Consider the following 51050-nt stretch of genomic DNA (forward strand, 5'->3'; position numbering starts at 1 on the left):
TCCCCTCCATATCCCGGGGATCCCCCTCCCCCCGCCCCCCAAATCCCGGGGGTCCCGCCCCGGCCACGCCCCCTCCGCACTGACCCCGCCCCCTCATTAACCGCGCCCCGCCCCGCGCAGGCGCACAAAAAGACCGCGTGACGGAGCAAGGACTACAACTCCCGTGATGCCCCGCGAGGGGCGGTGCCGCGCGCTGATTGGACGCCGCTGGGCGGTGCCGAGCGCTGATTGGCTGCGGCCGCGGTTTGAACGGACGGCGGCGGAGCGGCGGCGGAGCAGCAGCGCAGCGTGAGGGGGGGGGGGGCGCGGCCCGGGGGGAATTTGGGGCAATTTGGGGGTCCCTGGGGGGATTTGGGGGCTGAGACCCCCTCAGGGAGCCGGGGAGGGGCAGAGGGACCTGTGGGGCGCGGGTGAGGGGAGCAGGGTGAAAGCCGCAGGAGGCCTGAGGGGGTGGCGGGCGCTGGGCCTCTCTGAGGGGCGGGGAGTGAGGGTGGGGCTGGAAATGGGGCTGGGGGTCAGGAATTGGGACCAGCGGGGTCTGTGGGCCCTGAATGGGGGGATTTCGGGTGATCTGACCCCTTAGGAGAGCTGGGGAGTGGGGCTGGGGGCTTTGGGGGAAAAGGAATGGGGCTGTAGACCCCCAGTGGGGCTGGGGTGTCAGAAATCGGGGCTGGGGGCGCTCTGGCTTGCAAAGAAATAGGGCTACAAGAGGTTTGGAGGGCTCTGGGTTTGGGGATTTGGGGCGTTCTGGGGGTCCCACACCTCCCCTTGCCCTCCCAGCCCCGCATCACATTGAAGCCCCTCACGAGAAGCGCCCGGGATGGACACGGACGGAACCACGGACGGAACCACGGACGGAACCACGGACGGCTGGGCCGGCATCGAGCAGCGCCTGGAGAAGATTCGGGTGAGCCAGAGGGGCTCTGATCCCTCTTCTGGGACATTTGGGGGTTCTGGGCTGGGCTCTGATCCCTCCTCTGGGACATTTGGGGGCTTCTGGGCTGGATTCTGGGCTCCTGGCTCCTGCTTTTCCCAGGAAAGTTCCTGGATCCCACTATGAGACCTCTGGGGAGTTCTAAGCTGGTTCTGGCTCCCTCTTTTCCCAGGAAATGCCCCTCGAGGGTCTCTGCCCTGACCCCAAATCCCTCTTTCCCCAGGAAATGCCCCTCAAGGAGTTCTGCTTTAATCCTAAATCCATTTTTCCCCAGGAAATAACCCTTGAGGGGGTTCTGCCCTGACCCCAAACCCCTCTTTCCCCAGGAAATGCCCTTTGAGAGGATCTGCCCTGACCCCAAACCCCTCTTTCCCCAGGAGAGCCTCCGCAGCCGCTCGGGCCCGCCCTCCCGCCGCGTCCAGCTGTGCGACCGCGCCCTGCGCTCCTGCGTGGAGCAGCTGGCCCAGCCCGGCGGGCTGCTAGCCCACGGCGCCCAGCTGCTCGCCCTGGCCCAGGAGGCCGCCCAGACCTACCTGCAGCTGGTCCCCTCGCCCCCTGAGCTGTACCTGGAGAAAATCCTGTTCCACGTGCTGCGCAACGCCGCGGGCTGGGCGGGGCCGCACACCTGGGGAGCGGCCGAGCTGCTGCGGGCGCGGCTGCGGCGTGGCCACCAGAGCGGCGAGTGGGCTACCATCGCCCGCAGCGGCTTCAGCGTGCTCTGGAGGGCTGCAGCCTCCCTGGCTGGCCCTGAGAGGCCCAGGGAGGAGGGCAGGGCGGTGCTGACCGCCCGGCTGCGCGCCCTGCGCTTCCTGCTGCTGCTGGAACCTCGGGACGGCGAATGCCGCGAGTCCTTCCAGCCTCCCTTCTTCACCTCGCACACCGCCCACAACGCTGCGGCTGCTGCTGCCCTCTATGAATCCCAGAGAGCTCCCTGCCCGCTCTTCCTGGCCAGGCAGCTGGGGGAGCTGCTGCTGGACACGCTGAGGGATGAAACTCCTCATCCTCGTCCCCACCAGAGCTGCCTGTGCCACCTGGAGCTCACGCTGGAGCGCTGCCGCCACCTCTGCAAAGCCCGGCGCCACCGCGAGGCTCTGGAGGCCCTGCAGGATTCCAGAGGGTTTATTTCAGGAGCTGGGGATTCCCTGGGAGCCCCTCTGGAGCTGCTGGAGGCCGGTGTCCAGCTGAGCCGGGCGCTGGCCAAAGGCGTGGCCGGAGTGCAGGCGGTGGGGCCGGCGCTGCGCCGGGCAGGAGCGGCGCTGGGGGCGGAATGTTCCGGAAAGGTTCTGCGGGTGCTGCTGGAGTGTTCCCAGTTCGTGCTGGCCCAGCTCGGGGAGGTGCTCAGGAGGAGCAGGGAGCTGCCCCTCGGCCTCCAGGAGCTGCCTGGGGTCTGCGGCTTCTGCCAGGGCCACGGGCGGGCGCTGCGGCGGCTGCTGGCCCAGGTGAGGAGCAGGAGGAGGAGCAGGGATGTGGGGTCAGCATTCCCTGCAGTCCCTCAGGGTCACTCCGTGCTGGTCCCAGCCCTGGCAGCAGCTCCTGGAGTTTGGGGAGTCCCAAATCCCACTTTTCCCTTTTCTTGCCCTTCCTGGACCCCGAATCTCACTTTTTTTCTTTATTGGATCCCAAATCCCACTTTTCCCCTTCTCTGGACCCCAAGTCTCACTTTTCTTCTTTACTGGACCCCAAATCCCACTTTTCCCCTTTCCTGCCCTTCCTGGACCCCAAATCCCACTTTTCTCCATCCCAGCAGCAGCTCTTGGAGCTCCTGAACGCATACATCCCACTTTTCTTCTTTCCTTGACCCCCAAATCCCACTTTCCCCATTCCCTGACGCTACTCCCAGCCCAGCATTCCCAAATCCCGTTTTTCCCACTCCCAGGTCCCTTCTGACTGTATCAGGGAGCAGGTGATGGTGAAGCAGCTGCTGTTCCACGGCCTCCAGCTCTTCTTCAACGCCATCCACGAGATATTCCAACGTTCTCAGGTATCCCAGGGAACAGATCCCAATCCTTCAGGGGGCTGGGAGCCTCTCCCAGGGGAGGTGGGGCTGGAATTTGGGGATGGAGGGGTCCCAGAGTGTCCCCTGAGGCTCTGCTGTCCCCACAGCCCTCGGAGTGGCCGGAGCTGGGACAGGTGACCACGAGCTGTGTCCAGAGCATCACCTGGATGCTGGAGGGGCTGGAGGGGCTGCCCGAGGCCGAGAGGGGCAAATTCCTCGATGTCACCGGTCAGTGCCACCCCCTGTCCTTGTCCCCAGTGTCCCCATCCCCAATGCCACCCCCTGTCCTTGTCCCCAGGGTCTCCATCCCCAGTGCCATCTCCTGTCCCCATCCCCAGTGTCGTCAGGGGTCAGTGCCACCCCAGGGCTCTGTATCCCCATCCCAGTGTCCAGGGGGTCACTCCATGTCCTGGGGGGGGGGGGGGGGTCACTGTGTCCCCATCCCAGTGTCCAGGGGGTCACTCTGTGTTTGGGGGAGTTGGGATCAGCCCTGGATGAGGAGGGGTCACTCAGTGTCCCTTCCCTGCCCCATTGGTCCCTCTGCCCCACTGGTCACTCTGTCCCCTCTGCCCCTTTGGTCACTCTGTCCCCTCTGCCCCATTGGTCACTCTGTCCCCTCTGCCCCATTGGTCACTCTGTCCCCTCTGCCCCACTGGTCACTCTGTCCCCTCTGCCCCTTTGGTCACTCTGTCCCCTCTGCCCCATTGGTCACTCTGTCCCCTCTGCCCCACTGGTCACTCTGTCCCCTCTGCCCCACTGGTCACTCTGCCTCCGGCCACAGCTGCGGCCGCCTCCCGCCTGGCGCAGGCCCTGCAGAGCCGGACGCTGCCGGACGCGGCCGGAGCCGTGTGTGAGCCCCTGTGCCGGGCAGTGCTGGATGGACACGGCTACGGCTGGGCTGGAGTGACCGCAGACAGGGTACTGGGGGGCTGGGATGAGGCATGGGAGTTACTGGGATGGGATACTGGGGGTACTGGGATGGGGAGCTGGGGGTCCTGGGAGTACAGGACATACTGGAGGTCCCTGGCCATACTGAGCTCACTGGGATGAGCTGTCCTTGGGCACACTGGGATCACTGGGCACCCTGGGACAGCTGTCCCTGGCAATACTGGAATCACTGGGCACACTGGGATCACTGGGCACCCTGGGACAGCTGTCCCTGGCCATACTGGAATCACTGGGCACACTGGGATCACTGGGCACACTGGGACAGCTGTCCCTGGCCGTACTGGGCACACTGGGACAGCTGTCCCCTGTCCCCACAGCTGCACAGGTGTTTCAGGCTGCAGGTGGAGAGCTGGCGCAGCCGGGGCCAGCACCAGAGAGCCATGGATGCCGTGGGGCAGTGGCTGCTGGCCCTGGGGCCACTCTGCTGGGGACACCAGCCATCCCAGGTACTGGGGACACTGCTGGGATGGGGACACACTGCTGGGGACACCAGCCATCCCAGGTACTGGGGACACTGCTGGGACGGGGACACGGTGCTGGGGACACAGTGTGGGGACTGGGGACACGCTGCTGGGGACTGGGGACACGCTGCTGGGGATCCCAGTGGTCCCAGGTACTGGGGACACATTCCCAGGTGTCAGGGACACACTCCCACTGTTCCCAGTTACCAGGGCCCCATTCCCACTGTTCCCAGTTACCAGTGCCACATTCCCACTGTTCCCAGTTACCAGTGCCACATTCCCACTGTTCCCAGTTACCAGGGCCCCATTCCCAGTCCATCCTGGGCCAACCCAGCTCCCTGGTGGCCGAGCCCGTGGCGCTCTGGGCCAGGATCAAGATGGAGGCAGCCAAACAGGGAGAGGAGGAGCTGCGGCTGCGGTGAGGGGATGGGGATCTGGGAATTTGGGAATTTAGGATGGAGGGATTGGATCAGGGATTGGGATGGGGGATTTTGATGGAGGGAATGGGATGGAGATTGGGATGGGGGGAATGGGATGAGGGGATTGCAAGGGAGGATTGGAATGGGGGGTTGGGGGAACTGGGGTGGGGAGATTGAGATTTTGGAGGGGAAGATTGGAATGGGGAGAACAGGATTGGAATGGGATGGAGGAATTGGGATAGGGATGGGATGGGGGGACTGGAGTAGGATGGGAGGGATTGGGATGGGATCCATGGGATGGGATGGGGGATTCAGGAGCTCCTGGGACAGAGGAAGGTGCAGTGGGCAGGAGCTCCCTGCCACCCCACAACCCCAGCCGGAGCCCATTTCCCTGATCCCAGTCCCTCTCCCCAGGACCCTGTGGGACGCCCTGCAGTCCCAGTGCCGCTCCCAGTGCCAGTCCCTGCCTGGGGACGCCGTGGTGTCCCTGCTGCTGGCAGAGCTGCAGGCCTACAAATCCCTGCGGGGCCCCACGGCCTCGGAGCGCTACAACGTGCTGTGTGACCTGCTGGCCCTGGGGGGCCCTGGGGGAGCGGGGGAGCCCCTGGGAACAGGGGAGCCCCCAGGAATTGGGGACCCCCCCGGCGTGGCGGAGCCCCGGCGCAGCCTGGCCAGGGCGGTGGCGCTGCTGGAGCTGGCACAGCTGCTCTGCAGCCACAGCTTTGCTCCCCACACCGACTGGTGGGTGCTGCCTTCCCATCCCAATGCTCCTTCCCATCCTAGTTCTGATCCCATCCCATCCCAGTTCTGATCCCATCCCAGTTCTGATCTGCCATCCCATCCCAGTTCTGATCTGCCATCCCATCCCAGTTCTGATCTGCCATCCCATCCCAGTTCTGATCTGCCATCCCATCCCAGTTCTAATCCCATCCCAGTTCTGATCTGCCATCCCATTCCATCCCAATCCTCCATCCTATCCCAGTTCTGATCCCGTTCCATTCCGTCCCAATCGTGATCCTGTCCCTCCATCCCAGTCCTCCATCCCAGTTCTCCATCCCATTCCAGTCCTGATCCTATTCCATTCCATCCCAGTTCTGATCCCAATCCTGATCCCAGTCCCTCATCAATCCTGATCCCATTTCTCCATCCCATCCCAGTCCTGATCCCATTCCTCCATTCTATCCATCCCAATCTCTTATCCCAGTCCCTCGTCCCATTCCCCTGCTTCTAAGGCTCCACACCCCAATCCTCATCCCAATCCCCTCAACCCAAATCTCCCATTCCATTCCCTCCATCCCATTCTCCCATTCCTTCAATTCCTCCCCTCCCATATTCCCCATCCCATTCCCCTTATCCCAAATCCCCCCATCCCATTCCTGGGATTTTGGGCTCAAATCCCAGGATTTTGGGCTCAGTTCCTGGGATTTTGGGAATGCCTGTCCCCACAGCTCTGCCCTGGATGCCATCCAGGAGTCCCTGAGGCTGCTGGAGTCTCTGGCCCAGAATTCCCAGTTCTGGAATTCCCAGATCCGGGCTCAGCTGCTGGACGAGCGTGCCCAGGCTCTGCTCTGGCTGCACATCTGCACCCTCGAGGTTCTCATGGAAAAGGTGGGGGGGCTTTTCCTGGGATTTGGGGCTTTTCCCAGGATTTTTGGGACATCAAGATTTCCCAGGGTGATTTTCCTGAGATTTTTGGGATAATCCTGGAGCTCCCTGCATGCCCCAGACCCTTTCTGGAGGCGTTTTCCCAGGATTTTGGGGCACCCAGATTTCCCAGGCTGATTTTCCTGAGATTTTTGGGATAATCCTGGAGCTCCTTGCATGCCCCAAACCCTTCCTGTGGTGCGATTTTTCCCAGAATTTTTGAGATTTTGGCTCACCCAGATTTCCCAGGGTAATTTTCCTGGGATTTTGGGGAATCCTGGAGCTCCTTGCATGCCCCAAACCCTTCCTGGGGTGCGATTTTTCCCTGGAATTTTTGGGATTTTGGTGAATCCTGGACTTCCCAGGCTGCGATTTTCCTGGGATTTTTGGGATTTTGGTGAATCCTGTCATTCCCAGTCCCTGGCCATGTGTCCTTTCCCCAGAGCGTGGCTCGGGAGCGGCGGGGGCGGCTGCAGGGCCGGGGGCTGGAGCCCCCTGAGCCCCCCGAGCCCCCCGAGGTCGAGGGGGAGCAGCCACAGCCCTGGGATGGGATCAGCTGCAGCCTCAGCTCTGAGCGTGGTGAGAGCCTGGCTGGGGGTGGGAGGGGGAGTTTGGGGTCCTGGAGGGGTGGGAAGGGGAGTTTTGGGGTCCTGGAGGGGGTTTTGGGATCACTTGTGGGTCCTGGAGGGGTGGGAAGGGGAGTTTTGGGATCCTGGAGGGGGCAGGTATGAGATTTTTGGGATCCTGGAGGGACAGGAAAAGGCTTTACCAGGATCACTGAAGGGCTTTTTGGGATAATTTGGGATCCTGGAGGGGCAGGAAGGGGATTTTTTTGGATCACTAAAGGGGCAGGAATGGGATTTTTGGGATCCTGGAGGGGTGGGAAGGGGAGTTTGGGATCCTGGAGGGGTGGGAAGGGGAATTTTGGGATCCTGGAGGGGTGGGAAGGGAAGTTTTGGGATCCTGGAGGGGGTTTTGGGATCACTTGTGGGTCCTGGATGGGTGGGAAGGGGATATTTGGGATCCTGGAGGGGTGGGAAGGGGATATTTGGGATCCTGGAGGGGTGGGAAGGGGAGTTTTGGGGTCCTGGAGGGGTGGGAAGAGGAATTTTGGGGTCCTGGAGGGGTGGGAAGGGGATATTTGGGATCCTGGAGGGGTGGGAAGGGGAGTTTGGGGTCCTGGAGGGGGTTTTTGGGATCACTGGGAGTCCTAGAGGGGCAGGAAGGGCATTTTTTGGATCACTAAAGGGGCAGGAATGGGATTTTTGGGATCCTGGAGGGACAGGAAAAGGCTTTACCAGGATCACTGAAGGGCTTTTTGGGATAATTTGGGATCTGGAGGGATAGGAATGGGATTTTTGGGATCCTGGAGGGGCAGGAAGGGGATTTTTGGGATCACTGGGGATCCTGGAGGGACAGGAAAAGGCTTTTCAAGGACCACCAAGGGGGTTTTGGGGATCTCTGGAGATGCTGGAGAGGCAGGAATGGGATTTTTGGGATCCTGGAGGGGAAGGAATGGGATTTTGGGGATGACTGGGGATCCTGGAGGAGCAAGAAGGGGTGGAAAGGAGGTTTTTTGGGAATATGGTGGATTGGGAAGGGATTTTTTTGTGATCCTGGCAGGTCAGGAAGGGAATTTTTGGGATGCTGGAAGATCAGGAATAGCCTTTCCAGAACCAACGAGACTTTCTGGGAATCACAAACCCTTGGCAGGGCAGGAATGACTTTCCAGGATGATCCCACTTTGGGAACAGCTTTTTTTTTTTTTTTTTTGGGATCCCCCAGCTCTCTCCAAACCCCTGGATGAGGCATTTTCCCTGTGGAAGCAGCTGCTGGAAAATCCTGGAATTGCTGAGGTGCGCAGCCCCGAGCAGACCCTGAGCTCCCTGCAGCTCCTGGGCTCCCTCTACCGCCTCCAGGACAAGGTGGGGCCAAATTCCCAAAATTCCCCAAATTCCCAAATCTCTGGGGGGTGAGGGGGAGGAGGGAGGGGATTTGGGATGAAGAGAAGGAGGGAAATTGGGATAAAGAAGAGGGAATTTGGGATGAAGAGGAGGAAGAAAAGTGCTTTGGGATGAGGTGGAAGAGGGAGAGAATTTGGGATGAAGAGGAGGAAATTTGGGATGAAGAAGGAGAGAGAGTTTGGAAGGAAGGAGTTTGGAATGAAGAAGAGGAGGGAGGGAATTTGGGACAAAAAGGACGGAATTTGGGGTGATGATGGAGGGAATTTGGGATGAAGAGGAGGGAATCTGGGATAAGGAGGAAGAAGGAAAAAGTTGGGGATGATGAAGAGGAAGAGGGAAGGAATTTGGGATGAAAAAGAAGAGGGAGAAAGTTTGGAGATGAGGAAGAGGAGGAGTAAGAGAGTTCAGGGATGAGGGAGGAAGAGGGAGGGAATTTAGGGATGAGGAGGAAGAGGAGGGAGAGGTTTTGCCAGGGTTCCTGGGATGGGTTTGGGATGGATCCCAGGATGGGTTTGGGATGGATCCCAGGATGGATCCCAGGATGGGTTTGGGGTTGATCCCAGGATGGTTTGGGATGGATCCCAGGATGGGTTTGGGGTTGATCCCAGGATGGGTTTGGGGTTGATCCCAGGATGGGTTTGGGGTTGATCCCAGGATGGTTTGGGATGGATCCCAGGATGGTTTGGGATGGATCCCAGGATGGTTTGGGGTTGATCCCAGGATGGGTTTGGGGTGAATCCCAGGATGGTTTGGGATCAATCCCAGGATGGTTTGGGATGGATCCCAGGATGGATCCCAGGATGGGTTTGGGATGGATCCCAGGATGGGTTTGGGATCAATCCCAGGATGGATCCCAGGATGGTTTGGGGTGGATCCCAGGATGGGTTTGGGATGGATCCCAGGATGGATCCCAGGATGGGTTTGGGATGGATCCCAGGATGGGTTTGGGATGGATCCCAGGATGGGTTTGGGGTTGATCCCAGGATGGGTTTGGGGTTGATCCCAGGATGGTTTGGGGTTGATCCCAGTATTCCCCCAGCCCATCCAGGCCCTGCAGACTCTCCTGCTGCTCCGGGCCCTGTGCCAGCAGCTCCGGGATCCTCTGGGAACAGCGAACGCCCTGAGCCAGCTCTGCCGGCTGCTGCTGCAGCTGGGCTGTCCCTCCCAGGCCCAGGTAAATCCCAAATAAATGCAGGGAGATCCCAAATAAACCCTGGGGAATCCCAAATAAACCCTGGGGAATCCCAAATAAATCCTGGGGAATCCCAAATAAATCCAGAGCCAGCTCTGCCGGCTGCTGCTGCAGCTGGGCTGCCCCTCCCAGGCCCAGGTAAATCCCAAAGAAATGCAGGGGAATCCTGAATAAATCCAGGGGAATCCTGAATAAATCCGGGGGAATCCTGAATAAATCCAGGGGAATCCTGAATAAATCCAGGGGAATCCTGAATCCAGGGGAATCCCAAATAAGTCCAGGGAAATCCGGAATAAATCCAGGGAGATCCTAAGTCCAGGGACATCCCAAATAAATCCTGGGGAATCTGGGATGTCCTGCCCAGGCCCAGGTAAATCCTGAATAAATCCTGGGGAATTTCAAATCCAGGGAAATCTGGCAATGTCCTTCCCAGGCTCAGGGGAATCCCAAATCCAGGGGGATCCCAAATCCTAAATCCTGGGAAATCTGAGAACGTCCTTCCCAAATCTGGGGGAATCCTAAATCCAGATACATCCCAAATCCCTGCCAGGCTGGTGTTTGGGCTGTGCTGGCTCTGATCCCATTTTCCCTTCCTTTCCCCCTTTTCCATGCCCTTTCCCTCCACCCCAGCTGTTCCTGGAGGAGCTGGAGCAGTGCCTGGAGCGGGAGCAGGGCTGTGGCTCTGAGGATTCCCGGCTGCTGCTGCGCCACCGGCGGCTGCTGCTGCGCGCCGAGCTCTGCTGCCTGCACAGCCAGGCAAGCACCCAGGGCTGCCCAGAAATACACTGGGGCTGGGGGATAAAGGGACTGGGGTGGGAGGATTGGGATGGGGTCCTGAATCCCTTTTCCCCCCCTTTTTTCCCCCTTTTCCCCCCCTTTTTTCCCCTTTTTCCCCCTTTTTCCCCCCTTTCCCCCCTTTTCCCCCCCCTTTTTCCCCCTTTCCCCCTTTTTTCCCCCTTTTTTCCCCCTTTTTTCCTCCTTTTTTCCCCCTTTTTTTCCCCCCCCTTTCCCCCCCCTTTCCCCCCCCCTTTCCCCCCCCCTTTCCCCCCCCTTTCCCCCCCCTTTCCCCCCCCTTTTACCCCCCCTTTTCCCCCCCCTTTTCCCCCCCCTTTTTTCCCCCTTTTTTCCCCCTTTTTTCCCCCTTTTCCCCCCCTTTTCCCCCTTTTTTCCCCCCTTTTCTCTCCCCTTTTGTTCTTCCCCCCTTTTGTTCTTCCCCCCTTTTGTTCTTCCCCCCTTTTGTTCTTCCCCCCTTTTGTTCTTCCCCCCCTTTTTTCCCCCCCTTTTTTCCCCCCCTTTTTTCCCCCCCTTTTTTCCCCCCCTTTTTTCCCCCCCTTTTTTCCCCCCCTTTTTTCCCCCCCTTTTTTCCCTCCCTTTTCCCCCCCTTTTTTCCCCCTTTTGTTCTTCCCCCCTTTTTTTTTTTCCCAATTTTTTTTCCCCTCCAGTTTCCCAGGTGGATCAGGGCATGGCCCTGCTGCTGGAAGGGGATTGGAATAAAAAGACTGAGATGGGCAGGATTGTGATCCTGAATCCTGTTTTCTCCCATTTTTTTTCCCCATTTTTCCCCCATTTTTCCAGGTGGATCAGGGCATGGCCCTGCTTCTGGAAGGGGATTGGGATAAAAGGACTGGAATTATGGGACTGGAATAAAAAGACTGGGATGATGGGGTTGGGATGGGCTGAATTGTGATCCTGAATCCATTTTCTCCCATTTTTCTAATTTTTCCCTGTTTTCCCAGGTGGATCAGGGCGTGGCCCTGCTGCTGCAGGCCCTGGGCGACCCCCGAGCCCAGAGGGCCACCAGGAGCTGGTACCTGGCACAGGCCCAGGGGCTGCAGTTGGTGGCCACGTTCCTGGAGCTGCCCCCAGCCCAGCTGCAGGAGCCACTGCGGGAGCTGATCCAGCGGCACGGTCAGAGCCAGAATTCCCAAAAATGGGAATGGGGGGGGAGGAGGAAGTTTAGGGGTGAGGAGGAGGAGGGAGGGAATTTGGGGATGAAGAGAAGAAGGAATGAGGGGTTTTGGGGATAAAGGAGGAGGAGGAAGATGAAGTTTAGGGATGAAGAGAAAGAATGAGGGGTTTGGGGGAGAAGGAAGAGGAGATTTGGGAGGAGGAAGAGACAGAAGGGAATTTAGGGATGGAGAGGAGAAGGAATGAGGGGATTTGGGGATGAGGAGGAAGAAGATGAAGTTTAGGGATGAGGGGAAGAGGGAGGGAATTTGGGGATGAGGAGGAGGAAGAGGGAAAGAGTTTGGAGACGAGGAAGAATAGAGTTTGGGAGGGAGAGGAGGAGAGGAGTTTTGAGGATGAGGAGGAAGAGAGTTTGGGGGTGAGGAGGAGGAGGGAGGGAATTTGGGGATGGAGAGGAGGAAGAGGGAGGAGTTTGGGTGATGAGGAGGAGGAAGAGGAGAGTTTGGGATGAGGAGGAGGGAGGAATTCAGAGAGGAGAAGGAAGAAGGGATTGGGGAAGAGGAGGAAGAGGAAGGGTGGGGTGGGGATTTGGGGAAGCTTTGCTGTGAGGAGGAGGATGATGATGACAACGGTGACAAGCTGGAATCCCGGGGATGATGATGAGATTGAGGATGGTGATGATGACAATGATGATGACAATGATGATGATGATGATGGTGCCACTGCAGGCTGGAGCAGCCCCCAGGTGGCCCTGCTGGAGGCTCAGAAGCTGCTGCGCAGTGTCCTCGTGTCCCTCATGGGCAGCGACGTGCTGGGAGCCACACGGAGCCCGCGGGGCGAGGAGCCCGGGGCTGACAGCGGTCAGGGACGGGGAGCAGGGGGGAATGGGGACTGAGGGGGGATTGGGGGGGACTGGGGGCAATGGGATGGGATTGGGGTCAGTGGGGTGGGATTGGGGTACAGTGGGATGGGAACGGGATCAATGGGGGGGATTGGGTATTGGGGGACGAGTGGGGTCAGTGGGGTGGGATTGGGGTCAGTGGGATGGGATTGGGGTCAGTGGGGTGGGATTGGGGTCAGTGGGATGGGATTGGGGTCAGTGGGGTGGGAATGGGGTCAATGGGGTGATTGGGGGCAATGGGAGGGGATTGGGGTCTCTGGGATGGGAACGGGGGGAATGGGGGCAGTGGGGGGGGATTGGGGTATTGGGGGAAAATGGGGTCAGTGGGGTGGGAATGGGGTCAATGGTGGGGGAATGGGGTCAATGGTGGGGCAATGGGGTACTGGGATGGGAATGGGAACTGGATTGGGGTCCCTGGGATGGGATTGGGGTCTCTTGGAACGAGCCGAGCTCCATGGGAAGGTTGGGGAGCCTCAGGAATGGCTCCATCCCCCTGGGAACCTTCCCTGTCCCATGTCCCTCCCTGTCCCACATCCCTGTCCCTATCCCTCCTGTCCCAGTGTTCCCAGCGCCCCGTTCTGTCCCCAGGGCTGGCACTGGTGCACAAGTGGCAGGTGCTGGGGGACGCCCTGAGCTGCTGCCGGCACCTGGTGACGCTGCTGGGGCACTGCGAGGTGCTGTGCAGGGCCAGGGCCTTCTGCAGCGAGGGGCTGACCCTGGCCGGACACCTGCAGGCTGCCCGCTGGTCAGTACTGGGATTGGGGTCACTGGGAATGGGATTGGGGTCACTGGGAATGGGATTGGGGTCAGGATCGAGGAACTGACCCTGGCCGGACACCTGCAGGCTGCCCGCTGGTCAGTGGTGGGACTGGGATTGGGACTGGGGTCACTGGGAATGGGATTGGGGTCAGGATTGAGGGATTGACCCTGGCCGGACACCTGCAGGCTGCCCGCTGGTCAGTACTGGGACTGGGATTGGGATTGGGGTCACTGGGAATGGGATTGGAATCATTGGGATCAGGATCAAGGGACTGACCCTGGCCGGACACCTGCAGGCCACCCACTGGTCAGTACTGGGATCATTGGGGTCAGTGGGGTCACTGGGAATGGGACTGGGATCATTGGGATTGGGATTTATACCAGTGGGATCATTGAGATCAGGATCAAGGGACTGATCATTGGGATCACTTGGGAGTGGCAGAGTTGAAAACATGAAAAAAAAATCTCTGTGGAAAAGGAGGTTTAAGGTGAAAGTTGGGAGGTTCTGGGGAGAGTCAGGAGCCTCTGGAAGGAGGCCAGGCACTGGTGAGTGACCAGGATTGGGATTGGGATCATTTGGGATCAGGATCCTTTAGGAATGCTGGGTCAGGAGCTGAGTGTCCATCCCAGACAGGGTAGGAGATCATTCCCAGCTCCAGTGGGGTCTGAGGGCTCTTTTTTCCCAATTTTTCATGTTTTTCCCATTTTTTTCTATGCTTTTTCCTAATTTTCCCCATTTTTTTCCCATTTTCCCGCAGGTGCTCGTGGTTCCTGGTGCTGCAGTCCCAGCTGGAGCTGCAGCAGGGGGAGCTGGAGCTGAGCCAGTCCCACCTCCAGCACGCCCAGTTCCTGCTCCAGCCACAGACTGGTGAGCACTGGGAGTGGGGAAATCCCAGTCTGGGAGTGGGGGAAATCCCAGTTATCCCAGTCTGGGAGTGGGGGAGATCCCAGTTATCCCTGTTGGGACTCTAAAATCCCAAACTCTCCCTGAATTCCCATTGGAATCATTCCTTACAGCATCCAAAATCCCAAATTGTGCCTGAATTCCCATTGGAATCATTCCAGTATCCCAAATTCTGACCTGAATTCCCATTCCAGACCCCAAACCCCTCCAGCAGTTGGGAATCATTCTCAGCAGGATCCCAAATCCCAAATTCTCCCCAAACTCCCATTGCAGACCCCAAGCCCCTCTGGGAGCTGGAAATCATTCCCAAACTCTCCTCAAATTCCCATTGGAATCATTCCCTGTGGGACTCCAAATCCCAAATTCTCCCTGAATTTCCAGTCCAGAACCCCTCCAAGAGCTGGGAATCATTCCCTGTGGTATTCCCAAATCCCAAACTCTCCCCAAATTCCCATTGCGGACCCCAAACCCCTGTGGAAGCTGGGAATCATTCCCTATGGGACTCCAAAATCCTAAATTCCCATTGCAGACCCCAAACCTCTCTGGGAGCTGGGAATCATTCCTAAACTCTCTCTAAATCCCTGTTGCAGATCCCAAGCCCCTCCGGGAGCTGGGAATCATCCCAAACTCTCCCCAAATCCCCACTGCAGACCCCAAACCCCACTGGGAGCTGGGAATCATTCCCTGCAGGATCCCAAATCTCAAACTCTCCCCAAATTCCCACTGCAGACCCCAAACCTCTCTGGGAGCTGGGAATCATTCCCTATGGGACTCCAAAATCCTAAATCCCCATTGCAGACCCCAAGCCCCTCTGGGAGCTGGGAATCATTCCTAAACTCTCTCTAAATCCCCACTGCAGACCCCAAACCCCTCTGGGAGCTGGGAATCATTCCCTGCAGGATCCCAAATCTCAAACTCTCCCCAAATTCCCACTGCAGACCCCAAACCTCTCTGGGAGCTGGGAATCATTCCCTATGGGACTCCAAAATCCTAAATCCCCATTGCAGACCCCAAGCCCCTCTGGGAGCTGGGAATCATTCCAAACTCTCCCCAGATTCCCACTGCAGACCCCAAGCCCCTCTGGGAGCTGAGAATCATCCCAAACTCTCCCCACATCCCCGTTGCAGACCCCAAGCCCCTCTGGGAGCTGGGAATCATTCCAAACTCTCCCCATATTCCCACTGCAGACCCCAAACTCCTGTGGGAGCTGGGAATCATCCCAAACTCTCCCCATATTCCCACTGCAGACCCCAAGCCCCTCTGGGCCCCCGCCCCCCGAGCGCGGATCCAGCTGCAGAAGGGTCTCCCGGCCCGGAGGATCCCCCCGGAGGCCGCCCCCGCTGCCGGGGAGCAGCAGGACGGGGCGTTCCTGCGGGGTCCCGCCCTGCCCGCCCTGGCTCCCCCCGCGCTCCCGGAGCCGCCCGACGCTCTCACGGCCTCCCCCGAGCTCAAACCCGCCCGCAGGAAGAGCCTGGAGCTGCTGAGCCACGGCCCGGGGTGTCGCTGTCCCTTCTGTCGCGACCCCGCGCTGCTGGCGCTGGCGCTGCGCTGGCTGCTGGCCCAGGCGCGGGGCTGGCTCGCCGCGGGGGAGGTGGCCCCGGGGCTGGCGCTGCTGCGGGCGGTGCTGGCCCGAGCCCGGCGGGCAGGGCAGGGGTGGGGCAGCCTGGAGGGGCAGCTGGGGGTGGGATTTGGGGTGGGGGAGGTCGGCAGGGGTCGGGGGGGTGATGGGGATCTGCGGGGTGGTTGTGGGGTTGGGGAGACCAGCAGGGACAGGGGCAGAAATCTGCAGGATCATTCTGGGAATGGGGACATTCCTGGGAATGGGGACACCAGCAGGGACAGAAATCTGCAGGGTGATTCTGGGAATGGGGACATTCCTGGGAATGGGGACACCAGCAGGGACAGAAATCTGCAGGGTGATTCTGGGAATGGGGACATTCCTGGGAATGGGGACCCCTCTAGGACCAGGGACAGGGATAGAAATCTGCAGGACAATTCTGGGAATGGGGACACCTCTAGGACCAGGGACACAATCAGGGACAGGGACATCCTTGGGGACAAGAATCTGCAGGACAATTCTGGAATTGGGGACATCATCATGGACAGGAATCTGCAGAACTCCTCTGGAAATGGGGACATTGTTGGGAATGGGGACACCAGCAGGGACCCCTCTAGGACCAGGGACACCCTTGGGGACCTTCCTGAGGCCAGGAAAATTCCAGATCCCTCTGGGAATGGGGACACTCCTGGGGACAGGGACCCGTCCCCCCCCGGCCCCCTGGCCGAGCTGGTGGCCGCTGGCTACTCCACACTGGCCCTGCAGAGCCTGCCCAGTCCCTCCCAGTGCCATCCCAGTTGGGACGAGGAGCTGGAGCGGGGGCTGGCCCTGCTGGGCTCCCACAGCCCCCCCGTGGCCGGCCTGGGGGTGGCCATGGCCACTCTGCTGCTGGCCAAGGCTCTGGCCACCCTCAGCCGCGTGGCCACCGCCCTGGGCCGCTCCATGGACGATGTCCTGGCCCAGGCCTGGACCCCCCGTCCCCCCCCCACCCCAAAACCCCCAAAAACCCCCAAACCACCCCCCAAAACCGTCCCCCAAAAAGCCCCCAAAGCCAAAGCAGCCAAGACCCCAAAAGTGAAGCCCCCCAAATTTGGGGACGTTTTCGCCCTGGGGGACTCAGACCTCGATGTGCCCCCCATTGTCCTGCGGCCTGGGGGGCCCTGTACCCCCCACCCCAAATTGGGGGCAGCCCCAAAAACGCTGCTGGGGGGGCCCAGGACCCCCTTCACCATCTTCAGCGAGGAGCCCTCCCCCCCCGGGGGCGGCAGGGCCCCCAAAATCCCAGCGAGGGTCAAGTCCCGCATCAGGGTGAGTTTGGGGAGGGAAATTTGGGGGGAAATTTTGGGGGGGAAATGGTTGGGAAGGGAAATTTGGGATGGAAATGGGAGTGGGGGGAATTGGGAGGAGGGAATGGTTGGGAAGGGAAATTGGGGATATAAATTTGGGGAGGAAATCAGGAGGAGGGAAAGTTTGGGACAGGAAATTTGGGGGGGAAGTTTGGGATGGAAATTTGGGGGGGAAGTTTGGGATGGGAAATGAGGGGGGGAAATTGGGAGGAGGGGAAGGTTGGGAAGGGAAATTGGGGATATAAATTTGTGGAGGAAATCAGGAGGAGGGAAAATTTGGGAAGGGAAATTTGGGGGGGAAGTTTGGGATGGAAATTTGGGGGAGGCAAAGTTTTGGAGGGAAAATTTGGGAAGGGAAATGAGGGGGGGAAATTGGGAGGAGGGGAAGGTTGGGAAGGGAAATTTGAGGGGGAAGTTTGAAAATGGAAATTTGTAGAGGAAATCAGGAGGAGAGAAAATTTGGGGAAAAAGTTTTGGTGGGGGAAGTTTGGAAATGGAAATTTGAGAGAAATTTGGGGAGGAAATCAGGAGGAGGGAAAGTTTTTAGGGGAAATGTTGGGAAATTTGGGGTGGAAAAGTTTAGGGGGACTGAAAAATTGGGAGGAAAAGTTTTGGGGGGGAAAATGGGGGAGAGGGAAAGTTTGGGAAGGGAATTTGAGGGAGAAAAGTTTGGAGGGGAGGAAAATTTTGGAGGGCAGAAAAAGTTTATGGGGGAAACTTTTGGTGAGGAAATTTTGGGACAAGGAAAATTTTAGGGGGAAAATTTGGGGTTGGGGAAAATTTTCATGTGGAAAACTTTGGGAAGATGAGGAAAAAAATTTTTTGGGATGAAAATTTTGGGCTTTTCACCCCCTTTTCCAGGTGACTTTCAGTGACAGTGACTCAGAGGAGCCCCAAATCCCCCTGGATCCCCCCAAAACCACCCAGAAAATTTCCAGTGCCAGGAGGGTTCAGCCCCAAAAATCCCCCGGGAATTCTCCGGGAATTGGGGCTCGGCCCCGGCGGGGGCGGCCCCGGAAGGAGCCAGGGAGCCCCAAAAAGAGGGAAAAGAGGGAAAAAACAGGGAGCAAGCAGGAGGAAAATCTGGGAAAGAAGGAAAATGGCATCTCACAAACAGCTCTGGAAAAGAGGGAGAAAAGGAGAAACCCCAAAGTGGAAAAAATGGGAAATCCCGAAATGGAAAATGTGGGAAATCCTAAAATGGAAAACTCCAAAATGGAAAATCTGGAAAATCCCAAAATGGAAAGTGTGGGAAAAAGGAAAAACCACAAAATGGAAAATCTGGAAAAAAGGGAAAATCTCAAAATGGAAGAAATGGGAAACCCCAAAATGGAAAATTTGGAAAAAATGGGAAATCCCAGAATGGAAAAACTGGAAAAAAAGGAAAATCCCAAGATGGAAAATGTGGAAAAAAGGAGAAATCACAAACTGGACAATCTGGAAAAAAGAGGGATCTCCCAAATAAGAACTTCAGAAAAGAAGGAAAAGGGAAACCCCAAAAAAACTCTGGAGAAGAAGGAGAACAGAGGCCCCCGCAGGGCTGGGGGACCCCGGGAGAAGAAGGAGAGGGAGGGGATGCCCCAAAATGGAATTTTGGAGGAAAAGAAGAATTGGGAATTCAGTGGGATTGAGGAGAGGGACCCCCTGAGGGCTGTGGAGGAGGAAGAGGAGCAGGAGGAAGAAGAAATGAGCTTTGAGCTCCCCCCGCTGCCCCCAGGTGAGATTTTGGGGGGATTTTTCACCTTGGTGACCCCAAAATTGGCTTTTTTCACCCCAAAGCTGCCCCCCCATCTGTGTCCCCTCCTTTTGCAGGTGGGGCCAGGGAGGGAATTGCAGGAATTGGGGACCAGGAGGATCCCCCAAATCCAGAGGGGTCCCAAATCACCCCCCAGCCCGGTGAGCAGATGGGGTTTGGAGGATTTTGGGATAATCCAGGGGGGATTTGGGGTTGGGTTTTGGGGGGATTTGGGGCTGATTCAGAGGGGTTTGGGGGCTGATTTGGGGTTGGGGTTTTGGGGAAGGGTTGTGTATTGATTTGGGGTTGGGTTTTGGGGGGTTTGGGGCTGATTCAGAGGGGTTTGGGGGCTGATTTGGGGTTGGGGTTTTGGGGAAGGGTTGTGTATTGATTTGGGGTTGGGTTTTGGGGGGATTTGGGGCTGATTCAGAGGGGTTTTGGGGGCTGATTTGGGATTGGATTTTGGGCTGATTTGAGGGGGATTTAGGATTGGATTTTGGGGGGATTTGGGGCTAATTTGGCATCTGATTTGGGATTGGATTTGGGGCTGATTTGAGGGGGATTTGGGATTGGATTTGGGGCTGATTTGGGATTTTGGGGTCCTGCTGCACACATCCTAATTTCTCCCAAGTTTCCTTTCCTTTCCCAGGAACTTTTCCTACTTTTTCTCAGGAGTTTCCTCTCCTGAATTTTTCCTTCCTCAAAACTCTTCCTCTCCTTAAACTTTCCTTTCTTCCCCCTACCAAATTTCTTCCCTTCTGTCTTGACCCCTCCATCCCTTCTGTCCCCCAGGTGTCCCCTCGCTGGACACTGTCCCCAATGTCCCCTCTGTCCCCAGGTGTGCCCTGCCTGGCCTCGGTGCGGTCCCTGCTGCAGGCAGCGCTGCTCTGGCTGTCCCCCTGCCCCCCAGGCTCCCTCTACGGCCGCCTGTGCCAGCTGCTGGCGCTGGCCCTGGGGGACAGTGACCCGCTGGCCACCGCGGGGCTGCTGGCCGAGTCCCTGGGCGTCACCGCGCGCCACCAGCTGCTGGCCATCGTGCACGCCCGGACACGGTGGGGCAGGGGGTGTCCTGGCCGGTGTCACCTCCCAGTGTCCTTGTCCTTGTCCAGTGTCCCTGTCCGGTGTCACCTCCCAGTGTCCTTGTCCTTGTCCAGTGTTCTTGTCCTTGTCCAGTGTCCCTGTCCAGTGTCACCTCCCAGTGTCCTTGTCCTTGTCCAGTGTCCCTGGCCGGTGTCACCTCCCAGTGTCCTTGTCCTTGTCCAGTGTCCTTGTCACCTCCCAGTGTCCCCATCCCTGTCCAATGTCCCTGTCCAGTGTCACCTCCCAGTGTCCTTGTACTTGTCCAGTGTTCTTTTCCTTGTCCAGTGTCCCTGTCTAGTGTCCTTGTCACCTCCCAGTGTCCCTGTCCAGCATCCTTGTCACCTCCCAGTGTCCTTGTACTTGTCCAGTGTCCCTGTCACCTCCCAGTGTCCCTGTCCAGTGTCCTTGTCCAGTGTCCTTATCACCTCCCAGTGTCCCCATCCCTGTCCAGTGTCCCTGTCCAGTGTCACCGTCCAGTGTCCTTGTCACCTCCCAGTGTCCCTGTCCAGTGTCCCTGTCCAGTGTCACCTCCCAGTGTCCTTGTCCAGTGTCCTTGTCACCTCCCAGTGTCCCTGTCCAGTGTCCTTGTCCCTGTCCAGTGTCACCTCCCAGTGTCCTTGTCTTTGTCCAGTGTCCCTGTCTAGTGTCCTTGTCCAGAGTCCCTGTCCAGTGTCCTTGTCACCTCCCAGTGTCCTTGTCCAGTGTCCCTGTCTAGTGTCCTTGTCACCTCCCAGTGTCCCTGTCCAGCATCCTTGTCTCCTTCCAGTGTCCCCTTCCAGTATCCTCATCCCTGTCCAGTGTCCTTGTCACCTCCCAGTGTCCCCATCCCTGTCCTGTGTCCCCATCCCTGTCCAGTGTCCCTGTCCAGCATCCTTGTCCCCTTCCAGTGTCCCTTCCAGTATCATCCTCCCTGTCCAGTGTCCCCTCCCTATGTCCCCGTCCCTGTCTGATGTCCCTGTCCCTTTCTAATGTCCCTTGCATTGGCCCTTTCCAGTGTCCCCATCCCACTGTCTCCTTTCCCAAATCCTTGTCCCCAGGTTCCCTATCCCCAGATCCCTGTTCCCAAATCCCCAAATTTCCATCCCAAATTCCTGTCCCCAAATTTCCGTCCCAAATTCCTGTCCCCAAATCCCCAAATTCCCCTATCCCCAAATCCCTGTCTTCCAATTCCCCATTCCCAAATCCTCATCCCCAACTCCCTATCCCCAAATCCCCATCCCCAGATCACCATTCCCAAGTTCCCAGATTTCCATCCCAAATCCCCAAATTCCCCTATCCCCAAATCCCCCATCCCCACCTGAAGGGATTTTGGGGTGACCCCACAGGAAGAAGAGGAAACCAGCAGCAGCAGCAGCCGGAGGGGACATCGGGGGTGACATCGGGGGGGACATCTCGGATCAGCTGCGGGGCCTCTCCCTGCGGGATGGGGACAGGAGAGACCCTTCCCAGGATTCCCAGAATTCCCAGGATGATTCCCAGGATGATTCCCAGGACTCCCAGTCCCACCTGGCCCAGCTCCAGCAGCTGTTCCAGTTCAGCTCCTCGGGGCTGGGGCCGGCGCAGCGCGAGCGATTCCGGGAGCAGCTCCAGAGGATTCCCAGCGGTCAGTGCTGGGATTCTGGGCTGGGGATCCCAAATTCCCAGAGAGGGAAATCCCAAATTCCCGGGCTGGGGAGTGGGAAATCCCAAATTCAGTTTGGGGAGTGGGAAATCCCAAATTCCCAGGGACGGAAATCCCAAATTCCCAGGGAGGGAAATCCCAAATTCCCGGTCCTGGGAGTGGAAAATCCCAAATTCCCAATTTGGGCATTTGGTGGCCTCGGATGGGGTGGGGATGGTTAGAGTTTGGTTTGGGGTGATGCAATTTGGGGTGATGGATGGAATTTGGGGTGTCCCACGGGCGTCACTGTGGTTTGGGATGAATTTGGGGTAATGAATGGAGTTTGGGGTGATGAATTTGGGGTGATGGATGGGATTTGGGGTGATGGTTTTTGGGGTGATGGATTTGGGGTGCTAATTTGGGTGTCCCCAGGTGTGACGGTGTGCCAGCTGTCCCTGGTGGGTGCCAGCCCCACTGCCCTCGGGGACACAGGGATGGTTTGGGATGAATTTGGGATGATGGTTTTTGGGGTGATGGATGGGATTTGGGATGATGAATTAATTTGGGTGTCCCAGGTGTGACACTGTGCCAGCTGTCCCTGGTGGGTGCCAGCCCCGCTGCCCCTGGGGGACACAGGGATGATTTGGGGTGATGGTTTTTGGGGTGATGATGGGATTTGGGATGATGAATTAATTTGGGTGTCCCCAGGTGTGACGGTGTGCCAGCTGTCCCTGGTGGGTGCCAGCCCCGCTGCCCCCGGGGACGTGCTGCTGCTGACGCGGCTGGAGCGCGGCGCGGAGCCGCTGAGCGTGCGCATCGACAGCGGGCATGGGCAGGTCAGCACGGGCCTTGGTCCTCATCATCATCTTCATCCTCTTCATCCTCATCATCCTCATCTTCATCCTCCTCATCCTCGTCCTCGCCTTCATCCTCATCTTCATCCTCCTCATCCTTGTCTTCATCCTCGTCCTCCTCGTCATCCTTGTCTTCATGCTCATCCTCATCCCTGTCCTCATCTTCATCCTCATCTTCATCCTCATCCCTATCTTTATCTGCCTTCTCATCCTCCTCATCTTCATCCTCATCCTTCTCCTCATCCTCATCCTTATCTTCATCCTCTTCATCCCTGTCCTCCCTCATCTTTCTTCTCCTCTTCCTCTTCATACTCATCCTTCTCCTGGGATGAGGGCACTGAGTATTCCAGGGATGAGATCCTGCCTCCTTCCCCTCCTTCCCCTCCTTCCCCTCCTTCCCCTCCTTCCCCTCCTTCCCCTCCTTCCCCTCCTTCCCCTCCTTCCCCTCCTTCCCCTCCTTCCCCTCCTTCCCCTCCTTCCCCTCCTTCCCCTCCTTCCCCTCCTTCCCCTCCTTCCCCTCCTTCCCCTCCTTCCCCTCCTTCCCCTTCCTGAGGTGGGCGACACCTGCAATTCCAGGGGTTGGGATCAGAGAATAAGGATCACCCCAAATCCCAGGGGCCAGAATTCCTGATCCATCCTCTTTCTCCTTCTGGGGAAAGGAGTCGCCCCACAATCCAGGGACTGGGATCAGGGAAAAAGGGTCACCCCAAATCCCAGGGATTAGGATCAGGGAATAAGGATCACCCCAAATCCCAGGGCCCACAATTCCTGATCCCATTCCCCTCCCCAGGCCCCCCTGAGCGGGGTCCTGTGGGAATTCGAGCAGATCCAGCGGGAGCAGTGGGGTCACCCCAAATTCCAGAGATTAGGATCAAGGAAAAGGGCTCACCCCAAATCCCAGGGGCCGGAATTCCTGATCCCATTGTCCCCCCAGGCCCCCCTGAGCAGGATTCTCCAGGAGTTCGAGCAGATCCAGCGGGAGCAGCGCGAGGCCAACGCCTGCACCGAGCGCCGCGAGTGGTGGGAGCGCAGATCCCGCCTGGACCGGCGCATGCAGGTGGGACAGGGGCCCCAAAACCCAGGAAAAACCCCAAAACATCCTGGGGTCACCTGGAAATCCCCCTGGGATTCCTGTGGGATTTCCCTCCTGGGATTCCTGTGGGATTTCCCTCCTGGGATTCCTGTGGGATTTCCCTCCTGGGATTCCTGTGGGATTTCCCTCCTGGGATTCCTGTGGGATTTTCCTGGGATTTTCCCTGGGACTCCTTCAGGATTTTCCTTGTGGGATTTTCCTTGTGGGATTTCCCCAGGATTTTCCCTGGGATTCCTTCAGGATTTTCCCTGAGATTCCCTGTGGGATTTCCCTGAGATTCCCTGTGGGATTTCCCTGAGATTCCCTGTGGGATTTCCCTGAGATTCCCTGTGGGATTTTCTCTGGGATTCCCTGTGGGATTTCCCTGAGATTCCCTGTGGGATTTCCCTGAGATTCCTGTGGGATTTCCCTGAGATTCCCTGTGGGATTTTCTCTGGGATTCCCTGTGGGATTTTCTCTGGGATTCCCTGTGGGATTTTCTCTGGGATTCCCTGTGGGATTTTCTCTGGGATTCCCTGTGGGATTTTCTCTGGGATTCCCTGTGGGATTTTCTCTGGGATTCCCTGTGGGATTTCCCTGAGATTCCCTGTGGGATTTTCTCTGGGATTCCCTGTGGGATTTCCCTGAGATTCCTGTGGGATTTTCCCTGTGGGATTTCCATGGGATTCCTTTTTGGGATTCCTTTTTGGGATTCGTTTTGGCATTTCCCATGGCATTCCCAGAGTTTTTGGGGTCAGGATCCCATTCCCATTGGGTGTCTCCCCCAGAGCCTGATCCAGAGCCTGGACTCAGAGGTTTTGGGGTGCTGGAGGGGGCTGCTGCTGCCCCAGGATCCCGGGAACTCCCCCCTGGATGAGCAGGAATTGTCCCAACTGCTGCAGGAGCTGCAGGAATGTGGCTGGGAGAGCCCCAACCCTGCCCTGCTCCAGGTATGGGCTGGGGTTTGGGTTTGGGGTTTGGGTTTGGAGTTTGGGATTTGTGGTTTCAGATTTAGGATTTGAGGTTTGGGATTTGGGGTTTGGGGATTTGGTGGGATTTGAGGTTTGGGTTTTCAGGTTTGGGGTTTGGGATTTCAGGTTTGAGATATTTGACTTGGGGGTTGGGATTTGTGGTTTCAAATTTCGGGTTTGGGATTTTGAAATTTGGGGTTTGGGGTGGTGACCCTTTGGTTTGGAGATGCTGATCCCAGGATCTTTGGGGTTCTGATCTCTGGGTTTGGAGTGGTGATCCCAGGATTTGGGGTGCTAATCACTGGATTTTTAGGAGTGGTGATCCTGGGATTTGGGGTGCTGGATTTGGGGTTCTGCCCCAGATTTTGGGGTGCTAACCCCACATTTTGTGTTCTGTCCCACATTTTGGTTTGCTGATCCCAGATTTTGGGGGTTTTGCCCCACAGAATTTGGGAATTCCCCTGGAATTGTCTCCCTGTCCCCAGGTGCTGGCTCCAGCTGATGTCCAGCCTGGCCTCTCTCCCACATTTTGGGGTTCTGATCCCACATTTTGGAGTTCCAATCCCAGATTCTGGGGCTCTGATCCCCCCCTCTCTCCCACCCCCCCCCAGACTCTGCTGGCCGCTCTCTCTCCGGCCGATCTCCGCTCCCTGGCCGTGTCCCTGTGTCCGGCCTGGCCTCTCTTGCAGATTTTGGGGTTCCAATCCCACATTTTGGGGTTCCAATCCCAGATTTTGGGGTTCCAATCCCACATTTTGGGGTTCTGATCCCACATTTTTGGGTTCTGCTCTCACACTCTCCCCCCCAGGCTGTGCTGGCCGCTCTCTCTCCAGCCGATCTCCGCTCCCTGGCCGTGTCCCTGTGTCCGGCCCGGCCTCTCTCCCACATTTTGGGGTTCCAATCGCAGATTTTGGGGTTCCAATCCCACATTTTGGGGTTCTGATCCCACATTTTTGGGTTCTGCTCTCACACTCTCTCCCCCCCAGGCTGTGCTGGCCGCTCTCTCTCCGGCCGATCTCCGCCCCCTGGCCGTGTCCCTGTGTCCGGCCCGGCCTCTCTCCCACATTTTGGGGTTCCATTCCCACATTTTGGGGTTCTGATCCCACATTTTTGGGTTCCAATCCCACACTTTGGGGCTCTGATCCCCCCTCTCTCTCTCTCTCCCCCCCAGGCTGTGCTGGCCGCTCTCTCTCCGGCCGATCTCCGCTCCCTGGCCGTGTCCCTGTGTCCGGCCCGGCCGCTGCGGGCGCAGCTGCTGCTGGCCGAGGCGCTGGAGCGGCGCCGGGAGCGGCCGGGGGGCAGCTCGGGGTCGGTGCTGCTGCTGCTGGACAGGGTGAGAGCAGGGCCTTGCTCACCTTCATCATCCTCCTCCAGCTTCCTCATCTCCCTCATCTTCATCTTCGTCCTCATCTCCCTCATTTTCCTCCTCGCAGCTTCCTCTCTTCCCTCCTCTTCCTTCCTCATTTTATCTTCCTCATCTTCATCTCCTTCCTCCTTGTCTTCCTCCCCTTCCTCATTCTCGTCTTCCTCCTCACACCTTCCTCATCCTTTTCTCCACACTTCCTTGTCCCCACCTTTCTTTTTCTCCTCTCTACTGACTTTCATTTTCCTTCTTTTTCCTCTTTCTTCCTCCTCCTCTTTCTTCCTCCTTTTTCCTCTTCCTCCTCCTTTTACTTCTTCCTCTTCTTCTTCCTCCTTCCTGCTCCCACTCTCCTTTTCCTTCTTCTTCTTTCTTTTCCTTCTTCCTACTCTTCTTCTTTTTTCCTCCTCCTCCTCCTTTTCTTTCTTCCTTTTTTTTCTTCCCCTTCTTCCTCCTTTTTTTCTGTCCTCCTCTTCTTTTCCCCTCACCTGTCCCTGTCTCACCTGTCCCTGTCTCTGTCCCAGCACCTGCAGCGCCTGCCCTGGGAGAGCTCCGGGACCCTGCGGAACGTTCCGGTGACGCGGCTGCCGGGGCTGCGCTTCCTGCTGAGCTACGGGCTGGCACGGCAGGTACGGCACACCTGGGGCAGGTATGGCATACCTGGGACAGGTACACATGCCTGGGACAGGTATACACACACCTGGGGAGAGGTACACACACCTGGGACAGGTACGGCACACCTGGGGCAGGTACACACACACCTGGGGCAGGTACAGCACACCTGGGGCAGGTACACACACACCTGGGGACACACCTGGGGACAGGGACAGCACACCTGGGACAGGTACACACACACCTGCCAGGGCTGTGCTTCCTGCTGAGCTACGGGCTGGCACAGCAGGTACGGCACACCTGGGGCAGGTACAGCACACCTGGGGACAGGTACACATGCCTGGGACAGGTATACACACACCTGGGGACAGGTACAGCACACCTGGGGCAGGTACAGCACACCTGAGGCAGGTACACACACCTGGGGCAGGTACACACACACCTGCCAGGGCTGCGCTTCCTGCTGAGCTACGGGCTGGCACGGCAGGTATGGCACACCTGGGGCAGGTATGGCACACCTGGGACAGGTACACACACACCTGCCAGGGCTGCGCTTCCTGCTGAGCTACGGGCTGGCACGGCAGGTACGGCACACCTGGGGACAGGTACACGCACACCTGGGGATAGGTACACGCACACCTGGGGCAGGTACAGCACACCTGGGGCAGGTACACCACACCTGGGGCAGGTATGGCATACCTGGGGACAGGTACACATGCCTGGGACAGGTACACACACCTGGGGACACACCTGAGGACAGGTACACACACCTGCCAGGGCTGTGCTTCCTGCTGAGCTATGGGCTGGCACGGCAAGTACGGCACACCTGGGGCAGGTACACACACCTTGGCAGGTACAGCACACCTGGGACAGGTATGGCATACCTGGGGACAGGTACACATGCCTGGGACAGGTACGGCACACCTGGGGACACACCTGGGGACAGGTACAGCACACCTGGGGACAGGTACACACACCTGGGGACAGGTACAGCACACCTGGGACAGGGACACACACACCTGCCGGGGCTGCGCTTCCTGCTGAGCTACGGGCTGGCACGGCAGGTACGGCACACCTGGGGCAGGTACGGCACACCTGGGGACAGGTGCACATGCCTGGGACAGGTACACACACCTGGGGACACACCTGGGGCAGGTACACACACCTGGGGCAGGTACAGCACATCTGGGACACACACCTGGGCACACCTGGGATTGGGCACACACACCTGGGCACACACACACTGGGCACACCTGGGATTGGGCACACACACCTGGGATTGGGCACACACCTGGGCACATACACTGGGCACACCTGGGATTGGGCACACACACCTGGGCACACACCTGGCTGCCGTTCCCAGGTGTTTCTCCCCTCTCCCCCGCAGTGCCCGGGCTCGGTGCTGCGCCGCGGCGTGAACCCCAGGAACGCTTTCTATGTGCTGAACCCCCAGCGGGACCTGGGCGGCACCGAGGAGCGATTCCGGGCCTGGTTCGAGAGGTGCGACCCCAAAACTGCCCTGGGACCCCAAAAACTCCCTGGGACCCCCAAAAAACTGCCCTGGGACCCCCAAAAAACTGCCCTGGGATCCCCAAAACTGCCCTGGGACCCCCAAAACTGCCCTGGGAGCCCAAAACTGCCCTGGGAGCCCAAAACTGCCCTGGGATCCCCAAAAAACCTGCCCTGGGATATCCAAAAACCTCCCTAGGATATCCAAAAACCTCCCTGGGATCCCCAAAAAACCTGCCCTGGGATCCCCAAAAAACCTGCCCTGGGATCCCCAAGAAACCTGCCCTGGGATCCCCAAACCTGCCCTGGGACCCCCAAACCTGCCCTGGGACCCCCAAACCTGCCCTGGGATCCCCAAAAACTGCCCTGGGATCCCCAAAACTGCCCTGGGATCCCCCAAAACCTGCCCTGGGATCCCCAAAACCTGCCCTGGGATATCCAAAATCCTCCCTGGGATCCCCAAACCACCTGCCTTGGGACCCCCAAACCTGCCCTGGGATCCCCAAAAAACTGCCCTGGGATCCCCAAAACTGCCCTGGGAGCCCAAAACCTCCCTGGGATCCCCAAAAAACCTCCCTGGGATCCCCAAAAAACCTCCCTGGGATATCCAAAAACCTCCCTAGGATATCCAAAAACCTCCCTGGGATCCCCCAAAACCTGCCCTGGGATCCCCCAAAACCTGCCCTGGGATATCCAAAACCTGCCCTGGGATCCCCAAAAAACTGCCCTGGGATCCCAAAACTGCCCTGGGACCCCAAAACCTGCCCTGGGATCCCCAAAAACCTGCCCTGGGATATCCAAAACCTGCCCTGGGACCCCAAAACCTGCCCTGGGACCCCAAAACCTGCCCTGGGATCCCCAAAAATTGCCCTGGGATCCCCAAAAAACCACCCTGTGACCCAAAAGATCCCCTCCAGGACCCCAAAATCTCTCTGGGAACCCCAAATCCTGCCCCATTTTCCCCAATTTTTGTTCTCCCCATCCCATTTTTCCCATTTTTCCCATTTTTTCCCCCATCCCAGCGAGCCGGGCTGGCGGGGGGTGGCGGGCGCAGCCCCGACCCCGCAGCAGCTGCAGGAGGCGCTGGGGGAGCGCGACCTCTACATGTGAGAAACACACAGGGACTGGGGGATTTGGGGTCAGGTTTGGGGGGATTTGGGGTCAGGTTTTGGGGGGATTTGGGGTTGGGTTTGGGGCTGATTTGGGGTCAGGTTTGGGGGGATTTGGGGTCAGGTTTTGGGGTATTTGGGGTTGGGTTTGGGGGGATTTGGGGTCAGGTTTTGGGGGGATTTGGGGTTGGGTTTGGGGCTGATTTGGGGTCAGGTTTTGGGGGGATTTGGGGTTGGATTTGGGGTCAGGTTTTGGGGGATTTGGGGTCAGGTTTGGGGGGATTTGGGGTCAGGTTTTGGGGGGATTTGGGGTCAGGTTTTGGGGGGATTTGGGGTCAGGTTTTGGGGGATTTGGGGTCTGGGTTTGGGGCTGATTTGGGGTCAGGTTTGGGGGGATTTCGGGTCAGGTTTTGGGGGATTTGGGGTTGGGTTTGGGGCTGATTTGGGGTCAGGTTTGGGGGGATTTGGGGTTGGATTTGGGGTCAGGTTTTGGGGGGATTTGGGGTTGGATTTGGGGTCAGGTTTTGGGGGGATTTGGGGTTGGATTTGGGGTCAGGTTTTGGGGGATTTGGGGTTGGGTTTGGGGCTGATTTGGGGTCAGGTTTTGGGGGATTTGGGGTCAGGTTTTGGGGGATTTGGGGTTGGGTTTGGGGCTGATTTGGGGTCAGGTTTTGGGGGATTTGGGGGGGTTTGGGGCTGATTTGGGGTCAGGTTTGGGGGCTGATTTGGGGTTGGGTTTGGGGCTGATTCAGGGGGAGTTTGGGCTCATTTGGGGTTGGACTTGAGGTCGAATTTGGGGTTGATTTGGGGTTGGATTTGGGGCTCATTTGGGGTTGGATTTCGGGTCAGGTTTTGGAAGGATTTGGGGTCTGATTTTGGGGTCTGATTTTGGGGTTGGATTTGGGGATGGATTCAGGAGGATTTGGGGCTGGATTTTGGGGGAATTTGAGGCTGGTTTGAGATTTGGGTTCTGTCCCCCAGCTATGCCGGGCACAGTGCCGGGGTGCAGCTGCTTTGGGGTTGGTTTGGGGTCAGTTTTAGGGTCAGATTTAGGGTATTTTTGATATTTCATCCCCAGCTATGCCAGTCACGGTGCCGGGGTGTGGCTCCTGGATGGGCACTGCTGGTTTGGGGTCAGTTTCAGGGCTGATTTAGGATCAGTTTTAGAGCTGATTTCGGATCAGTTTAGGGTCAGTTTTAGGATATTTTGTTACTTCCCCCCAGCTACGCCGGTCACGGTGCCGGGGCGCGGCTCCTGGACGGGCATGGCTGGTTTAGGATCAGTTTCAGGGCTGATTTAGGATCAGTTTAGGGTCAGTTTTAGGATATTTTGTTATTTGCCCCCCCAGCTACGCCGGTCACGGTGCCGGGGCGCGGCTCCTGGACGGGCTGGCCCCCGCCCGCCTGCGCTGCCGCGCCGTCTCGCTGCTCTTCGGCTGCTCCAGCGCCGCCCTCGCCCCCCGGGGGGGGCTGGAACCCACCGGGACCGTCCTCAAATTCATCCTGGCCGGCTGGTGAGCGCGGGCTGGGGCTGGGGTGGGGCTGGTGCTTCGGGGTGCTGATTCTGGGGAGATTTTTGGGGATTTTGGGAGGCTCTGGTGCTGATTCTGGGTGGTTTTGGGATTTTTAGGGGGCTCTGGTGCTGATTCTGGGTGGTTTTGGGATTTTTAGGGGGCTCTGGTGCTGATTCTGGGTGGTTTTGGGATTTTTGGGGGGCTCTGGTGCTGATTCTGGGTGGTTTTGGGATTTTTAGGGGGACTCTGAGACTCTTTTGGGGGTTTAGGGGGACTCTGGGGATCTCAGAGCTCTGGGATTTGGGGGGATGTGGGACTTTGGGGTGTCTCTTTACTTTTGGGATGGGTCTCTCTGTGCTCACAGCCCCATTTTGGGGTCTCCCCCCTCCCCATTTTTCAGCCCCCTGGTGCTGGGGAACCTCTGGGATGTCACAGACCGGGACCTGGACCGGCTGGCTCAGGCTCTGCTGCGGGGGTGGCTGGGGGGGGGCCCGGGGACCCCCCTGCTGGCCCAGCTGGCCCGGGCCCGTGAAGCCCCCAGACTCAAATCGCTCATCGGGGCCGCGCCCGTGGCCTACGGGCTCCCGGTCAGCCTGGGCTGAGGGTTTGGGGGTCCCTTTGGCATCTTTGGGGTCCCCCCATTGCCTGGGGTGAATTTGGGATGGGACCCCAGTTATTTTTGGGGTCCCCCCATTATTTATAGGGGAGAATTGGGGGTCCCCCCATTGCCTGGAGGGGTTTTGGGGTCCTCCCTTTGTTATTTTGGGGTCCCCGCCATTACCTCTGGTGATGATTTTGGGGTCCCCACGGGGATTTTTGGGGTGTCTGAAGGGGGGGAGAGAGTTGGAACTGCCTTAATTTTAATGGAATTTTTAAATTAAATTTTAAAGCAATTCGGGTTTATTTGCCTGTTTTGAAACAATAAAGCTGCTGCCTCTGCACTGGGCTCTCCTGAGTCTCTCTGGGGCTCCCCAAATTTCTGCTGGACACCCCAAATCCCTCTGGACCCTGAAAATCTCTCCTGGACCCCCCAAATCTCTCCTGGACTCCCCAGATATCCCTCCTGGACCCCTATAAATCACTCTGGACACCCCCAAAATTTCTCCAGGACCCCCCAAATCCCTCTGGACCTCCCAAATCTCTCCTTGGTCCCCCAGAATTTCTCCTGGACCCACCCAAATCCCCTCTGGACACCCCCAAAATTTCTCCTGGACCCCCTCAAATCCCCCCTGAACCTCCTCCAAATATCTCTTGAACCCCTCAAAATCATCCTGGACCCCCCAAATCCCCTCTGCGCCCCATTTTTCCTTAGAGGGGGGCGCTGTCTCAGAACGCCAGCTCGGTCCTCCGCTCCGCCAGGGGGCGCCGTCACAGGTAATGGGGCGGAGTCCTCCGCGCCGCCAGGGGGCGTGGTCACCGGTGAGGGGGCGGGTCCTCCGCGCCGCCAGGGGGCGTGGTCACAGTGAGGGGGCGGGTCCTCCGCTCCGCCAGGGGGCGCTGCGGCGGCGGGCGCGGCCCCGGCTGAGGGCGGGCGGCTCAAGATGGCGCAGACCGTTAGCGTGGGGGAGCTGGGGCTGCAGCAGCTCGAGATGCTCAAAGGGCAGCTGGAGCAGGTCCGGGGGGCGCTGGAGGGCGTGGAGAAGGGGTTTAGGGGAGGTCTGGGGGTCTGGGGGAGCGAGGGATCCTGGGGGGAGTGTGAGGGGAGCGTGGCTGGAGGAGGTGCGGGGGCTGGGAGGGGTGTGGGGGGGTCGTGAGGGGGTTCCGGGGGCTGGGGGGTCCTGAGGGTTGGGGGGTCCCGGCTGGAATGGGACTGAGAGGCCTGGGGAGGGTCCTGAGGGGATCCTGCGGGTTTGGGGTGTCCTGGAGGGGCTTGTGGATGTTTTGGGGGTCTCAGAGCACTTAAAGGAGGGTCCTGAGGCCTGGGGGTGGCAGCTGGGGCGGGTCAGGGGGTCTGGAGGGGAATTTGGGGGTGTCTGGGGGGGGGCTCTGCTGTTTGGGCTTGGGATCCCCCCCAATTTCGGTTACACCCCCCAAAAAAAACCCGCTGCTTCCTCCTCATCCCTTGGGGGGTCACCCCCTTTAGACCCCCCCCAAAATCCCAATCTCGGGGGGTCTCTCCCCAAACCCCACGACCCCCAAAGCCTGGGACCCCCCAAACCCCAGGACCCCCCCAAATTCCCCCACAGGAGGTGGAGTTCCTCACCTCATCCCTGGCCCAGCTCAAGATGGTGCAAACCAAGTTCGTGGAGTCCAAGGAGTGTCTGAACGTGCTGCACAAGGGCAACGAGGGTGAGGGCCCCCCAAAAACCCCAAATCCTCAGGAGGGGTCCCCAAAAATCCCATGGGGGTCCCCAAATCTTGATCCAGGGCTTCAACATCCCCAAATTCTAATGGGGAGCTGCAAATGCTGTGGGATGTCTGTGAGTTTTGGGGAGCCCAAATTTTGATGGGAGGGCCCCAAATCCTCAAGGGGGGGGGGGTGTCCCCAAAATCCTCGGGGTTCCCAAATACTAATGTGGGAAGTCATAAATTATGGGGGAAATCCCCAAATCCTGAGGGGGAGGGTTCAAAAGTTGAGGAGGGTCCCCCCAAAATCTCGATGGGAGCCCTAAATCCTGAGGGGGGGGGGGTCAAATTCTGAGGGGGTTCCCCAAACCCAAAGGGGTTCCCCAGCATGGGGAGGGTCCCCAAATCTTGACTGGGGGGACCCCAAATCCAAAGGGATCTGGGAGAGTTCCCCAAATCCTAAGGGGGATCCCCAAAACCAAGGGTGGTTCCCAAATCCTGATGGGGATCCCCAAACCCTGGGGAGACCCTGGAGGGGTTTTGGGGGGCCCTGGGGCTCTCCTGACCCCCCCCTTTCCACAGGGAAGGATCTCCTGGTGCCTCTCACCAGCTCCGTATCCTTTTCCTGCTCCTGCAATCCCCCCAGAATCCCTCCTGGGGGGGCTCTGAGCCCCCCCATCCCCCGTGCCCCCCATTTTCCATGACCTCCCCCAGCTGTAGGACCCCCCTGTGCCCCCCATTTTCCATGACCCCCCCAGATGTACGTGCCTGGCAAGCTCCAGGACACCAGCACCGTCCTGGTGGACGTCGGCACCGGTTACTACGTGGAGAAGGTGGGGAGGGGTCTGGGGGGGCTTTGGGGGGCTTTGGGGGGGCTGGGACCCCCATTCCCACCCCGTTCCCCCCTCCCCACCCCATTTCCCACCCAATTTTCCCTTTCCCATCCTGTTTTTCCCCATTTTCCCACCCTCAATCCCCCCCATTTTCCCCCATTCTCTGCCTGTTTCTTCCTCTCTCACCCCATTTTTGCCCCATTTCCACCCCATTTCTCCCCCTTCCCTCCATTCCCTCTCCTTTTTCCTCATTCCCTCCCCATTTCCCCCTTTTTCCCCTTTCCCACCACATTCCTCCCCATTTCCCACCCCATTTTCCTAAATTTCCCCCTCATTTTCCATTTCTCCCCATTTTCCCCCATTCCCACCCCATTTCTCCCACTCTTATCCAATTTTTCCCCCATTCTCACCCATTTTCCTGTTTTCCACCATTTTCTCCTCCATTCTCCCATTTTTCCTCTTTTTGCCCATTTCTCCCCATTCCCACCCTATTTCCTCCCCAATTTCCCCCATTTCCCCTCAGTTTCCCCCCTTTCTACTCCATTTCCCCCTTCCCCCGATTTTCCATATTTTTCCTCCATTTCCCCCCATTTTTCCCCATTCTCATCCTGTTTCCCCCCATTTTTCCCCATTCCCATCCCATTTCCCCCCCAATTTCCCCCCATTTCCCATTCCCATCCTCTTTCCCCCCCATTTTTCCCCATTCCCATCCCATTTCCCCAGTTTCCCATTTCCCCACTTCCATCCCCTCCCAGTCAGCCGAGGACGCCCGCGCCTTTTTCAAGCGCAAGATCGACTTCCTGACGCGGCAGATGGAGAAAATCCAGCCAGCACTGCAGGAGAAGCACGCCATGAAACAGGGTGGGTGCCCCAAACACCCCCTGGGTCACCCCAAACACACCCTGGGTCACACCAAACACACCCTGGGTCACCCCAAAAAACCCCTGGGTCACCCCAAAAAACCCCTGGGTCACCCCAAACACACCCTGGGTCACTCTAAACATCCCCTGGGTCACCCCAAAAAACCCCTGGGTCACCCCAAACACACCCTGAGCCACCCCAAAAAACCCCTGGGTCACCCCAAACACCCCCTGGGTCACCCCAAACACCCCCTGGGTCACCCCAAACACCCCCTGGGTCACCCCAAAAACTCCCTGGGTCACTCTAAGCACACCCTGGGTCACCCCAAATACACCCTGGGTCACTCTAAACACCCCATGGGCCACCCCAAACACCCCCTGGGTCACTCTAAACATCCCCTGGGTCACCCCAAAAAACCCCTGGGTCACCCCAAACACACCCTGGGTCACCCCAAACACCCCCTGGGTCACCCCAAAAACTCCCTGGGTCACTCTAAGCACACCCTGGGTCACCCCAAATACACCCTGGGTCACTCTAAACACCCCATGGGCCACCCCAAACACCCCCTGGGTCACCCCAAAAACTCCCTGGGCCACCCTAAAAACCCCTGGGTCACCCTAAACAGCCCCTGGGTCACCCTAAACACTCCCTGGGTCACCCCAAAAACTCCCTGGGCCACCCTAAAAACCCCTGAGCCACCCCAAAAACTTTCAAAAACCCCCTGAGCCATCCCAAAAACCCCTGAGACCCCCAAACACCCCTGACCTTTCCCCCCTCCCCACTTTTAGGGTCCTTACTCCCAGCTTCCCTCCCGACCCCTCCCCACTTTGAGGACCCCTACCCCATTTTCTCACCCACCCCCAACCCCTCCCTGGTTTTGGGGTCCCTCTTTCCCTGGTTTTGGGGTCCCCCTTTCCCCCCCTCTCTGGTTTTGGGGTCCCCCTGTCCCTGGTTTTGGGGTTCCCCTCCCTTTGCCTCTCCCTGATTTTGGGGTTGCTCTTTCCCTTCCTCCCCGGTTTTGGGGTTCCCCTCCCTTTGCCCCTCCCCGGTTTTGGGGTTCCCCTCCCTTTTCCCCCCCCCCGGTTTTGGGGTGCCCCCGTTTTGGGGGTGCCCTGACGTGCTCCCCCCAGCCGTGCTGGAGATGATGACGCAGAAGCTGCAGCAGCTGACGGCGGCTCAGGGGGGCCCGGCGGGGCCCAAGGCGTGACCCCCAAATCCTGGGGGGTTTGGGGCTGCAGCCCCCCCCACACACCCCAAAATCCTGGGGGGTTTGGGGCTGCAGCCCCCCCCACACACCCCAAAATCCTGGGGGGATTGGGGCTGCAGCCCCCCCTCACTACACCCCAAAATCCTGGGGGGATTGGGGCTGCAGCCCCCCCCACACACCCCAAAATCCTGTGGGGTTTGGGGCTGCAGCCCCCTCCCTACACCCCAAAATCCTGGGGGGATTGGGGCTGCAGCCCCCCCCTACACCCCAAAATCCTGGGGGGATTGGGGCTGCAGCCCCCCACCCTACACCCCAAAATCCTGGGGGGGATTGGGGCTGCAGCCCCACCCTACACCCCAAAATCCTGGGGGGATTGGGGCTGCAGCCCCCCTCATTACACCCCAAAATCCGGGGGGGATTGGGGCTGCAGCCCCCCCAAATCCCGCCCCCCACTGTTTTGTACCTGTCCCTCAATAAAGGACAGACGGCTCCAGGGGGCTCTGGGTGATTTTGGGGGGGCTTCAGGTCGTGGAGGGACCCTGGGGCTGGGGACATTTGGGGACATTTGGGGACAGGGCCTGGGGGGTGTCTGGGGGATCCCGGGGGTCGTGTCGGGGCTGAGCACCCCCTGCTCCCCAAAATCCATCTCGAGCCCTCCCGGCAGCGGCCACGAGGTGGCGACAGCGACACGGACGGGAGGGGACAGGGATGGGATGGGGACAGGGACAGAGACAGATGGGGACAGAAACAGGGACAGGAGGGGACAGGAATTGAGACAGAGACAGGGATGGGATGGGAACAGGGATGAAAACGGGAGGGGAACAGGGCCAGGAATGGGGGGACAGAGGGACAAGGAGGGGGACAGGGCTGGGGATGGAAATGGGGATGGGGACAAGGATGGGATGGGGACAGGGCTGGGAACAGGAATGGGGATGGAGATGAGGACAGTGACAAGGCTGGTGACAGTCTGGGAACAGGGACAGGGCCAGGGTGGGTTGGTGACAATCTGGGGACAGGGCTGGGGTGGGTTGGTGACAATCGGGTCGGGGGTTCCTGTGTCCCACCAGGCTCGGGCAGGGGGGGCTCAGCCCCCCCCAGTGGCAGCAGTGTCCCCAGTGTGTCCCCACGGGGGTGGCAGTGTCCCTGCACAGCCGGGGGGTGTCTGTCACTGTCGCTGTCACTGTCACTGTCGCTGTCCCTGCTGGCAGCCAGCACGGGCGGGGGGGAGGTGACAAGGCGTGACACGGGGGGTGACACAAAGGCTGTGGGGACATCTCTGGCCAGCCTGGAGGTGCCACCACCCCCCTCGCTGGCTGTCCCCTGTGTCACCCCTCTGTCCCTCGCTGGCTGTCCCCTGTGCCACCCCCGTCCCCTGTGCCACCCCCGTGTCCCTTGTGCCACCCCCGTGTCCCCAACGCCACCCCCCAGCAGAGGCAGAGCCACGATCCAACCCCAGCGCCTTTTATTGGGGACAGACTGGGACAAACTGGGACAGACTGGGACAGACTGGGACACCCCTGTGCGCCCCGGGGGTGCTGCCATGCGGGGGGAGGGGCCGGGCCGGGGGCGTTTTGGGGGGTCAGTTTTGGGGGGTAGATGAGGTGCCGGGTTTTGGGGTGCCCTGGGGGCGGTTTTGGGGCTCACTGGGAAGAGGATGAAGCCGGAGAAGGTGCTGGACTGGGAGGGTCCCGGGGCTGTTTTGGGGGGTCCCGGGGATGGTTTGGGGGGTTTTGGGGTCAGTCCGGGTAGATGATGAAGCCAGAGAAGGTGCTGGGTTTTGGGGTGTTTTGGGGGTGTTTTGGGGGTGTTTTTGGGGTGTTTTTGGGTCAGTCCGGGTAGATGATGAAGCCGGAGAAGGTGCTGTACTTGTTGGTGTTGCCCCCGTGCACTTTGCCCCCGTCCAGTTTGACGAACACCTCGTCCCCCACGTCCAGGTGCAGGATGACGCTGTTGCTGGCGTAGTCGTAGTTCTGGTCAGCGTCCTGCGCGATGGCGCTGGCCCGGACCTGGGGGACACGGCTGTCATCCCCCCTGTCACCCCCCTGTCACCTCCCCTGTCACACCCAGGGATTGGGGGACACGGCTGTCACCCCCCTGTCACCCCCCTTGTCACCTCCCCTGTCACCAGGAACAGGGGGGACACGGCTGTCACCCCCCTGTCACCTCCCCGTCACACCCAGGGATTGGGGACACGGCTATCACCCCCCTGTCACACCCAGGGATGGGGGGACACGGCTGTCACCTCCCTGTCACCTCCCCTGTCACCAGGAACAGGGGGGACACGGCTGTCACCCCCCTGTCACACCCAGGGATGGGGGGACACGGCTGTCACCCCCCTGTCACCCCCCTGTCACCTCCCCTGTCACCTCCCCTGTCACACCCAGGGATGGGGGACACGGCTGTCACCCCCCTGTCACACCCAGGGATGGGGGACACGGCTGTCACCCCCCTGTCACCTCCCCTGTCACCAGGGAATGGGAGTGACACCAATGGGACCCCCCAGTGAAGGTGGGGGTGTCCCCAAGGCCCCCCTGGTTTGGGGGGACACACAGTTGTCAATCCCCCCTCCCAAATTCCCATCCCCTCCCTCCTTTCCTGATTCCCCAAGACCCCAAATCCCATTTTCTGCATCCAATCCCACCCTAATTCACATCAAATCTCCCCCAAATTCCCATCCATTTTTCCCCAGTTCCCATCTTTCCCCATCCCTGATTCCCCAATCCCAAATCCCATTTCCCCCAACCAATCCCCCCCCACAGTTCCCATCTTTATGTCATCTCTGATTTCCCAATCCCATTTTCCCCATCCAATCCCACCCTAAATCCCATCCAATCTCCCCCAAATTCCCATCCAGCCCCCCCCCCCCCCATTTCCCATCCCTGTTCCCACGGGGGGGGGCTCTGGGGGGTCGCTCGCTGCTGGCCACGAGCCCGGGACCCCCCCGGGACCTCCCCCCGATCAATCCCTGTTTGTTTTCCTTGTTTTTCCCGGAATAAATTGACGGGAAAAGTCCGGGATGAGCGAACAAAGGGAGCGGGAGGGGCAGAGCCCCCCCGGGAATCCGGGATGGGGAAAGGGTGGGAATTTGGGAAGAAAATATGGGAATTCGGGGGGGGGATTGGATGGGAATTTGGGGGGAGAGGATGGGAATTCGGGAGGGGAAAGGATGGGAATTTGGAAGGGAAAATATGGGAATTTGGGGGGGAAGAGATGGGAATTTGGGGGAAAAATTATGGGAATTTGAGGGGGGGGAGGATGGGAATTTGGAAAGGAAAGGACTGGAATTTTGGAGGGGAAAGGATGGGAATTTGGGAGGAAAAATATGGGAATTTGGGAGAGAATTGGATGAGGAAAATGGGATGTGGGACTGGGAAGGAACAGAACTGGGGATGGGGAATCAGGGAATGGAGAAAAGAATGGGAATTTGGGAAAGGAAAGGATGGGAATTTGGGGAGGGATTGAATGAGGGAAATGGGATGTGGGGACTGGGCAGGTGGAGAAACTGGGAATGGGAAATCTGGGATGAGGGGGAGGAGGGTGGGAATTTGGGGGGGGATTGGATGAGGAGAACGGAATGTGGGGATTTGGGATGGAGCAGAACCGGGGATGGAGAATCGAGGATTGGGGAAAAGGATGGGAACTGAAAACGGGGATTGGATGGAGAAAACGGGAATGGGGCTGCTGGGGAGGATGAGTCAGGGATGGAGGGGATTGGGTGGGAATTTGGGAGGGGATTGGATGGGGGAAATGGGATGTGGGGAAACCGGGAATGGGAAATCAGGGATGTGGGAGAGGAGGGTGGGAATTTGGGGGGGTTGGATGGGAGAAATGGGATCTGGGAATGGGGAGGAACTGGAAAAACAGGGATGGGGGAGGATGGGAACTGGTGACGGGGAATGAGGGATTGGGGGGAATCAGGATGGGAATTTGGGGGGTGGGATTTGATGGCGGGGGGGAGCAGGATGTGGGGATTTGGGATGGAGCAGAACCGAGGATGGGAAATCATGAACGGATGGAACCCGGATGAGAACCAAAAATTCCCCAAACCAAACCAGCAAAACGGCGATGGGCCAAAACAACAACCCCGAGGCCGCTGAAAACCGGGGGCTGAAAACCAGGGGTGATATCCGGGGGTAAAATCGCAGGGTGCAATCTGGAGGGTGAAATCCGGGAAGTGAGAACTGGGGTGTGAAACCCGGATGTGAGATCGGGGGATGAAATCCAGGGATGAAGTCCAGGGGTGAAATCCGGGGCTGAAAACTGGGAATGAAAACCGGGGAGTGAAAAGCAGGGCTGAAAACGAGGGGGTGAAAACCGGGAATGAAAACCGAGGGTAAAGCAGGGAATGAAATCCGGGGGGGGTGAAAACCAGGGGTGAAAACCAGGAATTAAATCCGAAAATGACTACCAGGAATGAAAACCGGGGGATAAAATCCGGGGGTAAAAACCGGGGCTCAAAATCGGGAGGGGTGAAAACTGGAGGTAAAATCCGGGACTAAAATCCAGGGGTGAGCTCCGGGCTGGGGGTCGCGGGGGTCCCGTTACCTGCCCGTTCTTCATGAGATCTGCCCACATGCTGGTGCCGTCCCCGCCGCGCATCAGGACGTGGTAGGTGAAGAAGTAGATGCCGGGCAGGGGGCAGGTGAACTTGCCGCTCGAGGGCTCGTAGTAGTTGCCCACGTTGGTCACCACATCGTCGAAGCGCAGAACCTCGTAGCCCTCGTGCGGCTTCCTCAGGCCGGCGTAAAAAGCGATTTTGGGGCTGTAGAAGGACGGGATGTACCCGCCCGGCCCCGGGCCCGGCGGTCCCGGCGGTCCCGGCCGGCCCGGCTCTCCCGGGGGTCCCCGCGGCCCCGGTGGCCCCGGTGGCCCGCGGAGGCCGGCGCGGCCCTTGCGGCCCGGCTCGCCCTTGGCCCCGGGCAGGAAGGGCGGCGGCGAGGCGGGGGCCAGCTCGGGGTAGGGGTCGCAGACCATACGGCAGCTGCCCAGCATCTCGTAGTGCGCGGCCGCCTTGGAGCCGTGCACCAGCAGCGGGATGGCCACCAGCAGCAGCAGCAGCATGGCCACGCCGATGGCCACCCCGGCCACTCGCTTCCTGCGGCTCAGCCGCGAGGCGGCCAGCGCCAGCAGGTCCTCGTCGCCCTTGGGAGCGATGGTGGCGAGCGGAGGAGGCGGCCGGGCCTGAGGATGGAGCGGGGACGGGGAGGGGACAGGGACGGGGACGGGGACAGGGAGGGGAATGAGGCTGGGGACAGGGACGGAGCTGGGAATGGGGACAGGGAGGGGGACAGGGAGGGGGACAGGGATGGAGCTGGAGATGGGGCTGGGAATGGGGACAGGGACAGGGATGGAGCTGGAGATGGAGACAGGGACAGGGATGGGGACAGGGAGGGGGACAGGAATAGAGACGGGGATGGGAACAGGGATGGGGACAGGGACAGGCTGCTGGTGGCGTTGGGAGAGGAGGGAATGGCAGTGGGGATGGGGATGGGATGGGGACAGAGCAGGGGTGGGGCTGGAGTTGGTGGGGACAGAAATGGGACTGGGATGGGGACGGGGATGGAGATGGGGACAGCGGCTGCAGCTGCGGGTGGAGCCGGGGGTGAAATTACAGAGAGGATGGGATTGGGAGCAGGGATGAGCCCGGGAATGGGGCCGGGGATGGGGCCGGGGATGGGGCTGGGAATGGGGCTGGGGCCGGAGGAGAAGCTGCAGGTGGAGCCGGGGATGGGACCCACAGCAGAGACGGGGCCGGGAGTGGGATCGGGAGCCGGGAGTGGGATCGGGAGCCAGGAATGGGATCGGGAGCCGGGAGTGGGATCGGGAGCCGGGAGTGGGATCGGGAGCCGGGAGTGGGATCGGGAGCCGGGATGAGTCCGGGAATGGGATCGGGAATGGGGCCGGAGCCGCGGGCGGGGCCGGCGGTGGCACCGGGAGCGGGGCTCGGGCTGGGGCCGGGGCTGGGGCCGGAGCCGCGGGCGGAGCCGGGACCGGCGCGGGCGGAGGGGACGGAACCGGAGCCGATGGTGCCGAAGGGGCCGAAACCGGTACCGGGAGCGGAGCCGGGAGCGCAGCCGGACACGGAGTCAGAGCGGAGCTCCTGCAGCAGCCAGGACCGGAGCCGGGGTGGGAGCTGGTGATGTAACCGGAGCCGGGATGGAGCCGCCAGGGAGCCGCCACCGGAATCGGGATAGAACCGGGACCGGAGCCGGGATGGAGCCGCGAGGGAGCCAAGAAGGAATCGCGACCGGAGCCGGGATGGAGCCAAGGAGGAACCGAGAAGGAATCGCGACCGGAGCCGGGATGGAGCCGGGAAAGAGCCAGGGAGGAACCGGGATGGAACCGGGATGGAACCGGGATGGAAGCGGGGAGGATCCGCGACCGGAGCCGGGATGGAACCGGGGAGGATCCGCGACCGGAGCCGGGATGGAACCGGGGAGGATCCGCGGTGGCTCCGCCGCGACGCGCGGGGCAACTTCTCCCCAAGTTCCCGGTGAGCGACACGCGGGGAGCGGCACCCCCGGGATTGTCCCCCGGGATTGTCCCCCCGGGATTGTCCCCCAGGGATTTTCCCCCCGGGATTGTCCCCCTGGGAATGTCCCACCGGGATTGTCCCCGCGCTGTCCCCGCCTGTCCCGGAACCGGGCGGCAGCACCGGGGGGATCTCCGGGACCCCCCCGCGCTCCTCCCCGGGGACCCGCAGAACTGGGGGACCCCCCCCCAGGCCGGACCCCCCCGGTACCTGCGGCCGGTGCCGCCGCCGCGCCCGCAGCTCGCCCCGCTCCGCCCGCTCGCCCGACGGCCCCGGGCACGGCGGGGGCGGGGAGGGGCCGGCGGCGGGGGGGAGGGGGGGGGTGAGTGTGCAAGGGGGGGGTGGGGGTGTGCAAGGCACTGGGGGGGTGGGTGTGGGGATTGGGGGGTGCGGGAGGGGTTTGGGGACCCCGAATTGGGGGGCGGGGGATATCAGGTCCCTTCCCAGCGCCATCCTGGGGGGTCCCTCCTCATCCCCCCCACCCCCGGGACTGAGGGTCCCACAGGGAGTGGGGGGTGGGGGATGGGGAGTGGGGGGCTCTGCATACGCGTGGGGGGTGGGGGGGGCTGTGAGCGTGTCCGTGACTCGGGTCCGTGACTCGGGTCCGTGACTCGGGCCCGCGGTTCGTGCGCAGGTTCCTGTGCAGGTGTGCAGGGCCCGGTCAGGTGTGAGAGTGAGGGTGTGAGGGAGCTCTGAGTGTGAGGTCTGAGTGTGAATCCCGGGTGTGTGAACATCCTCTGTGCGCTCTGTGTGTGCCCTGTGTGCTCTGTGTGCGCTCTGTGTGTGCTCTCTGTGTGTGTATGTGTGTGTTCTGTGTGTGTTCTGTGTTTGTGTGTGTTCTGTGTGTGCTCTGTGTGTTCACGCTCAGTCCATGTGTGTGTGATCTCTCTGTGAGCTCAATTCACCTGTGTGCACCGTGTGTGTGTGTTCTGTTGTCCTCTGTGTGTTCACGCTCAGTCCAAGTGTGAGCTCTGAGTGGGAACATCCTGTGTGTGCACTGAGTGTGTGAACCCCGTGTGTGTGTGTGCTGTGTGTGCTCTGCTTGTGCTCTGTGTGTGCTCTGTGTGAGCTCTGTGTGAGCTCTGTGTGTGTTCTGTGTGCTGTGTGTGTGCTGTGTGTGTGCTGTGTGTGTGCTCTGTGTGCTCTGTGTGTGCTCTGTGTGTGCTCTGTGTGCTGTGTGTGTTCTGTGTGTGTGTGTGCTGTGTGTGTGCTGTGTGTGCTCTGTGTGTGCTCTGTGTGTGCTCTGTGTTCACTCAGTCCATGTGTGCAAGCTCTGTGTGACCTCAATTCACCTGTGTGCATCCTCTGTGTGTGTGTGTGTGCTCTGTGTGTGCTCTGTGTGTGCTCTGTGAGTGAGCTCTGTGTGTGTTCTGTGTGTGTCTGTCTGTGTGCTCTGTGTGTGTTGTGTGTGCTCTGTGTGTGTTCTGTGTGCTCTGTGTGCTGTGTGTGTTCACGCTCAGTCCGTGTGTGAGCTCTGTGTGCAATCCCGTGTGTGAGCTCTGAGTGGGAACATCCTGTGTGTGCACTGAGTGTGTGAACCCCGTGTGTGTGTGTGCTGTGTGTGCTCTGTGTGTGTTCTGTGTGTGCTCTGTGTGTGCTCTGTGTGTGCTCTGTGTGTGCTCTGTGTGCTGTGTGTGTGCTCTGTGCGTGCTGTGTGTGTTCATGCTCAGTCCATGTGTGTGTGCTGTGTGTGTGTTCTGTGTGTGTGTGTGTTCTGTGTGCTCTGTGTGTGCTCTGTGTGTGCTCTGTGTGTGCTCTGTGTGTGTTCTGTGTGTGTTCTGTGTGTGTGTCTGTGTGTATGTGTGTGTTCTGTGTGCTCTGTGTGTGCTCTGTGTGCGTGCTCTGTGTGTTCACGCTCAGTCCGTGTGTGAGCTCTGAGCACATCCTGTGTGTGAGTGTGAGCTGCGTGTGCGTCCTGTCTCCGTGTGAGAGATCCGTGAGAGCTTTGTGCACGTGAGTGTGAGCTGTGTGTGAGCTGTGTGCAATCCCGTGTGTTATCTGTGCACGTGTGTGTGAGCTGTGTGTGAGCTGTGTGTGAGCTGGGTGTGAGCTGGGTGTGAGCTGTGTGCAATCCCGTGTGTTATCTGTGCACGTGTGTGTGAGCTGTGTGTGAGCTGTGTGTGAGCTGTGTGTGAGCTGTGTGTGAGTTGGGGGTTGTGTGAGCTGTGTGTGAGCTGTGTGCAATCCCGTGTGTTATCTGTGCACGTGTGTGTGAGCTGTGTGTGAGCTGTGTGTGAGCTGTGTGTGAGCTGTGTGTGAGCTGTGTGCAATCCCGTGTGTTATCTGTGCACGTGTGTGTGAGCTGTGTGTGAGCTGTGTGTGAGCTGGGTGTGAGCTGGGTGTGAGCTGTGTGCAATCCCGTGTGTTATCTGTGCATGTACACTGTGTGTGAGCTGAGTGTGAGCTGGGTGTGAGCTGTGTGCAATCCCGTGTGTTATCTGTGCATGTACACTGTGTGTGAGTTCTGTGCGTGTAAATTGCGTGTTCATCCCCTGTGTGAGTGTGAGTTGGGTGTGAGCTGAGTGCAATCCTGTGTGTTATCTGTGCACGTACACTGTGTGTGAGTTCTGTGCGTGTAAATTGCGTGTTCATCCCGTGTGTGAGCTCCGAACACGCGTGTGCATCCCGTGTGTGAGTGTGAGCTCCGTGTGAGCTCTGAGTGTGAGTTCTGTGTGAGCTGAGTGCATCCTGTGAGTGTGAGCTCCGTGTGTTCATCCTGTGTGTGTGAGCCCTGGTCATGTGTGAGCTCTGTGAGTGTGAGCTCTGTGTGTGTAAATTGCGTGTTCATCCCGTGTGTGAGCTCTGAACACGCGTGTGCATCCCGTGTGTGAGTGTGAGTTCTGTGAGTGTGAGCTGGGTGTGAGCTGTGTGCAATCCTGTGTGTTAGCTGTGCATGTACACTGTGTGTGAGCTCTGAGTGTGTAAATTGCGTGTTCATCCCGTGTGTGAGCTCTGAACACGTGTGTGCATCCCGTGTGAGTGTGAGTGTGAGTGAGCTCTGCGTGTGAATTCTGTGTGAGCTGAGTGCATCCTGTGAGTGTGAGCTCTGTGTGTGTGAGCTGGGTGTGAGCTGAGTGCAATCCTGTGTGTTAGCTGTGCACGTACACTGTGTGTGAGCTCTGAGTGTGTAAATTGCGTGTTCATCCCGTGTGTGAGCTCTGAACACGCATGTGCATCCCGTGTGAGTGTGAGTGTGAGTGTGAGTGTGAGTGTGAGTGAGCTCTGAGTGAGTGAGCTCTGGGTCAGCTCCGTGTGTTCATCCTGTGAGTGTGAGCTCTGTGTTCATCCCGTGTGAGTGTGAGCCCTGTTCATGTGTGAACACCCTGTGAGTGTGAGCTGAGTGTGAGCTCCGTGTGTGCATCCCGTGTGTGTGAGTGTGAGTGTGTGAGCTCTGGGTCAGCTCCGTGTGTTCATCCTGTGCTTGTGTGAGCTCTGGGTGTGTAAACCGTGTGTAAATCGTGTGTGAGCTCTGAGTGTGTAAATCGTGTGTAAATCGTGTGTAAATCGTGTGTAAACCGTGTGTTCCTTCCCCTGTGTGAGCCCTGGGTGTGAGCTCTGCACACGCGTGTGCACCCCACGTGTGTGAGTGAGAATTTCCTGCATTTCTGGTGCATTTCTTGCATTTCTGGTGCATTTCTGGTGCATTTCTTGCATTTCCTGCATTCCTGGTGCGTTCCGTGCCCTTTCCGTGCGTTTCGTGCCCTTCCCGCACATTCACGTGTGAATTTTTGTGCTTTTTCTGTGTTTCCCGTGTGTATTTTATGAATTTTCCATATTTTACCTGCATTTAAAAACTCATTTCCCACATTTTCCATATGTTTTAATGCCTTTTCCATCTTTCCCCCGTGGTTTTTATGAATTTTCTATATTTTCCACGCATTTTCTATATTCTCCACGTGCTTTTATACATTTTCTCTTTTCCTTGTGATTTTAATGCATTTTCTACATTTTCCATGTGGTTTTAATGCATTTTCTACATTTTCCATGTGGTTTTCATGCATTTTCTACATTTTCCGTGTATTTTAATACATTTTCTACGTTTTTCATGCGTTTTAATGAATTTTCTCTATTTCCTTCATATTTTTAAATTAATTTTCTCTACTTCCCACGCGTTTTTAATGAATTTTCTCTACTTCCCCTCCGCTTTTTATATATTTCCCGTATTTCCTATATATATTTTTAAATGAATTTTCTCTGTTTCCCCAGCGCTTTTTGCACGTTTTCCGCGTTTCCCGTGGACATTTTTCCACGTTCCCGTCGCTTTTTCTCCGCTCCCGATGCATTTTTTTGTTCGGTTTTTTCCCCCCGCTCCCTCCCTCGCTGTCCCCGCGGTCCCTCGGGGACAATCCATCGCGACAATTCCAAAGGTCTCGGATCGCTCGGATCCCGCGATCCATCACCGCTCCCGATTTACGGGCGGGATCGATGCGACAAATCCTTGGGGCGGGGGGGGGGGGACAGCGGTGACAGCGGTGACAGCGCCACCCCCGCGCCACCCCCCGCGCCGCCGCCGCCTTAATGAGCGGATTAATTAGCGGCGAGGAGACGGGGAAGCCCCAATTAGCGGGGATGGGGGATGGGGGGGGGGGGGCAGCGCCCCGACCCCCGCGCGGTCCCAGGGGGTGGCACTGGGGGCACCAGACTGGGGGGGTCGGGGACGGTTTTGGGGTCCCTGGGTTGGTGCCACTGGGTTTGGTGACAGTTTTGGGGTCCCTCATTTGGTGTCATTGGGTTTGAGGGGTCTCGGTCCCAGTTTTGGGGTCTCTGTGTTGGTGGCACCAGATTTGGGGGGGTCGGGGACGGTTTTGGGGTCCCTGGGTTGGTGCCACTGGGTTTGGTGACAGTTTTGGGGTCCCACATTTGGTGTCACTGGGTTTGAAGAGTCTCAGCCCCAGTTTTGGGGTCCCTGCGTTGGTGTCACCGGGTTTGGGGGTGTTCGGTGCCAGTTTTGGGGTCTCTGTGTTGGTGGCACCAGATTTGGGGGATCGGGGACGGTTTTGGGGTCCCTTATTTGTTGGCACCAGATTTGGGGGTGTTCGGTCCCAGTTTTGGGGTCATTCGGTTTTTGTCTCAAGATCTGGGGTCTCGGTCCCGGTTTTGGGGTCCCTCATTTGGTGTCACTGGGTTTGAGGGGTCTCGGTCCCAGTTTTGGGGTCCCTGGGTTGGTGGCACCAGATTGGGGGGGTCGGGGACGGTTTTGGGGTCCCACATTTGGTGTCACCGGGTTTGGGGTCTCGATCCCAGTTTTGAGGTCCTTGGGTCGGTGTCACAAGATTTTTGGGGTCCCAGCCCCATTTTGGGGTCCCTCATTTGCTGTCACTGGGTTTGGGGGGGCTCAGTACCAATTTTGTAGTTCCCCCCCAGTTTTAGTGTCCCCAAATTGATGCCACCGCTCTTGGGGGGAGGGGGTCCCTCCCATCCCTGCCTCAGTTTCCTCCCCCGTGTCCCCTCATTGTCCCCCCCGTGTCCCCCCGTGTCCCCCCCATGTCCCCCCCATGTCCCCCCGTGTCCCCCCCGTGTCCCCTCATTGTCCCCCCGTGTCCCCTCATTGTCCCCCCCGTGTCCCCTCATTGTCCCCCCGTGTTCCCCCCGTGTCCCCCCGTGTCCCCCCCGTGTCCCCCCGTGTCCCCCCCGTGTCCCCTCATTGTCCCCCCCGTGTCCCCCCGTGTCCCCCCCGTGTCCCCCTGTGTCCCCCCCGTGTCCCCTCATTGTCCCCCCCCATGTCCCCACCGTGTCCCCCCCGTGTCCCCCTGTGTCCCCCCCGTGTCCCCTCATTGTCTCCCCCCATGTCCCCCCATGTCCCCCCGTGTCCCCCCGTGTCCCCCCCGTGTCCCCCCATGTCCCCTCATTGTCCCCCCCGTGTCCCCCCGTGTCCCCTCATTGTCCCCCCCGTGTCCCCCCCGTGTTCCCCCCGTTTTCTCCCCGTGTTCCCCCCGTGTCCCCCCCGTGTCCCCCCGTGTCCCCCCCGTGTCCCCCCCGCACGGTGACAGCGCCACCACCTCGGTCACCAGCTGCCACCGCGGCCCCCCAGGAGCCGCGAGCGCGGCGGGGACAGGAGGGGACAGGGAGGGGACAGGGGGGGACAGGGGGGGACATTGAGGGGGGGGAAGTGACAACCCTGGGGGGCACCGGGGGGGACATTGAGGGGGTGACAGTGGGGGGACATTGGAGGGACATTGGGGGGACATTGGGGAGGGGACAGAGGGGAGGGACCATATGAAATTCATTATTGGAGATTAATTATTGGAGATTAATTATCCAGGATTAATTATTGGGGATTCTTTATTTGGGATTCTTTATACGGGATTCTTTATTTGTTTTTTTTTTTTTTTGTGTTTTTTTTTTTTTTTTTTTTTTTTTTTTTGTTTTTTGTTTTTTTTTTTTTAATTTGGGATTTTTTATTTGGGATTTCTTTTTTTTTTATTTGGGATTTTTTTATTTGGGATTCATTATTTGGGATTTTTTTTTATTCGGGATTTTTTTTTTTTATTTGGGATATTTTATTTGGGATTTTTTTATTTGGGATTTTTTATTTGGGATTTTTTTATTTGGGATTCTTTATTCGGGATCCATCCTTTAGGATTCATTATTTAGGATTTTTTTTTATTTAGGATTCATTATTTGGGATTAATTATTTGGGATTCATTACTTGGGATTGTTTATTTGGGATTCATTATTCAGGATTCTTTATTCGGGATTCATTATTTGGGATCCTTAATTTAGGATTCATTATTTGTAATTCTTTACTTGGGATTAATTATTGGGGATCAATTATTTGTGATTCATTATTTGTGATTCGTTATTCGGGATTCTCTATTTGGGATTAATTACTCGGCTTTTCCTCCGGGGTTGGTTATTTGGGATTCAGGATCTGTCGGTCCCGGGGGGATTTTTTTAGGATTTATTTTTCTCCCCCCCCGCGCTGGAGATGGATGGGGCCGTTTATTTGGGATTCATTCCCGGGGATTTTGGGATTCGGGAGCTGTCGGGAGCTCCAATTAGGGCGGGGGGAGGGGGGTCTCAGGGGGGAATTTAGGATTTATTCCGGGAGATGGATGGGCCCGGGTTAAATCCGCCGCCGGCGCCGTTTATTGGGATGGGTTCTCTGGGATTTGGGGTTGGATCTTTGGGATTTGGGATCCGGGAATCCCGATCCAGCCCCAGTTAGGGCGGGGGGGAACTCTCCTGATTTAGGGTTTATTTAGGATTTATTTGGGATTTATTCAGGAATTTTTTCAAGAGTTATTTAGGATTTATTTAGGAATTTAGTCAGGATTTATTTAGGATTTATTTAGGATTTTTTTCAGGATTTATTCAGGATTTATTTAGGATTTATTTAGGAATTTATTCAGGATTTATTCAGGAATTTATTCAGGATTTATTTAGGATTTATTTAGGAATGTATTCAGGATTTATTTAGGATTTATTTAGGAATTTATTCAGGATTTATTTAGGATTTTATTCAGGATTTATTTAGGATTTATTTAGGAATTTATTTAGGATTTATTTAGGAATTTATTCAGGATTTATTCAGGATTTATTTAGGAATTTATTCAGGATTTATTTAGGAATTTATTCAGGATTTATTTAGGATTTATTTAGGAATTTATTCGGGATTTATTTAGGATTTATTTAGGATTTTTTTCAGGATTTATCCAGGATTTATTTAGGAATGTATTCAGGATTTATTTAGGATTTTCTTCCCCCCACCTTGCTAGGAATAAATCAGGGCCGGGAGATGGATGGGGTTAAATCCCGATTATTTGGGATTCATTATCTGGGATTCTTTATTCGGGATTAATTTGGGATTTGGGATTTGGGATCCGGGAATCCCGATCCAGCTCCAATTAGGGCGGGGGGGAACTCCCGATTTAGGATTTATTCAGAATTTATTTAGGATTGATTTAGGAATTTATTCAGGATTTATTTAGGAATGTATTCAGGATTTATTTTGGAATTTATTCAAGATTTATTTAGGATTTATTCAGGATTTATTTAGGATTTTTTTCCTCCTCCTTGCCGGGAATAAATCAGGGCTGGGAGATGGATGGAGTTAAATCCCGATTATTTGGGATTCAGGATTTATTTGGGATCCGGGATTTATTATTTGGGATTCGAGATTTATTCGGGATTAATGATTTATTCAGAATTAATGATTTATTGGGGATTCATTCTTCTGGATTTGGGACGCACGGTTTGGGATTAATTATTTATTCGGGATTGATGATTTATTTGGGATTGACGATTTTTTTTTGGGATTGATGATTTTTTTGGGATTGATTCTTTGGGATTTGGGATGCACGATTTGGGATCCGGGTTTTATTTGGGATTTATGGTTTGGGATTAATGATTTATTTGGGATCGATGATTTATTTGGGATTAATGATTTATTTGGGATTGATGATTTATTCGGGATAGATGATTTATTTGGGGTTCATTCTTTGGGATTTGGGATCAGGGTTTTTTGGGATCCAGGATTTAGGGGTGCACAGGTGTGTCCCCCCCGTGTCCCCCCCACCCCCATTTTGGGGTCTCCAGACCCTTTTTTTGGGGTCTCCAGCCCCATTTTAGGCCCCCCCAGCCCCATTTTTGGGGGTTCCAGCCCCTCCCTCCCCATTCCGCCCCCCCAGCCCCTCCCTCCTCCCCTCCCCCCCCCGATCGATCCCATAAAAATTCCCGGGATTTGGAAATGTCAACATTTGCCTCGGATCGATCGGGGGGGGGCGGGGCGGGGCCCTCCCCTCCCCCACCCGGCCCGGGGCGGGGGGGGGGGTCGGGGGGGAGAGATTTGGGGTTTTTCGGGGAATTGGGGGATTTTTTGGGGGGATTTTTGGGGGGGTTTTGGGTCTATCCTCTTCTCTCCCCCCCCACAAATGGAACCCCCAAACTCCTCCCATCCATCCCCCCCAAAAAAGGAACCGGACCCCCCAAAAAAGGGGCTGGGACCCCCAAAAAAGGGTCCCACCCGAAATGAGTCAGGA

At 58.0% G+C, this 51050-nt stretch overlaps 3 protein-coding genes across 4 annotated transcripts; 2 read left to right on the forward strand and 1 right to left on the reverse strand.

The window, feature by feature from the left end:
- Nucleotides 1-264: 264 nt before the first annotated feature.
- On the forward strand, nt 265-31289 carry ESPL1 (extra spindle pole bodies like 1, separase). The gene is made up of 34 exons (XM_056515149.1): nt 265-288; nt 781-907; nt 1312-2373; nt 2811-2915; nt 3038-3158; nt 3712-3848; nt 4196-4324; nt 4633-4757; nt 5173-5351; nt 5418-5499; nt 6207-6366; nt 6846-6981; nt 8188-8327; nt 9406-9540; nt 10189-10308; nt 11295-11466; nt 12195-12326; nt 12956-13112; nt 13885-13994; nt 15278-15672; nt 15790-16896; nt 17796-18651; nt 18747-18830; nt 19508-19721; nt 21075-21352; nt 22058-22185; nt 23138-23260; nt 24064-24237; nt 25418-25579; nt 26131-26235; nt 27606-27718; nt 28750-28833; nt 30186-30350; nt 30751-31289. The coding sequence occupies exons 2-34, from the start codon at nt 821-823 to the stop codon at nt 30950-30952; spliced, it is 7479 nt and encodes a 2492-aa protein (XP_056371124.1). The 5' UTR covers nt 265-288; nt 781-820; the 3' UTR covers nt 30953-31289.
- Nucleotides 31290-31862: 573 nt separating this feature from the next.
- On the forward strand, nt 31863-36030 carry PFDN5 (prefoldin subunit 5). 2 transcript variants are annotated; one of them, XM_056515036.1, is made up of 7 exons: nt 31863-31963; nt 32537-32639; nt 33219-33250; nt 33395-33469; nt 34225-34330; nt 35461-35570; nt 35747-36030. In XM_056515036.1, exons 1-6 carry the CDS (start codon nt 31892-31894, stop codon nt 35535-35537), a joined length of 465 nt encoding a protein of 154 aa, XP_056371011.1. In that variant the 5' UTR covers nt 31863-31891; the 3' UTR covers nt 35538-35570; nt 35747-36030. The 2 variants fall into 2 exon arrangements, with proteins under 2 accessions (XP_056371011.1, XP_056371010.1); XM_056515035.1 differs by having other exon boundaries at nt 35461-35556; nt 35645-36030.
- Nucleotides 36031-37121: 1091 nt separating this feature from the next.
- C1QL4 (complement C1q like 4) lies at nt 37122-40671 on the reverse strand. The gene is made up of 2 exons (XM_056515021.1): nt 40083-40671; nt 37122-37543 (listed from the first exon to the last, which is right to left on the reverse strand). Exons 1-2 carry the CDS (start codon nt 40596-40598, stop codon nt 37364-37366), a joined length of 696 nt encoding a protein of 231 aa, XP_056370996.1. The 5' UTR covers nt 40599-40671; the 3' UTR covers nt 37122-37363.
- Between the last annotated feature and the right edge of the window lie 10379 nt (nt 40672-51050).

This window comes from Oenanthe melanoleuca, linkage group LGE22 (assembly GCF_029582105.1).
Source record: "Oenanthe melanoleuca isolate GR-GAL-2019-014 linkage group LGE22, OMel1.0, whole genome shotgun sequence".
NCBI lineage: Eukaryota > Metazoa > Chordata > Aves > Passeriformes > Muscicapidae > Oenanthe > Oenanthe melanoleuca.

Excerpts from the sequence above, each read along its gene's own strand:
- ESPL1 (XM_056515149.1), top strand. The coding sequence starts at position 821 with ATGGACACGGACGGAACCACGGACGGAACCACGGACGGAACCACGGAC. Across the intron at positions 16,897-17,795 it reads GGGTCAAGTCCCGCATCAGG|GTGACTTTCAGTGACAGTGA; the intron begins GTGAGTTTGGGG and ends CCCCTTTTCCAG. Across the intron at positions 22,186-23,137 it reads TCGACAGCGGGCATGGGCAG|GCCCCCCTGAGCAGGATTCT; the intron begins GTCAGCACGGGC and ends TTGTCCCCCCAG.
- PFDN5 (XM_056515036.1), top strand. The coding sequence starts at position 31,892 with ATGGCGCAGACCGTTAGCGTGGGGGAGCTGGGGCTGCAGCAGCTCGAG. Across the intron at positions 31,964-32,536 it reads TCAAAGGGCAGCTGGAGCAG|GAGGTGGAGTTCCTCACCTC; the intron begins GTCCGGGGGGCG and ends ATTCCCCCACAG. Across the intron at positions 32,640-33,218 it reads GCTGCACAAGGGCAACGAGG|GGAAGGATCTCCTGGTGCCT; the intron begins GTGAGGGCCCCC and ends CCCTTTCCACAG.
- C1QL4 (XM_056515021.1), bottom strand. The coding sequence starts at position 40,598 with ATGCTGCTGCTGCTGCTGGTGGCCATCCCGCTGCTGGTGCACGGCTCC. Across the intron at positions 37,544-40,082 it reads ATCTCATGAAGAACGGGCAG|GTCCGGGCCAGCGCCATCGC; the intron begins GTAACGGGACCC and ends CGTGTCCCCCAG.